The sequence below is a fragment of the Pelobates fuscus genome, chromosome 9 (assembly GCF_036172605.1).
Source record: "Pelobates fuscus isolate aPelFus1 chromosome 9, aPelFus1.pri, whole genome shotgun sequence".
Lineage (NCBI taxonomy): Eukaryota > Metazoa > Chordata > Amphibia > Anura > Pelobatidae > Pelobates > Pelobates fuscus.
Genome location: NC_086325.1, coordinates 9748507 through 9820595, shown reverse-complemented (window position 1 = coordinate 9820595; position 72089 = coordinate 9748507). Strand labels below are relative to the sequence as shown.

Sequence of the window (72089 nt, the reverse complement as noted above, 5' to 3'; positions counted from 1 at the left end):
CCATTCCTATCTGTGGCCTGTCTTTCCCACAGTGATAAGCGAATCACAGTGTAATCCCTAGACATCAGTCAACCGGCTAACAAAAGGCATTGTTATGGGAAGTTAGTGAGGAGAGGCCTAGTGCGGGGTGATAAGCCTGTCCTATAGCTTCATAGGCTCTGACCACAGATAATGAAGATACATGTTAATTGGCTTCTAATAGGGCCTGATTGGAAGCTAATTGATAGCAGAATCATAATTATCTCTCCGTCTGTTAATGAATTCAAACCAAGGAACGAATATAATGTAATCATATCTGTGCAGGACGCTCCCCGTCTCTTGTAGCCCTACACTGCCCTATTGATTTTATTTCCAACCGTGTTTCATGGATCATATTTACAGCGCTACACCATATGTTGACATCTAAATCATTATGACAACATTAAAAAGGAAACTGTGAGGAAATAAATCGATTTATTTATTGTTCACTAAAAGGCAAATTGGAATCAATTCAAAACTGAATTGCAAGATTTGTGCAAAAATAACTGATTTTACACAAGTCCAGAACTTGGTTATAGTCACAATTTGGCTATTTTAGTCTAAAATCTAAATGATACAATTTAGACTTTTCAATTTAGACTTTTCTCTCTAGTGAATAATCCCTAATGTATTTGACTGTGAAGAATGTTACTTTGCCCCCATTTTTCCTAAAAATATTCCCGATACAATATTACACATATAACATCTTACATTTCCAGTGCAATTAAACTGTATTCATAATTACAGCTTCATTGTTACTGACAATTGAGAAGGAAACACTCAAGGTGAGTGTCCCTGTGTAGGAGGTACAGTCCCTCTTTACCAGGAGCTTCATATTGTTGGTGGATCTGACTATATATGTGTGTTATAGGAGGTGTGGGGAGCTGCAGTGAGTGTCCTGCTCAGGTAGTGTGTGTTATAGGAGGTGTGGGGAGCTGCAGTGAGTGTCCTGCTCAGGTAGTGTGTGTTATAGGAGGTGTGGGGAGCTGCAGTGAGCGTGCTGCTCAGGTAGTGTGTGTTATAGGAGGTGTGGGGAGCTGCAGTGAGTGTCCTGCTCAGGTAGTGTGTGTTATAGGAGGTGGGGGAGCTGCAGTGAGCGTGCTGCTCAGGTAGTGTGTGTTATAGGAGGTGTGGGGACCTGCAGTGAGTGTGCTGCTCAGGTAGTGTGTGTTATAGGAGGTGTGGGGAGCTGCAGTGAGTGTCCTGCTCAGGTAGTGTGTGTTATAGGAGGTGTGGGGAGCTGCAGTGAGCGTGCTGCTCAGGTAGTGTGTGTTATAGGAGGTGTGGGGAGCTGCAGTGAGTGTCCTGCTCAGGTAGTGTGTGTTATAGGAGGTGGGGGAGCTGCAGTGAGTGTGCTGCTCAGGTAGTGTGTGTTATAGGAGGTGGGGGAGCTGCAGTGAGTGTGCTGCTCAGGTAGTGTGTGTTATAGGAGGTGTGGGGAGCTGCAGTGAGCGTGCTGCTCAGGTAGTGTGTGTTATAGGAGGTGTGGGGAGCTGCAGTGAGTGTCCTGCTCAGGTAGTGTGTGTTATAGGAGGTGTGGGGAGCTGCAGTGAGCGTGCTGCTCAGGTAGTGTGTGTTATAGGAGGTGTGGGGAGCTGCAGTGAGTGTCCTGCTCAGGTAGTGTGTGTTATAGGAGGTGGGGGAGCTGCAGTGAGCGTGCTGCTCAGGTAGTGTGTGTTATAGGAGGTGTGGGGACCTGCAGTGAGTGTGCTGCTCAGGTAGTGTGTGTTATAGGAGGTGTGGGGAGCTGCAGTGAGTGTCCTGCTCAGGTAGTGTGTGTTATAGGAGGTGTGGGGAGCTGCAGTGAGCGTGCTGCTCAGGTAGTGTGTGTTATAGGAGGTGTGGGGAGCTGCAGTGAGTGTCCTGCTCAGGTAGTGTGTGTTATAGGAGGTGGGGGAGCTGCAGTGAGTGTGCTGCTCAGGTAGTGTGTGTTATAGGAGGTGGGGGAGCTGCAGTGAGTGTGCTGCTCAGGTAGTGTGTGTTATAGGAGGTGTGGGGAGCTGCAGTGAGCGTGCTGCTCAGGTAGTGTGTGTTATAGGAGGTGTGGGGAGCTGCAGTGAGTGTCCTGCTCAGGTAGTGTGTGTTATAGGAGGTGGGGGAGCTGCAGTGAGTGTGCTGCTCAGGTAGTGTGTGTTATAGGAGGTGGGGGAGCTGCAGTGAGTGTGCTGCTCAGGTAGTGTGTGTTATAGGAGGTGGGGGAGCTGCAGTGAGTGTGCTGCTCAGGTAGTGTGTGTTATAGGAGGTGTGGGGAGCTGCAGTGAGCGTGCTGCTCAGGTAGTGTGTGTTATAGGAGGTGTGGGGAGCTGCAGTGAGCGTGCTGCTCAGGTAGTGTGTGTTATAGGAGGTGTGGGGAGCTGCAGTGAGTGTCCTGCTCAGGTAGTATGTGTTATAGGAGGTGTCGGGAGCTGCAGTTCGTGTGCTGTTCAGGTAGTGTGTTATAGGAGGTGTGGGGAGCTGCAGTGAGTGTGCTGCTCAGGTAGTGTGTGTTATAGGAGGTGTGGGGAGCTGCAATGAGTGTCCTACTCAGGTAGTGTGTGTTATAGGAGGTGTGGGGAGCTGCAGTGAGCGTGCTGCTCAGGTAGTGTGAGTTATAGGAGGTGTGGGGAGCTGCAGTGAGTGTGCTGCTCAGGTAGTGTGTGTTATAGGAGGTGTGGAGAGCTGCAGTGAGCGTGCTGCTCAGGTAGTGTGTGTTATAGGAGGTGTGGGGAGCTGCAATGAGTGTCCTACTCAGGTAGTGTGTGTTATAGGAGGTGTGGGGAGCTGCAGTGAGTGTGCTTCTCAGGTAGTGTGGGTTATAGGAGGTGGGGGAGCTGCAGTGAGCGTGCTGCTCAGGTAGTGTGTGTTATAGGAGGTGGGGGAGCTGCAGTGAGTGTCCTGCTCAGGTAGTGTGTGTTATAGGAGGTGTCGGGAGCTGCAGTTCGTGTGCTGTTCAGGTAGTGTGTTATAGGAGGTGTGGGGAGCTGCAGTGAGTGTGCTGCTCAGGTAGTGTGTGTTATAGGAGGTGTGGGGAGCTGCAATGAGTGTCCTACTCAGGTAGTGTGTGTTATAGGAGGTGTGGGGAGCTGCAGTGAGCGTGCTGCTCAGGTAGTGTGAGTTATAGGAGGTGTGGGGAGCTGCAGTGAGTGTGCTGCTCAGGTAGTGTGTGTTATAGGAGGTGTGGAGAGCTGCAGTGAGCGTGCTGCTCAGGTAGTGTGTGTTATAGGAGGTGTGGGGAGATGCAGTGAGTGTGCTGCTCAGGTAGTGTGTGTTATAGGAGGTGTGGGAACCTGCAGTAAGCGTGCTGCTCAGGTAGTGTGGGTTATAGGAGGTGTGGGGAGCTGCAGTGAGTGTTCTGCTCAGGTAGTGTGTGTTATAGGAGGTGTGGGGAGCTGCAGTGAGTGTGCTTCTCAGGTAGTGTGGGTTATAGGAGGTGGGGGAGCTGCAGTGAGCGTGCTGCTCAGGTAGTGTGTGTTATAGGAGGTGGGGGAGCTGCAGTGAGTGTGCTGCTCAGGTAGTGTGGGTTATAGGAGGTGTGGGGAGCTGCAGTGAGCGTGCTGCTCAGGTAGTGTGTGTTATAGGAGGTGAGGGGAGCTGCAGTGAGTGTGCTGCTCAGGTAGTGTGAGTTATAGGAGGTGTGAGGAGCTGCAGTGAGCGTGCTGCTCAGGTAGTGTGGGTTATAGGAGGTGGGGAGCTGCAGTGAGCGTGCTGCTCAGGTAGTGTGTGTTATAGGAGGTGTGGGGAGCTGCAGTGAGCGTGCTGCTCAGGTAGTGTGTGTTATAGGAGGTGTGGGGAGCTGCAGTGAGTGTGCTGCTCAGGTAGTGTGGGTTATAGGAGGTGTGGGGAACTGCAGTGAGCGTGCTGCTCAGGTAGTGTGGGTTATAGGAGGTGTGAGGAGCTGCAGTGAGCGTGCTGCTCAGGTAGTGTGGGTTATAGGAGGTGGGGAGCTGCAGTGAGCGTGCTGCTCAGGTAGTGTGTGTTATAGGAGGTGTGGGGAGCTGCAGTGAGTGTGCTGCTCAGGTAGTGTGAGTTATAGGAGGTGTGGGGAGCTGCAGTGAGGTAGTGTGGGTTATAGGTGGGGAGCTGCAGTGAGCGTGCTGCTCAGGTAGTGTGAGTTATAGGAGGTGTGGGGAGCTGCAGTGAGGTAGTGTGGGTTTTAGGTGGGGAGCTGCAGTGAGCGTGCTGCTCAGGTAGATCTTCCCCATCATCATATCAGCAAACCATAATTACTGGTGGCATTTTGCAGCCCTTGTTGTGTCTAACAATACTACAATATTTATTCTATGTATAAAACCCTGGCCATTGTAAACACAGTTGCCTTCTCTCAGTACACAATGGGGAAAATGTATCAAAGTGTCAAAAGCAATGTTATGTCGTTCTTTTTCGTTTTTTGTTTTGGTGCAATTTTGTCTTTTTTTCAATTTTTTTTTGTTTCATATTTCAGTGTACGCTATGTTTAATGTATGTCATTTCATGCTGTTGGCACAATACATGTATCAATCGTTCTCCAACTCTTTGCGCCATTTAGGTGTTCGATTACCCTTATCTTTCTTTCTGAAGTGGATATCTCTGCGCAAAATGGTAGAATTTAGACTGAAAAAATCAGACACTTTTTTTTTTTTTACTTCTATTTAAAACATTTTGAACAATTTAATAACTAAGCACAGATTAGACACCGACACTTTGATAACTCTCAGCCGATGAGTCAGGCAGAGAGAGGAGGACGTTAATCCCATCAGTGATTAAATATGTCAGGATTTTACTATTTGTGATTCCCGAGGCTCAGGATGTGCCGTACCAGTTACTGGATTAATTCAGTATGTGGGGGGTTTCAGATCTAACCAGCAAACTTAATTAACCACTTCTTTCCTCTACTCTCACTGATGGGTGTGGAAGTATCTTCAGAAACTATTTATATCTAATTATTCCCATTTAAATGGCCCCAACACATTTCATATGGCTGAAAGGAACATGTTACGGACAGCCAGATTTTCCCTTCACTGAGTGTGTCGCAGTATTTCAGGGGGCGTAATAACCCATCAGTTTCACTCCCTGAAAGTACTCATTAAGTTTCAGTTTCACCCAGTCTGCCCCCTTCTCTCTGCCCCCATCCATTTAAGTATGTGCTACACCCATAGTGTCACCGTAGCGTCAAGGCCTATTAACCTGCCGGGAGATCACACCAAACTCTCATTAAGTTAATAAAGCAGTTTGACACTTTCATGGAGCCGGGAGAGCTTGGTGTAAATTAATTTGCCCCCCATGGGTCCTTCATGCTGTTCATTTCTTTTTTGTAGCATGGGAAAAGACCTTTGCAGAGTGGGCGCCCCTCCCTGGCCTAGGGATTAGCCTATTGTTTCCAACATTTTTTGTTTGTCTTTTGTTGTATTTTTTCATCGTTGTCTTTGGTTGTTTGCATTTTATTCTGTAAGTTCACTAAATATACTTGATACAGATACATTTTTCTATTGTTTGATGCCGTAATGATCAATCTACCACAAAGGCTGATTAACAGAGGAGCTAATTAATCCATTGCTATTCATCGCTTGTGCTTCGAGAGGTTAATGGGTTAAATGTTCTTTGGTGAGAAAAGGTGTCTTTACGATTAATCTATTTTTTTTGGATCTTCCAAGTCTCGTGTTCATGGGAGAATAAGCAAAGTGGTGTTCTGGGTCACAGACAGAGGGAGAGTTAAGCTAATGGATGGGGGGGCTGCTCGGATGATCTGGGATGTCTGCGATTAGCCTGTCTTGTGGTGAAGGCGGAAGGGTCTATTGTCTGTTTTAATAAGAGATCCCACACAGGATTCCTAATGAACCAAATACACAGACATCAAACACTAGTTATAATGTTGCAACCAAAATAGCTGTGATAAAATGGGAGGAGGAAGTGTGTGTGGGGGGGGGGGGGGTGGTGGAAGGGGGGGGTGGTGGCTGGCTATTAGATGGGGAGACAACAAGAGGGGTGAATATTAAATGGGGGAGAACAGGTGGGAATCGGTATTAAATGGGGGGAGAACAAGAGGGGTGGGTATTGAATTGGTTGGTGAACATTAGTAGAGGGGAACACAAAAGGGTTTAAAGGGTTTAAAAAAAGATGAGAGCAGGCGATAGAGGATGAATAAGGGGTAAAAGAATAAGAGATGGGGTTGTTAGCGAGGAGGAGGGAGGGATGGGGATGTTAGAGAGGAGGAGGGAGGGATGGGGATGTTAGAGAGGAGGAGGGAGGGATGGGGATGTTAGTGAGGAGGAGGGAGGGATGGGGATGTTAGTGAGGAGAAGGAAGGGATGGGGATGTTAGTGAGGAGGAGGGAGGGATGGGGATGTTAGAGAGGAGGAGGGAGGGATGGGGATGTTAGAGAGGAGGAGGGAGGGATGGGGATGTTAGTGAGGAGGAGGGAGGGATGGGGATGTTAGCGAGGAGGAGGGAGGGATGGGGATGTTAGTGAGGAGGAGGGAGGGATGGGGTTGTTAGTGAGGAGAAGGGAGGGATGGGGTTGTTAGTGAGGAGAAGGGAGGGATGGGGATGTTAGTGAGGAGAAGGGAGGGATGGGGATATTAGTGAGGAGGAGGGAGGGATGGGGATGTTAGAGAGGAGGAGGGAGGGATGGGGATGTTAGTGAGGAGGAGGAAGGGGTGGGGATGTTAGAGAGGAGGAGGGAGGGATGGGGATGTTAGTGAGGAGGAGGAAGGGGTGGGGATGTTAGTGAGGAGGAGGGAGGGATGGGGATGTTAGCGAGGAGGAGGGAGGGATGGGGATGTTAGTGAGGAGGAGGGAGGGATGGGGATGTTAGTGAGGAGGAGGGAGGGATGGGGATGTTAGTGAGGAGGAGGGAGGGATGGGGATGTTAGCGAGGAGGAGGGAGGGATGGGGTTGTTAGTGAGGAGAAGGGAGGGATGGGGTTGTTAGTGAGGAGAAGGAAGGGATGGGGATGTTAGCGAGTCGGAGGGAGGGATGGGGATGTTAGCAAGGAGGAGGGAGGGATGGGGTTGTTAGTGAGGAGAAGGAAGGGATGGGGATGTTAGCAGGGAGGAGGAAGGGATGGGGATGTTAGCGAGGAGGAGGAGAGGGGAATAAAGGTGGGCAATGTAAAAGACTGAGAGCTGTTTTGGTAGAGATGATTAAACGATGTATAAAATAAAGTGTCTGAGAAAAGAAGCCGGGATATATTTAGAGTTTGAGACACTTCACCAACACTCCAAAAATAGCTGGGTTATTTATTTCGCTCTTTCTTTTCTCCACCTCATTATCTGATTCCTTCCTCCCTGACAGTGACGGCAATCAGAACAATGCAAGGCCTCCTTATTTTGGGACTGTTTTGTCTTCTTTGACTGTCTTCTCATCTGTGATTAATGAGGCATTTAGCAGCAAACGGTGAGGGGCCCAGAGTCACTTCCACCCCTTTACAGCCTCCCAAAATACAATGCGCCTCTCCGTGTGAAACCCAATTCTAACATCCACCCCCTAGTAACACTTTAACCAAAATAAACCTGCTGAGAAGGTGCTCGGACTGGACATGTCTGCATCATAATGCTTACCTGTTTTTCGGCATATTACATATAATAATAATATGTACGTATTTTGCTGTACTCTGATAGGAGAATATTAGCGCCATTTGGTTCACAGATCAAAACAGGAGGGGCAGTAACAAAATGATCTATATTTATTAAATAAATAATATAAAATATAGATTTTATTTGTATTTTTTAACTGTGCCTCCTTTTTCCCTCTGTTGGTCACTTGATCTGGGAATAAAATCAACATTTAGTGACTATCACCCAGCAATCAGCCAGCTTTTTTTATTTTTTTTTAGAAGTAACGGATGGAATACAGAATTACAATCCAGAACCGACATGTTGGGCAATCGGGTGGTTCGGGCCAAATTCAGTTGAATTGCACGTCGACCTGAAATAAACTCAAGTCTAGAATTGAGCTAGTTCTTGACTCCACCAAGACAGCAGATTAACGGTTAATTGATATATTTCGATCAGATGGCATCTTGGGGCTTCATAGACTGAGAGGGCCGGTAACGGAGAGATGGGTCTAGGAGTCATGTAAACATGTTTAGAGTTTTCACGAATCTAAAGAATGGGGAGAATTGACAAGGTAAATGCTCATTCTAGGATAAAATAGTACAATTTTCCCACTCTGCTGACTAATTTGATCCTAAAATTTGCCATTAACCATTATCTGCAATCCCCAGTTTGGTATATAAGAGCACATGTTAATTTGTGTTGTGTACTAGAATGAGTCCCACTGGAGTGGACAAGGCGTGATATTTTTTAAAATACTCCTTGCGCTGATTAAGGCTATAATTGTAGATCTCGTCCTACGAACAATCCCTGGTTTAACTAAATGCTCCAGCCGCCCTGACATCACTGAGATAAGAGATTGTGTTTATTGCTGAGTTGGGCCATTACAATGACGTAAAAAGGAAAAATACAACAATAAACACACCATATTCTATAAATAGGCCTCGTAAGAAACTGAAAGCTGTGTTTATAGATGTCTGTTATTATATATATATATATTCTTTAGAAATCAGCTATTAAAGTGACCCTTTCTGACAGAAATCCTATAAAAGACAAGTTCACCTTCAGTGATCGATGCCGCCTCCACCAAGATGGCGCCAGGAACACACCTTTAATAGCAGTAGATTATCATTATTATTATTATTATTATTTATTTTTTTTTATTGTATATATAACGCCATCAGATTCTGTAGGGCTTTACAATGGGTAGATGAAAGATAATTCCCCACAGAGTGACTCCATTTTATATCTCATTTTACTGCTCCCATGCCAGAGGACTAACTAAAGCTTCGCCTCGCTCACCACCTTGGCGTTGGAATGGGTAATAGTAAACTAGTGACCAGGAAACCTGTCGTATCACAGGGACATGGCGTTAGTGCTCCTATAAATTATACGGTCTGTTGCACAGCGATACGTGGCTCGGTATAAAGCATATTTAAGGTACAAAGTTCTAAAAGTGGAGCTGTTGCCTTGGAAACCATCAGGATGTTCCAGCAGATTGCTCCACTTTCACAGTTTATCCCAGAGTTCTTTTTCACGTGCCCCTGCAGGGAGTATGGCATGTGGACTGGTTGTAGTAATTGCATTATAGTAGAAAGCCATGAGTCATCATCATTCAGCTGATTGGAACCTTAGTTCACTTACATAGACTGAGACCCAATTATTGGAAACTAGTCAAATATGTGCTCCTCAAGATTCCGACTAATCCCTAACTTTGTATTATCAAAGCTGGATGGAAGACCATGTTTTACATGAGCGGTGTTTAACGAGCTTTGGACAATCAAGGGACACTATGAGTGTAGGAAAGTTTGTTATGTAAGCACAGGACAGGCAAAGTGAGTGAGCTTTTCTAAAAGCCAGTGAACTATTTCTGCATTTGAGATCACAGTTCTGCTCTCCAGACTGGCTTTACCCCAAGAAATCTGCCTTTCCTGTCTCCTAACTGGCTATCTCCCCTGGCCCACTAACCCTTCCATCCTTGTCCAACTGCCCAACAATTGTCTACCAACTGACGCACTATCAACCTCTCCCATAACCCACAATTCTCTCTGTGCAATGCTGAAACACGTGTCTCCATTCGAGCTATCCAATCCTTTACCCCATCCCACAAACACTATCCTCATTCCATCCTTCCTCTGTACCAAATGACCAACACCCCTCTGTCCTAACCAGTTGACACGTCCTTGTGTCCCAAATGGCTAGCACCTCCTTATCTCCCAAATAAACCAATAAAGGTCTCAAGCAGCGACCACCTAGGGTGAATATTCTACTGGTTTCATTATGGGTCAAAATATAAACAAAATACACAATGGGGCAGCTGTAAAGGGGACTTTTTTATAATTCTGAAACTGTCCCAAGGTAACTTGGACCTCAATAAATGTCCAAACTGACAACTGACAGCCCCCCTGCACCCCAAACTGGGTGAAAGCTGATCCTCTCGGCAGGGATAATGCCGGCCCCCACACCCCATCATGGGATCCAGGTCACTAGTAGTTCAGGGCTGCATTGATAATACAAAGATTACAAAGCAGATATTTTATTTATTTCAGCCCTGAGACAATCTGATTAAACAGCAATGTCAGCACCTAATCCGAAAATCAAACATCAGACAGAGAGCCATTCCCCCACACCCCAAACCTTTACATTGGGCTATAGCCAAAACAAGGGCACCCCTGTGTGACCCCATAGCTCTAAGGCCACGCAGGATCCTTCTGTACCCGCCTTGTAGCAATGAGTTCCATTATAAAGTTCCTCATTATAAAGGGGTATTTAAGAACAATTAACCCCTTTATCACAAAAGAGAATGAAAATTAAAACCGAGACAAGGCAGTCCTATCAAGTCTCTGTTTTTAATGGGTTCAAACAGCAAATGGCTATTAACATGTGACGCTGAGCCCAGATAGAAAGTCTCAGTGTCTGACTCACCTGTACTGACTGCACAGTAATCTCATAATCTGACAGAGGCTGGAAATGGCTGTACGTGGGTTATTTGGTCTATAGCGGGCTGTACGTGGGTTATATGGTCTATAGAGGGCTGTATGTGAGTTATATTGTCTATAGCGGGCTGTCCGTGGGTTATATGGTCTATAGCAGGCTGTACGTGGGTTATATGGTCTATAGCAGGCTGTACGTGGGTTATATGGTCTATAGCAGGCTGTACGTGGGTTATAAGGTCTATAGCAGGCTGTACGTGGGTTATAAGGCCTATAGCAGGCTCTATGTGGGTTATAAGGCCTATAGCAGGCTGTATGTGGGTTATATGGTCTATAGCAGGCTGTACGTGGGTTATAAGGTCTATAGCAGGCTGTACGTGGGTTATAAGGCCTATAGCAGGCTGTATGTGGGTTATAAGGCCTATAGCAGGCTGTATGTGGGTTATATGGTCTATAGCAGGCTGTACGTGGGTTATATGGTCTATAGCGGGCTGTCCGTGAGTTATATGGTCTATAGCAGGCTGTACGTGGGTTATATGGTCTATAGCGGGCTGTACGTGGGTTATATGGTCTATAGCGGGCTGTCCGTGAGTTATATGGTCTATAGCGGGCTGTCCGTGGGTTATATGGTCTATAGCAGGCTGTATGTGGGTTATATGGTCTATAGCAAGCTGTATGTGGGTTATATGGTCTATAACAGGCTGGACGTGGGTTATATGGTCTATAGCAGGCTGTATGTGGGTTATATGGTCTATAGCAGGCTGTATGTGGGTTATATGGTCTATAGCAGGCTGTATGTGGGTTATATGGTCTATAGCAGGCTGTCCGTGAGTTATATGGTTTATAGCAGGCTGTATGTGGGTTATATGGTCTATAGCAGGCTGTATGTGGGTTATATGGTCTATAGCAGGCTGTATGTGGGTTATATGGTCTATAGCAGGCTGTCCGTGAGTTATATGGTTTATAGCAGGCTGTATGTGGGTTATATGGTCTATAGCAGGCTGTACGTGGGTTATATGGTCTATAGCGGGCTGTATGTGAGTTATATGGTCTATAGCAGGCTGTATGTGAGTTATATGGTCTATAGCAGGCTGTATGTGAGTTATATGGTCTATAGCAGGCTGTACATGGGTTATATGGTCTATAGCAGGCTGTCCGTGGGTTATATGGTCTATAGCAGGCTGTACGTGGGTTATAAGGTCTATAGCAGGCTGTACATGGGTTATATGGTCTATAGCGGGCTGTCCGTGGGTTATATGGTCTATAGCAGGCTGTACGTGGGTTATAAGGTCTATAGCAGGCTGTACGTGGGTTATAAGGCCTATAGCAGGCTGTATGTGGGTTATAAGGCCTATAGCAGGCTGTATGTGGGTTATATGGTCTATAGCAGGCTGTACGTGGGTTATATGGTCTATAGCAGGCTGTACATGGGTTATATGGTCTATAGCAGGCTGTATGTGAGTTATATGGTTTATAGCAGGCTGTACATGGGTTATATGGTCTATAGCAGGCTGTACGTGAGTTATTTGGTCTATAGAGGGCTGTATGTGGGTTATAAGGCCTGCAGTAGGGTATAAGTTAGGTGACTGTACGGGGGTAAGGTGGCTTGCAGCTCATCAATGGCAAAGATGACTCACTACACTTAATCAGACACATTACTGAGACTCTGTCATTAACGTCACGTTAACGAGACTCTGCCTCTGAAAACTTTCCTTAGACATTTTGTTTATAATTACAGCGTCTTTCAGGAAGAAACCCCTTTGAAGTGTTAGTCACAAGTTGTCGAGCTTCTTGGAACATCTGAACTGACACATACTTGTACCACCTGGGCAGTCACACGGCCCCCACCGCGGTCATTACTCTGCCCCTTTAATAAGTCATAGGGCCCCGGTTTCCCCTTTACCTGTCCTTTGTAGATGTGGAACGCCCTGACCTCATCTCCTGGGAATTCCGGCTCAGTTTCCAGTCATTTGTTCCAACTTATTACCTCTTTTGGATTTCACTACCACCTGTACGCTGATGACACCCAGCTATATCTCTCCTCCCCGGACCTCTCCCCTGCCGTCCTGCAACGTGTCACTGCTTGCCTTTCTTCCATCTCTGACTGGATGTCCTCCCGCTTTCTGAAACTCAATCTCTCAAAAACTGAGCTCCTTGTCTTTCCTCCTCCTAATACTGATCCTCCTCTTTCGCTCTCCCTCCAAGTTTGTGGTACCAACATCAGTCCATCCTTGCAAGCGCGCTGTCTTGGCGTCATACTTGACTCTGGTCTCACCTTTGAGCCTCACATCCAGCATGTTGCCAAATCCTGTAGATTCCATCTTAAAAACATAGCCCGCATCCGCCCCTTTCTTGCACCAGATACTACCAAGGAGCTTGTCCATGCTCTAGTAATTTCCCGCATGGATTATTGTAACCCTCTCCTGATTGGTCTCCCCAATAGCCGTACTGCACCCTTACAGTCCGTAATGAATGCTGCTGCTAGATTGATTTTCCTCTCTAGTCGTTTCTCTCACACCTCACCCCTCTGCCAGTCCTTACATTGGCTTCCTGTATGCTATAGGAGTCAATTCAAGGTACTAACTCACACCTATAAAGCACTGAACAACTCTAGCCCCTCTTATATCTCCTCACAGATCCATAGGTATGTCCCTTCTCGGTCTCTCCGTTCTGCCCGTGACCACCTCCTGTCCGTTGTCCGCACTCGTACGGCCAACTCGCGCTTGCAGGACTTCTCGCGGGCGGCTCCCTTCCTATGGAATAGCCTGCCTACCGCCATCAGACTCTCCCCTAGTCTTGCATCTTTTAAGAAGTGCCTTAAAACCCATCTCTTTAGGAAAGCTTATGGCCTCCAAGACTAACCCTTACCTCACATACCTGTCTCTTGCCCTCTCCAAAAGGGCAGCCCACCTTATTTGATTGTAAATTCCTGTCCTAATGTGTTTTACACCCCACCTCCTATAGAATGTAAGCTCGTTTGAGCAGGGTCCTCTTCAACCTATTGTTCCTGTAAGTTTATTTGTAACTGTCCTATTTATAGTTAAATCCCCCTCTCATAATATTGTAAAGCGCTACGGAATCTGTTGGCGCTATATAAATGGCAATAATAAATAAAATAAATAAACTGCCCCTAACTCACCTCTCAGGGGTGTACATTAACCCATTCCTGGCAGCAGACACATCAACTGAGGGTGGGAGCTGGGGATTAGTGCTCACATTACTGGTAGGCCAAAAATAATTCAGTTACAATGAAAATCTCTAAATACATAATAGCAACGATTCTATTAACTCTTACACACTTTATCATTCGCACCTTTTACATAGACCCCCACTCTCTGTATAATACACATAGACCCCCACTCTCTATACAGAACACATACACCCCCACTCTCTGTATAATACACATAGACCCCCACTCTCTGTATAATACACATAGACCCCCACTCTCTGTATAATACACATAGACCCCCACTCTCTGTATAATACACATAGACCCCCACTCTCTGTATAATACACATAGACCCCCACTCTCTGTATAATACACATAGACCCCCACTCTCTGTATAATACACATAGACCCCCACTCTCTGTATAATACACATAGACCCCCACTCTCTGTATAATACACATAGACCCCACTCTCTGTATAATACACATAGACCCCACTCTATGTATAATACACATATACCCCCACTCTCTGTATAATACTCATAGACCCACACGCTCTATACAGAACACATACACCCCCACTCTCTGTATAATAGACATAGACCCCCACTCTCTGTATAATACACATAGACCCCCACTCTCTGTATAATACACATATACCCCCACTCTCTGTATAATACACATAGACCCCCACTCTCTGTATAATACACATAGACCCCCACTCTCTGTATAATACACATATACCCCACTCTCTGTATAATACACATAGACCCCACTCTATGTATAATACACATAGACCCCCACTCTCTGTGTAATACTCATAGACCCACACGCTCTATACAGAACACATACACCCCCACTCTCTGTATAATAGACATAGACCCCCACTCTCTGTATAATACACATAGACCCCCACTCTCTGTATAATACACATATACCCCCACTCTCTGTATAATACACATAGACCCCCACTCTCTGTATAATACACATAGACCCCCACTCTCTGTATAATACACATATACCCCACTCTCTGTATAATACACATAGACCCCACTCTCTGTATAATACACATAGACCCCACTCTATGTATAATACACATATACCCCCTGTGGCGAAACCAGCTTCGCCACTGTGAACTGGAGAGGCCTGGCTGCTAGCCTCCTGCCCTGCGACTACGGCCCCTGGACATATTGTACTGGAAAAACTATATTTGGGCATGTAATAATGTATATTACTGCTACTGGGCCTTTAAGGGCCATCCGTGGATCTATGGGGACTTTTGGGATACTGTACCTTTAAGACTGTGGAGCGTAGTACAGTAATCCTGCCTTTAATATTTTAATGTCATATATGTATTTTTGTATGCAGTTTAACCTGGGATATGTATGCAGCATTCACCTGATTGTTCGGTAGAATCACTCCATTCATTGTATTGAGGAAACTACCGAACAACCAGACCACCCAGGAATAAGTGTGCCTCCAATTACCGTTTGCAACAATGTTGCAAACGGGTAATTGGCAATCAGTGTAATGTATTCTTTGTCCTCTGGGTGTCCGCCATTCGGGAAACAAACACGTGGCGGCGGCCATCTTAAACTACCGAACAGCGGTGTTTTGCCGTCGAGTGTCTGGAACTAAAATCGGACACTTGACTAGGCAAACACCGCTGAGCCCTCCATACTTCCAGAAATTCGTATACAAACTACCGAATGACCAGCCGTTCGGTAGAAAGAACCCCACAAACAAGGGAATTCATTCAAACCCTCTCCAGGCTCTATAACACAGGCAATTCGTCTGTTTTCATTCCCTTGTTTGTGACCGACCGCAGGGCCAAAATGCATGGAACTGTTTTCGGATACTTTACCCATGCGGTCGGTCAAATCTTTGGAACCTCATATCTCCCGAACCATTCATCCGAATGACCTGATTCTTGGATATGTTGTCCCCCTGAATAAGGGCTATCAGGGGATACCTGTTTTGGAGGTGTAGCATGTGTATTTGGGGTACATCCAGGAATTGGGGAAAAGGGTGTACGGTATAATTATGTTAAGTGCTAATCTAAGGGGAGGAAATGTGTGGGAGGTACATCCATGTGATTGGTTAAATTCATCCTCCCCCTGGGAGTGTCCTGTATGTACTTGTTTGTAATAAAAGCCAGACTGGGTGTCCCAGTCTAGAGTTCTTGCTTAACCCTCAAAGCGATGTGTCGTCTCGGTCTTTGGGGGAATGGGATTGTATGCTGACTGCCAAGAGTGTAAGCCGATGTCTGCTTTTCTTGTTCAGCTGTTCCAGTGTTCGTGTGGTTCCAGTCGGGAGAATGGTGTTTGCAGTAGCTGCCTGTGCATCTGGAAAGGGGATTATCGCCTAAACTGGGTTTTATCCTCTTGTAAGTGAAACGGTCCGTTACACCCCCACTCTCTGTATAATACTCATAGACCCCCACTCTCTGTATAATACACATAGACCCCCACTCTCTGTATAATACACATATACCCCCACTCTCTGTATAATACACATAGACCCCCACTCTCTGTATAATACACATAGACCCCCACTCTCTGTATAATACACATATACCCCACTCTCTGTATAATACACATAGACCCCACTCTATGTATAATACACATAGACCCCCACTCTCTGTATAATACACATATACCCCACTCTCTGTATAATACACATAGACCCCCACTCTCTGTATAATACACATAGACCCCACTCTATGTATAATACACATAGACCCTCACTCTCTGTATAATACACATATACCCCACTCTCTGTATAATACACAGACCCCACTCTATGTATAATACACATAGACCCCCACTCTCTGTATAATACACATAGACCCCCACTCTCTGTATAATACACATAGACCCCCACTCTCTGTATAATACACATATACCCCCACTCTCTGTATAATACACATAGACCCCCACTCTCTGTATAATACACATAGACCCCCACTCTCTGTATAATACACATATACCCCACTCTCTGTATAATACACATAGACCCCACTCTATGTATAATACACATAGACCCCCACTCTCTGTATAATACACATATACCCCACTCTCTGTATAATACACATAGACCCCCACTCTCTGTATAATACACATAGACCCCACTCTATGTATAATACACATAGACCCTCACTCTCTGTATAATACACATATACCCCACTCTCTGTATAATACACAGACCCCACTCTATGTATAATACACATAGACCCCCACTCTCTGTATAATACACATAGACCCCCACTCTCTGTATAATACACATATACCCCACTCTCTGTATAATACACATAGACCCCACTCTATGTATAATACACATATACCCCCACTCTCTGTATAATACACATAGACCCCCACTCTCTGTATAATACACAAACAATTAAACTCGACAAGATTAAAAAACCAAGGGGTGCTGGCGGGCTTCTTCAAAGAGCTTACAGTTTGGGGGCGATGGCATAGTTTGTACTATTAGGTGTATAATGGGGTAGGGCTGGGGTATCCCAGTCTGTAAACAGCATTTTTCTAATGGGGTGAAGGGGAAGCAGTGATTGGTAAAGGTACAGGGCAGAATGTGTCAGCGGAGGCCGGAGGGCAGGAATTGATTAATTATTGCTGAGAGTTGGTGTTGGGGATGGAGAGTTGGGAAGATGATTGACTGGAAGGGGAATTCCATAGGAAAGGGGCGAAGAGAGGGATAGAGCAAGACATGGCCAGATCTCTTTATTGTACCAGGATATCACAAGGAACCTGAGTAGGGACTCGCTGAGGGGGGAGCGAATATCAGTAGCCCAGTCTGGCAATGGTGTTCATTATAAAAAATCACTTCTACACTAAGAAAATATCCCTCTAGCATGTAAACTCACTGAGCAGGGCCCTCAATCCCTCTGTTACTGTGTCGCTATACCCCACTCCCTCTAGCATGTAAACTCACTGAGCAGGGCCTCAATCCCTCTGTTCCTGTGTCGCTATACCCCACTCCCTCTAGCATGTAAGCTCACTGAGCAGGCCCTCAATCCCTCTGTTACTGTGTCGCTATACCCCACTCCCTCTAGCATGTAAGCTCACTGAGCAGGGCCCTCAATCCCTCTGTTACTGTGTCACTATACCCCACTCCCTCTAGCATGTAAGCTCACTGAGCAGGCCCTCAATCCCTCTGTTACTGTGTCGCTATACCCCACTCCCTCTAGCATGTAAGCTCACTGAGCAGGCCCTCAATCCCTCTGTTACTGTGTCGCTATACCCCACTCCCTCTAGCATGTAAGCTCACTGAGCAGGGCCCTCAATCCCTCTGTTACTGTGTCACTATACCCCACTCCCTCTAGCATGTAAGCTCACTGAGCAGGGCCTCAATCCCTCTGTTACTGTGTCACTATACCCCACTCCCTCTAACATGTAAACTCACTGAGCAGGGCCCTCAATCCCTCTGTTACTGTCACTATACCCCACTCCCTCTAGCATGTAAGCTCAATGAGCAGGCCCTCAATCCCTCTGTTACTGTGTCACTATACCCCACTCCCTCTAACATGTAAACTCACTGAGCATGGCCCTCAATCCCTCTGTTACTGTGTCACTATACCCCACTCCCTCTAACATGTAAACTCACTGAGCAGGCCCTCAATCCCTCTGTTACTGTGTCACTATACCCCACTCCCTCTAACATGTAAACTCACTGAGCAGGGCCCTCAATCCCTCTGGTACTGTGTCACTAAACCCCACTCCCTCTAACATGTAAACTCACTGAGCAGGCCCTCAATCCCTCTGTTACTGTGTCACTATACCCCACCCCCTCTAACATGTAAACTCATTGAGCAAGGCCCTCAACCCCCCTGTTACTGTGTCACTATACCCCACTCCCTCTAACATGTAAACTGACTGAGCAGGCCCTCAATCCCTCTGTTAGTGTGTCACTATACCCCACTACCTCTAACCTGTAAACTCACTGAGCAGGGCCCTCAATCCCTCTGTTACTGTGTCACTATACCCCACTCCCTCTAACATGTAAGCTCACTGAGCAGGTCCTCAATCCCTCTGTTACAGTGTCACTATACCCCACTCCCTCTAACATGTAAACTCACTGAGCAGCGCCCTCAATCCCTCTGTTACTGTGTCACTATACCCCACTCCCTCTAACATGTAAACTCACTGAGCAGGCCCTCAATCCCTCTGTTACTGTGTCACTATATCCCACTCCCTCTAGCATGTAAACTCACTGAGCAGGCCCTCAATCCCTCTGTTACTGTGTCACTATACCCCACTCCCTCTAGCATGTAAGCTCACTGAGCAGGCCCTCAATCCCTCTGTTACTGTCACTATACCCCACTCCCTCTAACATGTAAACTCACTGAGCAGCGCCCTCAATCCCTCTGTTACTGTGTCACTATACCCCACTCCCTCTAACATGTAAACTCACTGAGCAGGCCCTCAATCCCTCTGTTACTGTGTCACTATACCCCACTCCCTCTAGCATGTAAACTCACTGAGCAGGCCCTCAATCCCTCTGTTACTGTGTCACTATACCCCACTCCCTCTAGCATGTAAGCTCACTGAGCAGGCCCTCAATCCCTCTGTTACTGTCACTATACCCCACTCCCTCTAGCATGTAAACTCACTGAGCAGGCCCTCAATCCCTCTGTTACTGTGTCACTATACCCCACTCCCTCTAGCATGTAAGCTCACTGAACAGGGCCCTCAATCCCTCTGTTACTGTCCCTATACCCCACTCCCTCTTGCATGTAAGCTCACTGAGCAGGGCCCTCAATCCCTCTGTTACTGTGTCACTATACCCCACTCCCTCTAGCATGTAAGCTCACTGAGCAGGCCCTCAATCCCTCTGTTACTGTGTCACTATACCCCACTCCCTCTAACATGTAAACTCACTGAGCAGCGCCCTCAATCCCTCTGTTACTGTGTCACTATACCCCACTCCCTCTAACATGTAAACTCACTGAGCAGGCCCTCAATCCCTCTGTTACTGTGTCACTATACCCCACTCCCTCTAGCATGTAAACTCACTGAGCAGGCCCTCAATCCCTCTGTTACTGTGTCACTATACCCCACTCCCTCTAGCATGTAAGCTCACTGAGCAGGCCCTCAATCCCTCTGTTACTGTCACTATACCCCACTCCCTCTAACATGTAAACTCACTGAGCAGCGCCCTCAATCCCTCTGTTACTGTGTCACTATACCCCACTCCCTCTAACATGTAAACTCACTGAGCAGGCCCTCAATCCCTCTGTTACTGTGTCACTATACCCCACTCCCTCTAGCATGTAAACTCACTGAGCAGGCCCTCAATCCCTCTGTTACTGTGTCACTATACCCCACTCCCTCTAGCATGTAAGCTCACTGAGCAGGCCCTCAATCCCTCTGTTACTGTCACTATACCCCACTCCCTCTAGCATGTAAACTCACTGAGCAGGCCCTCAATCCCTCTGTTACTGTGTCACTATACCCCACTCCCTCTAGCATGTAAGCTCACTGAGCAGGGCCCTCAATCCCTCTGTTACTGTCCCTATACCCCACTCCCTCTTGCATGTAAGCTCACTGAGCAGGGCCCTCAATCCCTCTGTTACTGTGTCACTATACCCCACTCCCTCTAGCATGTAAGCTCACTGAGCAGGGCCCTCAATCCCTCTGTTACTGTGTCACTATACCCCACTACCTCTAACATGTAAACTCACTGAGCAGGGCCTCAATCCCTCTGTTACTGTGTCACTATACCCCACTCCCTCTAGCATGTAAGCTCACTGAGCAGGGCCCTCAATCCCTCTGTTACTGTGTCACTATACCCCACTACCTCTAGCATGTCAGCTCACTGAGCAGGGCCCTCAATCCCTCTGTTACTGTGTCACTATACCCCACTCCCTCTAACATGTAAGCTCACTGAGCAGGGCCCTCAATCCCTCTGTTACTGTGTCACTATACCCCACTCCCTCTAATATGTAAACTCACTGAGCAGGGCCCTCAATCCCTCTGTTACTATGTCACTATACTCCACTCCCTCTAACATGTAAACTCACTGAGCAGGCCCTCAATCCCTCTGTTACTGTGTCACTATACCTCACTCCCTCTAACATGTAAGCTCATTGAGCAGGGCCTCAATCCCTCTGTTACTGTGTCACTATACCCCACTCCCTCTAACATGTAACCTCACTGAGCAGGCCCTCTATCCCTCTGTTACTGTGTCACTATACCCTACTCCCTCTAACATGTAAACTCACTGAGCAGGCCCTCAATCCCTCTGTTACTGTGTCACTATACCACACTCCCTCTAACATGTAAACTCACTGAGCAGGGCTCTCAATCCCTCTGTTACTGTGTCAGTCTACCCCACTCCCTCTAACATGTAAACTCACTGAGCAGGGCCCTTAATCCCTCTGTTACTGTGTCCAGTGGTGTATCCTGGTTTTGTGCTGCCCTAGGCAGGACAAAACTCAGGCGCCCCCCCCCCCCCCCCCCCATCCCCACCCAACCCTTCCACGCGCCACCCCCACCCAACCCTTCCACCCTGTAACGCATTCTAAATACACACACACACAGATTCACTGACAGAAACACATACTCACTAACAGACACTCATTCACTAACAAGCAAACACACTCACACTCACTAACAGACACACACACTAACAGACAGACGCACTAACAGACAGACGCACTAACAGACAGACAGACACTAAGAGACCGACACTAAGAGACCGACACTAAGAGACCGACACTAAGAGACCGACACTAAGAGACCGACACTAAGAGACAGACACTAAGAGACAGACACACACTAACACTAAGAGACACACACTAACACTAAGAGACACAGACAGACACTAAGAGACAGACACTAAGAGACAGACACACACACACCAACAGACACACACCAACAGACACACACTAACACTAAGAGACACACACTGAGAGACAGACACACACACTAAGAGACAGACACTAAGAGACAGACACTAAGAGACAGACACTAAGAGACAGACACTAAGAGACACACACTAAGAGACACACACTAAGAGACACACACACACACTAGCAGACAAACACACTCACTCACATTAACACTCACTTTTTAAATTTTATTTATTTAACAACCCCCCCAGCCTCCTTACCTTTAGGAATGCTGGGGGGTTCTCTCTCTTCCTGGGGCTGTCGGTCGGGTTGCTGGGCTGGCTGTTAGGCGCGGGCGGCACTGGCGAGGGAGCACTTTCCCCTGAGCTCTTTGCTCAGCTCCCTCGCTCGCCGCCCGCAGAGTGAGGCTGGGAGGCGGAGCCAGAATATGACGTCATATTCCGGCTCCCAGCCTCACTCTGCGGGCGGCGCGCGAGGGAGCTGAGCAGAGAGCTCAGGGGAAAGTGCTCCCTCGCCAGTGCCGCCCGCGCCTAGCAGCCAGCCCATCCGGCACGTCGGTTAGCCGCAAGGCTAACAAGACATTTGCCCTGGGCGTTTGGGTGCGGCTTTTTTTTGCCGCCCCCTGGAAAATGCCGCCCAATGCAAATGCCTTGTTTGCCTCGCGGCTAATACTCCCCTGACTGTGTCACTATACCCCACTCCCTTTAACATGTAAACTCACTGAGCAGGCCCTCAATCCCTCTGTTACTGTGTCACTATACCCCACTCCCTCTAACATGTAAACTCACTGAGCAGGGCCCTCAATCCCTCTGTTACTGTGTCACTATACCCCACTCCCTCTACAATGTAAGCTCACTGAGCAGGGCCCTCAATCCCTCTGTTACTGTGTCACTATACCCCACTCCCTCTAGCATGTAAACTCACTGAGCAGGGCCCTCAATCCCTCTGTTACTGTGTCACTATACCCCACACCCTCTAACATGTAAACTCACTGAGCAGGGCCCTCAATCCCTATGTCACTGTGTCACTATACCCCACTCCCTCTAGCATGTAGACTCACTGAGCAGGGCCTCAATCCCTCTGTTACTGTGTCACTATACCCCACTCCCTCTAACATGTAAACTCACTGAGCAGGGCCCTCAATCCCTCTGTTACTGTGTCACTATACCCCACTCCCTCTAACATGTAAACTCACTGAGCAGGGCCCTCAATCCCTCTGTTACTGTCGCTATACCCCACTCCCTCTAGCATGTAAACTCACTGAGCAGGCCCTCAATCCCTCTGTTACTGTGTCACTATACCCCACTCCCTCTAACATGTAAACTCACTGAGCAGGGCCCTCAATCCCTCTCTTACTGTCACTATACCCCACTCCCTCTAACATGTAAACTCACTGAGCAGGCCCTCAATCCCTCTGTTACTGTGTCACTATACCCCACTCCCTCTAACATGTAAACTCACTGAGCAGAGCCCTCAATCCCTCTGTTACTGTCGCTATACCCCACTCCCTCTAACATGTAAACTCACTGAGCAGGGCCCTCAATCCCTCTGTTACTGTGTCCCTATACCCCACTCCCTCTAACATGTAAACTCACTGAGCAGGGCCCTCAATCCCTCTGTTACTGTCGCTATACCCCACTCCCTCTAGCATGTAAACTCACTGAGCAGGCCCTCAATCCCTCTGTTACTGTGTCACTATACCCCACTCCCTCTAACATGTAAACTCACTGAGCAGGCCCTCAATCCCTCTGTTACTTTCACTATACCCCACTCCCTCTAGCATGTAAACTCACTGAGCAGGTCTTCCATCCCTCTGTTACTGTGTCACTATACCCCACTCCCTCTAACATGTAAACTCACTGAGCAGGGCCCTCAATCCCTCTGTTACTGTGTCACTATACCCCACTCCCTCTAACATGTAAACTCACTGAGCAGGGCCTCAATCCCTCTGTTACTGTGTCACTATACCCCACTCCCTCTAACGTGTAAACTCACTGAGCAGGGCCCTCAATCCCTCTGTTACTGTCACTATACCCCACTCCCTCTAACATGTAAACTCACTGAGCAGGGCCTCAATCCCTCTGTTACTGTGTCACTATACCCCACTCCCTCTAACATGTAAACTCACTGAGCAGGGCCCTCAATCCCTCTCTAACTGTGTCACTATACCCCACTCCCTCTAACATGTAAACTCACTGAGCAGGGCCCTCAATCCCTCTGTTACTGTCGCTATACCCCACTCCCTCTAGCATGTAAACTCACTGAGCAGGGCCCTCAATCCCTCTGTTACTGTCGCTATACCCCACTCCCTCTAGCATGTAAGCTCATTGAGCAGGGCCCTCAATCCCTCTGTTACTGTGTCACTATACCCCACTCCCTCTAACATGTAAACTCACTGAGCAGGGCCTTCAATCCCTCTGTTACTGTGTCACTATACCCCACTCCCTCTCTAACATGTAAACTCACTGAGCAGGGCCCTCAATCCCTCTGTTACTGTGTCACTTTACCCCACTCCCTCTAACATGTAAACTCACTGAGCAGGGCCCTCAATCCCTCTGTTACTGTGTCACTATACCCCACTCCCTCTAACATGTAAACTCACTGAGCAGGCCCTCAATCCCTCTCTAACTGTGTCACTATACCCCGCTCCCTCTAACATGTAAACTCACTGAGCAGGGCCCTCAATCCCTCTGTTACTGTCGCTATACCCCACTCCCTCTAACATGTAAACTCACTGAGCAGGGCCCTCAATCCCTCTGTTACTGTGTCACTATACCCCACTCCCTCTAACATGTAAACTCACTGAGCAGGGCCCTCAATCCCTCTGTTACTGTGTCACTATACCCCACTCCCTCTAACATGTAAACTCACTGAGCAGGGCCCTCAATCCCTCTGTTACTGTGTCACTTTACCCCACTCCCTCTAACATGTAAGCTCACTGAGCAGGCCCTCAATCCCTCTGCTACTGTGTCACTATACCCCACTCCCTCTAGCATGTAAACTCACTGAGCAGGGCCCTCAATCCCTCTGTTACTGTGTCACTATACCCCACTCCCTCTAGCATGTAAACTCACTGAGCAGGGCCCTCAATCCCTCTGTTACTGTGTCACTATACCCCACTCCCTCTAACATGTAAGCTCACTGAGCAGGGCCCTCATTCCCTCTGTTACTGTGTCACTATACCCCACTCCCTCTAGCATGTAAACTCACTGAGCAGGGCCCTCAATCCCTCTGTTACTGTGTCACTATACCCCACTCCCTCTAACATGTAAACTCACTGAGCAGGGCCCTCAATCCCTCTGTTACTGTGTCACTATACCCCACTCCCTCTAACATGTAAACTCACTGAGCAGGGCCCTCAATCCCTCTGTTACTGTCACTATACCCCACTCCCTCTAACATGTAAACTCACTGAGCAGGCCCTCAATCCCTCTGTTACTGTCACTATACCCCACTCCCTCTAACAGGTAAGCTCACTGAGCAGGGCCTCAATCCCTCCGTTACTGTGTCACTATACCCCACTCCCTCTAACATGTAAACTCACTGTGCAGGGCCCTCAATCCCTCTGTTACTGTCACTATACCCCACTCCCTCTAACATGTAAACTCACTGAGCAGGGCCTCAATCCCTCTGTTACTGTGTCACTATACCCCACTCCCTCTAACATGTAAACTCACTGAGCAGGGCTCCCAACCCCTCTGTTCCTGTGCGTCCAGCTCGTCCTGTTCTAACTACTTGTTTGTTAATTCACCTATTGTACTTTATAAATCACAATAATTCACTGACGGACAGGTTTAACCAGCTTTACTGTTATTAGTACATGAACCGGTGACTGTAAGCTTGGTAAAGCAGGACCTTATTCATCTCTCTTATCAAATATCCCCATTCTATAATTGTACGTTAGTGCCCCCTCACATGTGTTAGAACCCCTTAATGCTCTGTGTCCTGCTATATTTAGCACTGTAGAGCAATTTAAGTGATATCCTGACCCTAGGCACATCCTCTCTGTACCCTGGGAGAGACCTGTGTCTATAGGATGCGGGGGCTGGGGGGCAGATTAAGGAACTGCTTTAGGATACAATCCTTCCTGTGGCCTCCAATCCCAGGCAGGGGTCATTTAGGGCCCTCTCACTGACATGCTGGGTTTTATAACCCCTTCCTTCCTGGAGGGGATGCCATTACTGAATGGGAGTCATTAGAAAGGTCTGTGTGAGCTATTTAAATGTTTACAGATGACACAGAGGTGTGATTTAAAGGGGCAGTGCACTGAATCATCCTGATATCATTACAAAATGCCTGCAGCCTGACTGTACCTTTAAAGGTTTGAGAAGTGGAAATATAATGCTAAGTAAAGGGAATTAGTTTTAAGTGTTGCTGCCAAATAAAGTTGTTTTTGTTAGTTACAGTTAATACTGAGAACAAACATTGAAATATGTTTCTAGCAAGAAGCAGCACACAGAGTTATATAACAAAGAAATGTTTGATAATACAGGGGCCTATTTACTAAACAGTGACCGGACAGCCGAACGAAATCGGAATTGAGAAATTTCGACTCGTTTTCACAAACATTTATTCAGCCTAAAATTCGCAATGTAGAGATTATGAAACTAAAATAGTTTTTTTTTTTTTATTAGTAAATAAGCCCCGCAGGGTTGTTAACTAACGCACGATTCGTGGTGAATTTTACATTTTAGACCTGAGTAGCCAAACTGAGCACGGCTGACTTGGAGACGTTGATCAAAATCGACTATTTTGGATTAAACTTTGAAATTCATCGTGAATTGCTGCTAGTTCATACTTTGGTGAATAACTGTGCGCCATTTTCCTGTACTTCATTTTGGAAGACAATTGTCAACGACTCACAACTCCCTGTTTAGTTCAAATATCACAATAAGGTCCAAGCATCCAACCTCCACAGCTTATTGTATCATTTCAGCTAATTGAATCATTAGAGCTTATTATTATATATTTATTATTATTTATGTAGCGCTGTACAATGGGTGGACTAACAGACATTTGTAACCAGACAACTGGACGTACAGAAAAAGAGAGGTGGAGGGCCCTGCTCAATGAGCTTACATTCTTGTTGTATCATTACAGCTCATTCATTACAGCTTATTGTATCATTACAGCTCATTGTATCATTACAGCTTATTGCATTATTACAGATTATTGTATCATTACAGCCAATTGTATTGCTACAGTTTGTTGTATTGTTACAGCTTATTCTATTATTACAACTTATTGTATCGTTAGTTTGTTGTATCGTTACAACTTATTATATTGTTACAATTCATTACATAGTTACATAGCTGAAAAAAAGACTTGCGTCCATCAAGTTCAGCCTTCCTCACATATGCTTTTGCTGTTGATCCAAAAGAAGGCAAAAAACCCAGTCTGAGGCGCTTCCAATTTTGCAACAAACTAGGAAAAACCTTCTTGACCCCAAAATAGCAGTCAGATGTCTCCTTGGATCAAGCAGCTATTACCCCACTAATTAAAAAATTATATCCCTGTATGTTATGTTTTTGCAAGTATTTATCCAATTGCGGTTTAAACACCTGTAGTGACTCTGACAAAACCACCTCTTCAGACAGAGAATTCCATATCCTTATTGTTCTTACTGTAAAAAAAAAACTTTTCTTTGCCTTAGATGAAATCTCCTTTCTTCAAGCCTAAATGTGTGACCTCGTGTCCTATGTATAGCCCTGTTTATGAATAGATTTACAGATAATGGTTTGTACTGGCCCTGAATATATTTGTATAAAGCTATCATATCCCCTCTGAGGCGCAGTTTTTCCAAACTAAAGAGATTTAAATTTTTTAACCTTTCTTCGTAACTAAAATGCTCCATTCCTTTTATCAATTTTGTAGCTTGTCTCTGCACTTTTTCTAGTGCCATGATATCCTTCTTTAGAACAGGCCCCCAAAATTGCACAGCATATTCAAGGTGTGGTTTTACCAGCGATTTATGAAGAGGCAAAATTATATTTTCATCCCGAGAATTTCTGCCCCTATTTATACATGACAAAACCTTACTGGCCTTAGCAACGGCAGATTGACATTGCATATTGCTGTCTAATTTGTTGTCTATAACAATTCCCAAATCCTTCTCGTGCGTGGTTATCCCTAGTTCACTACCATTTAGGGTGTAAATTGCTTGTGCATTCTTAACCCCGAAGTGCATAACTTTGCATTTCTCTACGTTAAATTTCATCTGCCATTTTAGTGCTCAGTCCCCCAATCTATCCAAATCCCTCTGCAGCAAAGCAATATCCTGCTCACATTTTATTACTTTACAAAGTTTTGTGTCATCTGCAAACACTGATACATGGCTTTCAATGCCTATTTCAATATAATTTATAAATATGTTAAATAGAAGCAGTCCCAAAACTGAACCCTCAGAGTCACCACTTACCACTTTTGTCCAGCCTGAAAATTTACCATTAATGACAATCATTTTGTATCTCTTACCCCTTGTATTTGTATGTGTATATTGTACGTTTCTCAACTAATTGTACAGCGCTGCGGAATCTGTGTGCGCTTTATAAATAGCAATAATAAATAAATAAATAAAAATTATAGCTTATTGTATTGTTAGTTTGTTGTATCGTTACAACTTCTTATATTGTTACAATTCATTGTATCGTTATAGCTTATTGTATCATTAGTTTGTTATATTGTTACAGCTTATTATATTGTTACAATTTATTGCATAGTTACAGCTTATTGTATCATTACAGCTTATTGTATCGCTACCAATCATTGTATTTTGCAGCTTCTTATATTGCTTAGATTATTGTATCATTACAGTACATTGTTTTGTTACAGATTACTGCAGTGCTTATGGTGTAAAGATTCTTTGAGTTCACTTCCTGCGGTTTTCATCAAACCTTTTTAAAAGAGGTTGAAACCAAGCAAGGATTCCCTAAAATCCAAACCCGGGTTTCCCTGCTGGAGACGACATAATGAAGAATTTCAGGTTTTTTGTTATCGGTATAAATACGTGGTTGGCGAGCGCACATAGAGCCTGTGTAAAGTCAGCTACGGTGTTTTGCAGTGATGTTCAACATGCACCCGTCCAGGTAAGTGGCCTGTCTCTTTAAGTCACCCTGTGACTTTGTGAGTCGCAGAGATACGCTCTGTCATAAACCGATATCACTTGGGTTTCGAGGAAAGACATATAAAGGCTGCAGTTTCGATGATCATTGTAAAATTAAAGCAAATTATATCTTTAGAGATATTAACTTTTATCTGAAATAAGAGCACTTGCCGCTCTATAAACCTCACGCTTTGCACAAAACTCTGATAAGACGTCTGTAACGGGCTTATCAGCCATGTTATCTCTTCGTGTGGCGGCATTTTCCATTGGATGCAGCCATTGATTCTAAATAACGCCCAGGATTATCTCTATATATTAAATGCTGAAAACAAAGCTGTCCACACAGAGTTCAAGGCTCCCTGAAAATCAGATGATAAATAAGTGGGTTTAGCAGCATCATATGGCTATAACGCCACACACAGTATCTTCGCAAGATCGTACACTATAGGAACAGCATCGCCAGCAACAAATATTCTTACAGAATCTTCAGAGCCAACAGCGCATGTTTGTATATAAATCTGTGTAGATATATGGCCTTCTGGCGATACTTGTTAATATGATAATGTAGGGGAGTGTGTATACATACATGTAATCAGGACCTGGAAAATTCTCCGCTACAGTCACGGCTCCGCTATAGTACTCTACATGTTGCAGTTCAGATTCCAGTTTAACCGGTAATCAAAGTTATTCACTAAAGCGTTAAGCACTGGCAATTCCAAGTTTAGCATTTTTGTCTAAATTAGCGTTGTTTTTTTTTGAGATTTGTTGGCTGAAAATCTGAATTTCCCTTTTGAAATCCTGATAATTCACACTATAGTGAATAATAGTGTGATAACGCTGTGAGTATTTAAATTACACCCATGTCCTGTCACGGCCACACTGTGCATTCTTTAGACTGTAAGCTCCTTTGTTTCTGTGTGTCAAAACTTGTAACGTTCACTTATTGTACAGCGCTACTGAGAATGTTGGTGATTCATAAATAAACATTAAACATATAATGTGGGTGTGCGCATAACAAGTTTTCCTAGGTATTGTGACTTGTCTGTCTTTTTATTGCCTTATTGATTAGTTAGGTCATGGCATGAGATATTGATGGTTTAGACGGATCACATGACCAGTAAATCCTCAGGTCGCGCTGTGCGCATGCTATTATAATGTGTTAAATAATGACTTCATTGTACGACTCTGCTGCTGCATATCGTATGAGATAAAAGAGAGAATCGGATTCACCGACCGCAAACACAGTCACACATGTACATGCACATTCTATATACAGATACATTTACAAATGCACAAACATATTGTACACACTCACACACACTGCATATACAATTACATCAATTCATACACACACTGCATGGACACTTACACTCACACACTGAATATACTTCTCTTACTTTGGATTTACAGTAAGATCCGTGTAACGATGTGTAGACACAAGGTTTGCTTATTACAGCATCGCTCGGGAAATAAATGGTAGCAGTATACGGTCTAAATCAGTGAGGGTTATCCTCAGCCCACCAAGACTGGACTTCAGCTCCCAAAATACTCCGCTTTAGCGATGATAGCCTGTGTTCCTATCCCCTCTCCCCCCAATATTCAGGACATCACTGCGGCAAAGAACCCTAAGGGGTTGAAACGTTGCTGTGTAGTTCCTGGTTCTAATAAAATTGCCTGTATTCTGGAATTCGTTGGAGTGCCTGGATTATTTTACATTTGGTCCATTTTGGTACTGGGACTTGTCCATTGGAGCACCCTGGATTCCATGACGAAGGGTTGAGTGCACTTCCATTTTCTGTTTATATCTAGCGGCAAAGAGCATAACACTATCGGGCAGACGTGCAGTTGGATCCGGAATTAATGAATTGTAGAGGAATAGAATTTACATTATAATAAAAGCCCATGTAATGTCCCAGCTCAGCTATTGTGGAATACATTTTGCCAGCTCTCGGCTGCTCTGTGTTTACCAAGTATGCCCAAAATGGCAAAGCCAGGCTAGATTAACAAGCTGAAGGTGGAATTATGGAAACCAGCGTTTAACTAAAGAGGAAACGCTGGCTTTGAATATTATCCTGTTTAAAATATGCTATTTCCCTACGGCGTGTGTGCAGCCTTTCCTTGTCGGTGATTTTATGTGCCAGTAAATATTGTGCAATGGGATGTCCCAATTCCTTCCCTCCCCGGGGCAGACATAAACTGGCACAGAAGGTGTTGGAGGGATTTAAGGATGGGCAAGGATCTGCGTCAGAGTTCCCTTTACCTGGCATTCCCAGTACCAGCACAGAGCACATAGATACCACTCCAGTTCTATCTACACACTCCCCCTGCGCCCGTCATCCTGGCATACGGGAGTCCTCACCATTATTTATAATCATTTATACGCAGGCTTAACCGGATCTCACCATAAAAACCTGGAAATGACAAAGGGAAGTGACCCCTTCCACTGGGTGTGAATGTACGATATAGTAAGAGTAAAATGGAAAGAATTTTGTTGGTGTTAAACGGGAAACAGATCTGTGCTTATCAGAAGATGGAGATTAGAATCGTCATGGAGTAAAACTCCCAAATTCTGCCATGGCACTCCATATAGTGATATTAATATGAACACAGCGCTCTGTATAATGATACTGAGTATCTATATGCTGATAGTGAACACAGCGCTCTGTATAATGATACTGAGTATCTATACGCTGATAGTGAACACAGCGCTCTGTATAATGATACAGAGTATCTATACACTGATAATGAACACAGCGCTCTGTATAATGATACTGAGTATCTATACGCTGATAGTGAACACAGCGCTCTGTATAATGATACTGAGTATCTACACGCTGATAATGAACACAGCGCTCTGTATAATGATACTGAGTATCTATACACTGATAATGAACACAGCGCTCTGTATAATGATACTGAGTATCTATACACTGATAATGAACACGCCGCTCTATATAATGATACTGAGTATCTATACACTGATAATGAACACAGCGCTCTGTATAATGATACTGAGTATCTATACGCTGATAATGAACATGTCGCTCTGTATAATAATACTGAGTATCTATACACTGATAATGAACACGCCGCTCTGTATAATGATCCTGAGTATCTATACACTGATAATGAACACAGCACTCTGTATAATGATACTGAGTATCTATACACTGATAATGAACACAGCGCTCTGTATAATGATACTGAGTATCTATACACTGATAATGAACACCCCGCTCTGTATAATGATACTGAGTATCTATACACTGATAATGAACACAGCGCTCTGTATAATGATACTGAGTATCTATACACTGATAATGAACACACCGCTCTGTATAATGATCCTGAGTATCTATACACTGATAATGAACACACCGCTCTGTATAATGATACTGAGTATCTATACACTGATAGTGAACACAGCGCTCTGTATAATGATACTGAGTATCTATACACTGATAGTGAACACAGCACTCTGTATAATGATACTGAGTTTCTAAACACTGATAATAAACACGCGGCTCTGTATAATAATACTGAGTATCTATCCCTGGATAGTATACTAGTTGTCCATTTCTGATGTGCTGTCTGTTATTTAGAGATTCACAAGCTCTGAGTTCACTGGAAAAGTTTAATGTGGCCTTTGGCCTGAGATAAGCTTCAAAGGAAGTCTAACTCCAGCACTGGGTATTTCCATTGGCCGCAGGGCGTGTGCTGGGTCTTTCCACTGTGTGTTTTATTTATACTATTTCTCATATCACCAGATACGGAATGTAATAATAAGATATTCAGCACACGGGATGGAGAGGGGTTTGTGTTTGGCCTGAGGCGGTCGGATAATGAAATGGCGGCCGACAGAAGCTACTCAGATACTGACGTACACAATTTTACCACAGAGACAGCACAAACAGACAATTCACTACACACTACACACACACCCCGGGCATACTGTCCCAGATTATCAACTGACACTGCACACTTTGTATTTTAAAGAATTTTATTGCCTGAACAGAATCACATTAAGTCAGAGACGTGCTGTAAAACATACTTATAAAGCATCAATTACCGACACATAAATCAGGAACCAGGTCCACAATGGCTAGAGGGCCACCCCACATATAGAGGCGCCCATGTGAGCTTATTAAGGCACAGAGTGAATCAGGTCAAAGGAAAGATTATATTAAAACCTGTGGTTTTAACACCACGGATTCAGCGTCTGGATATACCCACATGCCATCACCTTAAAGAGACAGGTTCCCTTGGAATATTTTGGTTTTCAAATTATCGCACACGCTCCTTAAAACAGAAGCTGTAGAAAAGTTCAAGATGCCCCAAAACAGGCAGCAAATCAAGTTTACCCCTTTTGAATGCATTTTTTGCTCATAATATCCCACCTTGCTGGGGGACCCAGTGATACCCCATCCAGCGAACATGCAGGTGCAAATAATAGTTAATTTTCCATGTGAAGCCCTGGAAGACTTCCTGGCCAGCAATCAATGGCATGTTTACATCGACTGGGCTCCCTGTGATTGGAGCTTCCAAAGTCCCAATCAAAATCTCGGGTGCAGTCACGTCAAGTTAAATCTCATAGTAAATGTACGCAAAGCACACTTTGGTCCAGAAAAGTTCAATATTTAGTGGATACTTTTAGCTTTCCAATGAGACATGGATTTGTTGAGTATGTTCCTTGGCCATGCGTCATGACCCCACATCATGTGAGGCATACTACACATCATGGTATATGCAAACATGTCTCTCTGTCAAATGCACACATACTTTTTCCACCAACCCTTAGAAAGAGTCTTCATTTTGTTGGCCGTGCAAGCCATTTTTCTCTCTCGCTGGAGACGCAATTCGGAATATCGGAGCCCAGAAACGATGGCCGTGTCAAAGACCTCTTTAAGGTTCTTCTGAGTCAAAGCAGAGCATTCCACATAAGCCACAGCGCCAATCTTTTCTGCCAAGGCCTGCGCGGAAGAAGGAGGTACAGGCTTCTCCCGATAGCGAGACAGCTGAATCAGAACTTTGACGTCTTCCCTGAGGTCACACTGTGTCCCCACCAACACAAGGGGCACGTGAGGACAGTGGCCCCGGATTTCAGAGATCCACTTTTCTGAAATGTTCTGGAAAGAGGACGGACTTACAACGCTGAAACACAGGATCAGAACATCCGTCTTCGGGTAGCAAAAGTGTCGCAATTTGTCAAACTCATCCTAGGATTGAGAGGAAACAAAGGAGAATTCAGAACTTTGAAACTGATAGCGGCAAGAACATTAAAATGCTATGCCCGCAGCAAAAGGCGTACTGTAAGTGGACACACATGTAGAAGATAAATTTTTTTTATAATTTAGAGACACTAGAGGAAAGGGCAGTGTTATTAAACGGAGGCTCTGCAAGACACTGCCGAACACGTCTCCCCAAACCCCTACTGCTTAGTAAATGTGACGGCATACTGGTATGCCTTTTAGTCTGGCGAAGCATTATGGGAAATTAACTTCACACACGTATGTAATGCCTCGATTTGCCACATTGGCTTAATACACTTCCACACGGGATCGGAACAGAAGGTTATCTTGCGGTTATAAAACGACAGCTGCAGCAATTAGCTCTACTTCATGGCCCCGCCCACTGCGGTGCGAGTCCGATCATTTCTGTAATGCTAGCTAAAAGGACAATCCAGATTAAATACATCTTTTACAGCTGTCAGTTAAAGCATACAAGAAACACTTCCCCACATCTAAAAATACTTGAATTTAACTAGGAACTTAAAGGGACACTATAGTCACTAGAACAACTACTAGATGGTGGTTTTACAGTATAGGGTCAGGATTACATGTTTTTGTTCCTTAATCAGAGTTTCAAAAATCCGTCATACAACGGCTTGAGCCAGAAATGGGATCAGTCTCTATATTAACCAGGTCACGCAGGACAACGAACTCAGTCCCAGTATAGTATGATTAACAAATGATCGAGCGGACAGACTTTTTCCCTAACCAAGCGTTGCGGTGATGGGACAGACGACTGAACTAAAGATTTAATTTCAGCTTAACGCAGGTTGAAAATGTGTTTTGTTTATTTCACTGTTGGCTGGTTGTTTTTTCAAATGAGCAATTTTTGGCTGCATTTTCAAGTCATACGTCAGCTCACTGTTTAGACAGTTAACCCCTTAATCTAGTTCTGTAATTAACTTAATATTCAGAAACCGCAAGGACTATAAAAAAGTTAACTTGTCGCATTGACCCGCTGGAGTGCACAGGTCTGCCCAACACGTTACAAAGCAATAAGTCCGGCACGTCTCGGGCTATTAAGGGGTTTATACTAATGTTGCATTGAACTTAACAAGTCCATCCTGTTTTGTAGTTTTTCGCGTCGCTGTGCTGTAATCCGATCTCCTGCAGAATTATTGTAGAACGCGTATCAATTCCTTAAGGCAGGGAGAGTCGCAAAGTAACACTCCAGCTGTTGCGGATTTAAAATTTCCTTGAGGCTGGTAAAGCATCATGGGAATCGTAGTTTCAACACACCTGGAGGGTTACCTCGGGGCTGCATCTGCCTCAAAGTGTTTGCTACAAATACCAGCAACTCATTGCAAGCGTCCCTGGCTTCGAGGGGAGTTTATTCGTGTTTTTAGAAACAAGGCAAAGGGCTCCCTTCTCAAGGCCAATAAAAACCTAAATCTATGGGGCAGCCGAAATCAGGCCATTGACAGTATTCCAGATACATGTAACTGTCCGCTATGTCACGTAGACCCCTAGCTAGCGTGATATTCCCGATACATGTAACTGTCCGCTATGTCACGTAGACCCCTAGCTAGCGTGATATTCCCGATACATGTAACTGTCCGCTATGTCACGTAGACCCCTAGCTAGCGTGATATTCCTGATACATGTAACTGTCCGCTGTCTCACACAGACCCCTAGCTAGCGTAATATTGCAGATACATGTAACTGTCCGCTGTCTCACACAGACCCCTAGCTAGTGTGATATTCCAGATACATGTAACTGTCCGCTATGTCACGTAGACCCCTAGCTAGCGTGATATTGCAGATACATGTAACTGTCCGCTATGTCACGTAGACCCCTAGCTAGCGTGATATTCCCGATACATGTAACTGTCCGCTGTCTCACACAGACCCCTAGCTAGTGTGATATTCCAGATACATGTAACTGCCCGCTGTGTCACGTAGACCCCTAGCTAGCGCGTTATTACCGATACATGTAACTGTCCGCTATGTCACGTAGACCCCTCGCTAGCGTGATATTCCCGATACATGTAACTGGCCACTATGTCACGGAGACCCCTAGCTAGTGCGTTATTACCGATACATGTAACTGGCCGCTGTCTCACACAGACCCCTAGCTAGCGCGAGATTGCAGATACATGTAACTGGCCGCTGTGTCACGCAGGCCCTTAGTAAGAGCTATATTTCAGACACTTGTAATTGGCCGCTGTGTCACGCAGGCCCCTAGCACTTAGAGACTAAGATTAATATCTCACTTTGCAGAGTACTGTATTTAAGGCGGCCCTCATTGCGTGCTTTCACAGGGATCCAAACTGATTTGCCCAATACACCTGAAGCGCTTTTCACGAATATCCCACACTCGGTAGCTGGATGTCTGACTTCTCATCACATTTTAATTCCCCCTACACCCATTTTTTTTTAATGCAGCAGGTACTAAAAATTTGGGGACAAAATAGGTGAAATAGAAAATTTCTCTAAATTAGATGTTTTCCAACTACAGCTACTTTAAATGAATTTCCAATCTCTATAGAGAACACCAACAGAGTCAACATACAGGTAGGTACACGTGTACTCACCTGGCCGGCCGTGTCACACAGCTGCAACTTCACGGGAATTTTTCCAACTTTCACTTGAGCTGCAATGAAGAAGAAATGGTTAAACGGTTAGTTGATGTGACTGGCAGGATAATTCCCTTATTAAAAACCCTCATTACACACCGCTCCACCAGCGTCTCCGCTACACTACCACCTCTGCTGGAAGGCAGGTCTATGCAGTACTGCTCTATCACCCATTCTTTAGTAAAAATTTGGGTTTGACATTTGTTTTCTTACAGTTTTGAAATAAAATTAGATTATAAGCACAGGTTACGGTAAGAAGGTTTTACTGTATTGATCTGTTTGTTTACTGTATTGATCTGTTTGTTTGTTTACTGTATTGATCTGTTTGTTTGTTTACTGTATTGATCTGTTTGTTTGCAGTCGTGGTTTTGCTTGCTGTAGTTAATCGAATGACGCAAATGAAACCTATCCGGAGGCAGGATTTTATTTAGAGATGCAAGCCTGGGACTTTGATAAATTGCAATCTAGTACAATCCTGACGTCCAGCATTGCCTTCCTGTGTGCAGAGAGTGCAGGTCTCTTTAACTCCGCCACATGACTCACTCCTATGTACAGAGATCAGGTTTCTTTACAATGTAATCTCTCTCTTGCTGTGTTACATAATGAAAGGCCGAGATAAGCATTTTTCATTGTTTTATTGACGGGTAAGATTGATTCTTGCTGTGAGCGCTGCCCATTACTTACTGACAGCGTTCAAACTCAGAAACCATATGAGAACACACAATAAAATGATTACTATTGGATTTTCCTGCAATATTAAACGCGCTCCGCGATGCCATACAAAACTTGAAATTATTCGAATGCAAAACTGGATAAAATGTTTTACTCCTAGCGTTACGCACGGACTGCAAACCGTGACTGACTGTAGGCCTAAAATGTGACTAGAATTAGTGTATACAGCCTCCATATAAAAGCAGAAAACCATTTCAATGGTGCACCATGTGTAGTAGCGCAGCAGTGTATGGCTAAATCCTTGACCTGGCTGCACTGATTTGCTGGGGACGCGGCTGGCTAGGGCGCAGAGTGGTAACAAGGCAGCAATGTTGGCAAAGAACTGAGTGGCAGCTAATTACTGACGGAGGCCTGAATTTAAACCAATTAAAGTTTAACCCGGTGACTTTTTAGTCCAATCTCTCGGGCCTTTTGGAACGTTCCTACTCTCTATATGTGTAAAGGATGGCCCACCACCTTGGTAATGAAGGGATCACTATTTACAGCCCAAGTGTTGACGTCTCTAAATATTTTCGCTGTAAACTGGGGGGGGAGAAGGGGGGGAAGCGGAGAACACCAATAACCTTTGTCCTGTGACAGCTTGCGTAACACGGGAACGCAGCATATTCTGTGTATTGATGGAAACACCTTCATTAGGTCAGATTATTAACAAATATTTAACCGTTTCTGTCCCAGCAATGACACCATATATCCACAGACATGGTGTTAACATTCCTGAAAGATTGGGGCAAGTACATGTCCCCCCCCTCCCCCCCCCTCCCAGTTTAATATAAAGGCTGGTCAGCCATTTAAATGGTTAATAGCAGGACTTTGAAACTTGCTATATACAATTACACCTGTCCCGCTGTCACAGAGCTGCAACTCCCATCACTGTAGGAAAGCCCTTCCAGCTCCCCTATAGTTACTGGGTTGTTCTCCTCGCCCTGGTATATATCTAACATACACACAAGGAGTACAGTGCAGTGTATTTACCGAGTATATCAGCAGACAATGCACAGGTTTGGAAACTACTCAGACATTGACCCAATGACATGAAACACGGCCACCCAAGGGTGTCATTAGCCCTGCGCAGATACGCAATGGGAAGCCAGCACACCTAAACTTTCCTAATAAATCTAAAGTGAGCTGTTTGGAAACTTGGCAAAGAATATTTTGGCATATTAAACGTGTGCAATAAATAATGCAATGTCACCACAACCTCATTCACAGCCCAATCAGCAGAGGGCGATAACGCCTGGCGTAATGGAATGACGCAGCCACGATCATTTACAGCATGCCAAGCTATATAATAACTGCAACATGTGGATATATAATAACAGCTGGTGCAATAACAAACAGAACATGCAACCAAACACACAGCGTGCAATCACATCTCCCCCTTATTATATTATAAGCATTTATAAATCGCCAACATATTCCGTAGCGCATATAGCTGCATATTATTATTATATAGCTGTAATATCATTATTATATATCTGCAGGTTATTATATAGCTGTAATATTCTGTCTTATCATATAGCTGCATTATATTATATGCCTGTAAATTATTATATAGCTATAGAATTCTAGAGTATTCTGCCTGATGTGATATAATTGCATAATATTATATGTCTGCATATTGTATAACTGTATATAATGATTACATATCTGCATGTTATTTTAGAACGGCATTATTCTAATATCCTCTTCAATGTTATTATATATCTGAGTTTTTATACTACTTTATACAGAATATCATTCAGAGTCGTGTATAGATACAGATACAAGTTATAATATTGAGTTATGTAATATTAATAGAGGTCATTTAATAACATTAAGGTTGTGGTGAAATTAAAGCTGTGATGGGCCCAAACTGTACAACAAACTAATAATTAGATTAAACTGTGTATTAGCCAAGCATCACAGGACATGCCCCCATAGGACATGCCCCCATACAGTAATATACAATGCCCCCATACAGCCACGCAGTGCCCCCCATACAGTAATATACAATGCCCCCATACAGCCACGCAGTGCCCCCCATACAGTAATATACAATGCCCCCATACAGCCACGCAGTGCCCCCCATACAGTAATATACAATGCCCCCATACAGCCATGCAGTGCCCCCCATACAGTAATATACAATGCCCCCATACAGCGCCCTCCATACAGCCATGCAGTGCCCCCCATACAGTAATATACAATGCCCCCATACAGCCACGCAGTGCCCCCCATACAAGAATATAAAATGCCCCCATGCAGCCATGCAGTGCCCTCCATACAGCCATGCAGTGCCCCCCATACAGTAATATACAATGCCCCCATACAGCCACGCAGTGCCCCCCATACAGTAATATACAATGCCCCCATACAGCCACGCAGTGCCCCCCATACAGTAATATACAATGCCCCCATACAGCCACGCAGTGCCCCCCATACAGTAATATACAATGCCCCCATACAGCCACGCAGTGCCCCCCATACAGGAATATACAATGCCCCCATGCAGCCATGCAGTGCCCCCCATACAGTAATATACAATGCCCCCATACAGCCACGCAGTGCCCCCCATACAGTAATATACAATGCCCCCATACAGCCACGCAGTGCCCCCATACAGTAATATACAATGCCCCCATACAGCCACGCAGTGCCCCCCATACAGTAATATACAATGCCCCCATACAGCCATGCAGTGCCCCCATACAGTAATATACAATGCCCCCATACAGCCACGCAGTGCCCCCCATACAGTAATATACAATGCCCCCATACAGCCATGCAGTGCCCCCCATACAGTAATATACAATGCCCCCATACAGCCACGCAGTGCCCCCCATACAGTAATATACAATGCCCCCATACAGCCACGCAGTGCCCCCATACAGTAATATACAATGCCCCCATACAGCCACGCAGTGCCCCCCATACAGTAATATACAATGCCCCCATACAGCCATGCAGTGCCCCCATACAGTAATATACAATGCCCCCATACAGCCATGCAGTGCCCCCCATACAGTAATATACAATGCCCCCATACAGCCATGCAGTGCCCCCATACAGTAATATACAATGCCCCCATACAGCCACGCAGTGCCCCCCATACAGTAATATACAATGCCTCCATACAGCCATGCAGTGCCCCCCATACAGTAATATACAATGCCCCCATACAGCCACGCAGTGCCCCCCATACAGTAATATACAATGCCCCCATACAGCCACGCAGTGCCCCCATACAGTAATATACAATGCCCCCATACAGCCACGCAGTGCCCCCCATACAGTAATATACAATGCCCCCATACAGCCATGCAGTGCCCCCCATACAGTAATATACAATGCCCCCATACAGCCATGCAGTGCCCCTTATCCAGTAATATACAATGCCCCCATACAGCCATGCAGTGCCCCCCATACAGTAATATACAATGCCCCCATACAGCCACGCAGTGCCCCCCATACAGGAATATACAATGCCCCCATGCAGCCATGCAGTGCCCTCCATACAGCCATGCAGTGCCCCCCATACAGTAATATACAATGCCCCCATACAGCCACGCAGTGCCCCCCATACAGTAATATACAATGCCCCCATACAGCCACGCAGTGCCCCCATACAGTAATATACAATGCCCCCATACAGCCACGCAGTGCCCCCCATACAGTAATATACAATGCCCCCATACAGCCATGCAGTGCCCCATACAGTAATATACAATGCCCCCATACAGCCATGCAGTGCCCCCCATACAGTAATATACAATGCCCCCATACAGCCATGCAGTGCCCCTTATCCAGTAATATACAATGCCCCCATACAGCCATGCAGTGCCCCCTATACAGTAAAATACATACAATGCCCCAATACAGTAATAATAAATACCCCCATACAGCCATAATAAGTGCCCCCCATACAGTAGTAATAATAAATAGCCCCACACATTACTATTGCCCCCTGGGGTCGGTAAGTGCCCCCTGTTCCTGCAAGGCTCCATGTACCCCAGGACCCTGGGTGTCTCTTTAAACCCCCCCCTCCTTCTCAGTGACCTACCTGAGAAGTCATCAAAGGCGGTAGGTATGTACTTGGTGGGGTACCCATTGGTGGTGTAGCTGACCAGGAGGCTGGTTTTACCCACTGCCCCATCCCCCAGCAGCACACATTTCAGCTCCCTCTCCAGGCAGCCAGGGGGGGGCACAGGCTTGGGCATGTGGGGGGGCACAGGGGGGGCAAAGTGTGACAAATAATCCATGGTCTTCTCCTGGGGCGGCATGTTCCTTCCACAGTGACAGCCCAGCAAAGTGTCTCCTGCTCCTGGCCCCAGCACCAGGGAGTACCCTTTAAAATCCTCCCTCCTCCTGGGGTGGGACAGGGCAGGACTGGGGCGGGGAGATGGGAGAGGATGGACCCTCTCTGCAGGATATTAATCCTGTATTTGCAGATATAGGAACACACTGACCATGCAGACAGCCACCCTCTCCTGCAGAGCTTGCAATCTAAAACTCACAGAATCAGGGAGTGATCCTCTCTTGCAGAGCTTGCAATCTAAAACTCACAGAATCAGGAAGTGATCCTCTCCTGCAGAGCTTGCAATCTAATACAGAGTCAATGATATAGATAGGGAGTGATACTCTCCTGCAGAGTTTGCAATCTAATACAGAGTCAATGTTATAGAGAGGGAGTGATACTCACCTGCAGAGCTTGCAATCTAATACAGAGTCGGTGATATAGAGAGGGAGTGATACTCACCTGCAGAGCTTGCAAAATAATACAGAGTCAGTGATATAGAGAGGGAGTGATACTCACCTGCAGAGCTTGCAATCGAATACAGAGTAGAGGGAGTGATACTCACCTGCAGAGCTTACAATCTAATACAGAGTCAGTGATAATATAGAAAGATAGTGATCCTTACCTGCAGAGCTTGCAATCTTAAATTCACAGTCAGTGATAACATAGACAGGGAATTCTAAAATTTGCTGAGGCTCAATTATAACACAGAGAGAAGATCCTGTCCTGCAAAGCTTACACTCTAATATATAGAGATTCAGCTGTCACACACACAGAGAGAGATTCTGCCATGCTTACACTCTATCAAAGTTACCTAGCTAGAACACACAGAGATCTGCAGAGCTAACACTCTAATGTAGAGACATTGCCAGCTTTAACACAGAGTGACCCTGAGCTGCAGACAGTTATATAAAGAGAGGAAATGACCCTGTATTGTCAGATAATATGGAAATTCTGCCCCAGGAGCTGACACTTTAATGCCCAGAAGAAGGAGACTTGTTTGGGATTTGGGTTTCTAGCTGTTTATTACATGATAACAAGCAGTCACTTGTCTGAGTGTGAGCCAGATCCAGACTTGTAAGTCAGTGAGTCGCTGTGCCTAAGGCTGTGCGGAATGATGTCATTGGCCTTTACATTAAACCCTGGAACGCGTTCGCTTCACGACACCTCATATCCAGGCAGGAGTCCTCCCTAATTATTAAATGGATTTAACTCCTGCGGTGTGTGAATGCTGCATACTTCACGACACCTCATATCCAGGCAGGATTCCTCCCTAATTATTAAATGGATTTAACTCCTGCGGTGTTTGAATGCTGCATACTTCACGACACCTCATGTCCAGGCAGGATTCCTCCCTAATTATTAAATGGATTTAACTCCTGCGGTGTGTGAATGCTGCATACTTCACGACACCTCATGTCCAGGCAAGATTCCTCCCTAATTATTAAATGGGTTTAACTCATGTAGTGTAGGAATGCTGCATACTTCACAACACCTCATGTCCAGGCAGGAGTCCTCCCTAATTATTAAATGGGTTTAACTCTTGTAGTGTATGAATGCTGCATACTTCACGACACCTCATATCCAGGCAGGATTCCTCCCTAATTAATAAATGGATTTAAATCCTGCGGTGTGTGAATGCTGCATACTTCACGACACCTCATGTCCAGGCAGGATTCCTCCCTAATTATTAAATGGATTTAACTCCTGCGGTGTATGAATGCTGCATACTTCACAACACCTCATGTCCAGGCAGGAGTCCTCCCTAATTATTAAATGGGTTTAACTCTTGTAGTGTATGAATGCTGCATACTTCACGACACCTCATATCCAGGCAGGATTCCTCCCTAATTATTAAATGGATTTAACTCCTGCGGTGTTTGAATGCTGCATACTTCACGACACCTCATGTCCAGGCAGGAGTCCTCCCTAATTATTAAATGGATTTAACTCTTGTAGTGTGTGAATGTTGCATACTTCACGACACCTCATATCCAGGCAGGAGTCCTCCCTAATTAATAAAAGGATTTAACTCCTGCGGTGTGTGAATGCTGCATACTTCACGACACCTCATATCCAGGCAGGATTCCTCCCTAATTATTAAATGGATTTAACTCCTGCGGTGTGTGAATGCTGCATACTTCACGACACCTCATGTCCAGGCAAGATTCCTCCCTAATTATTAAATGGGTTTAACTCATGTAGTGTATGAATGCTGCATACTTCACAACACCTCATGTCCAGGCAGGAGTCCTCCCTAATTATTAAATGGGTTTAACTCATGTAGTGTAGGAATGCTGCATACTTCACAACACCTCATGTCCAGGCAGGAGTCCTCCCTAATTATTAAATGGATTTAACTCTTGTAGTGTGTGAATGTTGCATACTTCACGACACCTCATATCCAGGCAGGAGTCCTCCCTAATTAATAAAAGGATTTAACTCCTGCGGTGTATGAATGCTGCATACTTCACGTCACCTCATATCCAGGCAGGATTCCTCCCTAATTATTAAAAGGATTTAACTCCTGCTGTGTATGAATGCTGCATACTTCACGACACCTCATGTCCAGGCAGGATTCCTCCCTAATTATTAAAAGGATTTAACTCCTGCGGTGTTTGAATGCTGCATACTTCACGACACCTCATGTCCAGGCAGGATTCCTCCCTAATTATTAAATGGATTTAACTCTTGTAGTGTATGAATGCTGCATACTTCATGACACCTCACATCCAGGGCAAAGAGCATGCAGGCTTCCTCCTTAATTAATAAATGGACTTCATTCCTGCAGTGATTGAATGCTACATATAGGGCAGCACCTTTCATATAATGTCCATCAGCATGTAGAAGATATGTGTCCAGGCAAAGCATGGTGGATCTGGGAGAGACATGGCTGTTTGCATTCTGTTCCCCCTGGGAGTGGGTTTGTATATAGAGCAGACAGACAGATGATTATGTCCGCCGGTGACGCATATGGAAAATGTATACAGTCCCCAGGAGTGCGTCACAATCATGGCTGCCCTGCAGAAGGCACCTCTTATAGCTGGGGAATCATGATTCCTCCTCCAGACAGGGTTACACTATCAGTAGAGGGCCAAGCCTGGACAGCTTTGTTATATTTCGGTAAACTCTGATGATATTTATTTTATTTCGCAATCTGTCCCCTGTTCTCAGTGTCCCCCCCTCCTGCCACACGTAAGGCTGAGGAGGGTCACTCCCACCATCAGGAGGCACAAGCAGCATCCCATTAACCACAAGAGGTGCGGATTGTGACCCCTGTCCAGATCCCCAGAGGGAGCCCCCCCTTGCTAACACTGCATCTGCCTGAAGACTAGCAGCTGTCTGTCTGTCAGTCCCCTCTCTGCTTATTCAATAAATCCAGGGGTGGGCCCAGAAACCTTGAAGCACGCAGACCACCCAGGCAGACCCCTTGCTACCTGCAGCACTATCCCAGACCCCCGCCAGACTCTGCCCTAATAAACGGCTTCAACCCAAACATCCTAAAATTCCCATAACATGGCTGCCGCTCTAACAACGCAACGTTCCGAGAAAAGGAAAACAAATAAAATGTTATTAATATCTCGCTGTTAACAGATATTTATTTATTTATTTTGTTTAAATAATTATTTTTTTTTTTATTCTAAACCCCGGAGTCTTTATTTCCCAGAACCCTTTGCGGTAGTTGGAGTAATTAAAGGGTTAATTCATTGAGGCGGTAATTGCCTGACTGGAAATACAAAACAATATTTCAAATCCAGCAATTATGGTGTCAAATTTTAAATCCGCTCTGAATTCACTTCGGGATTCACGACAATTCTCCGCTTAGTCGCTAACACTGTGCGTGTGGCATAACGTTACGGCACTACAGGTTCTTACCCAGAAGCCTTTGCTGCTGTGCGTCCGATACGTTTCTGAAAGGTCATTGTTACTGTTTAGTGTAAGTTCCAGGTGACGCTCGGTGCTGTTTGAAGCTGGAGGATAGACAGGTTTGTACTCGTTTAACACATGATCTCATCCAATGTTCCTTTTTCTATTTTTTGCTGTTGGCTAAAGTCATGGACACGTTGTATAATGACCGACGTCCTGGCTTTAGCGCTGCCAATACATGTAAACCCCTAGCGCTTAGAAAATCGGTTTTAATAATAATATTTAGCTAGGAAATACATATTATCAGGGTAAGAAATTTCAGAAATTCTAAATACATTTAAAATGTAAAATAGCCGTATTGGCAAATTCTCAAAATCCGCGATGCTTAGAACTACGTCGGCGTTCACTTCGAATTCCTGACAATTCTCACTGTTAGTAAATGCTAGTTTTTAGGAAGAATAGTGGGTCTTTATATTAGTATGAGCCGAAACGAGAAGGACAATCTAACACAGTAAACCCCCACGTGGAATCGAAATCCTCTGCCTTGGCCACCGATACACATTAAGCCAAATCTGTCGCTAATTCTCAGGACTTGACCCTCAGCCTCGGGGTGAATGGCTGAGTTCCCAGTATCACTCAGTGCGTTTGGACGAATTCTCGTCCAAAACAGTCAGAGACAAAGTGCGGATCACTTGTGCCACATATTGCCTGTGACGGCCGGTGAGCAGGTTATTAATACACATGGCGTGTGATAGGCTGGTAGAATGTCAGGATCAGCTGATTGAGACAGTAATAACCAGGTAAAGGCACCTTGTTCCTCAGAATGGGGGGGGTGGGGGGGGGGGGGAAGGGAGGGGGGATATCAGGTGGGCTAGTGCCGCCATGTGGCAATGGAAGCAAATTACACCCTAACCTGTGATAAAAAATATAAATCAATGGGGTTCATGCATGAATCTGCAAATTGATACAATCTGAAATTGAGGCTAAATTAACCACGCAGTGACTGTAGCTGATGGTTGGAGTTATTACTGATCAGCTAGTTCACGTTACAATTTGCAACAATTTCGATTTAGTGAATAATCCCCTATAACATCAGCATCTAAATCTTTCTAAGATATTTGCTCATCTAGTCTATACATCATGACACCAAAAACTGATTGAAAATGTTATACACATCCTAATGATTTCTAAATCACTTTATAAGTTAGTCTTTATCACTTTCACTGGAAGGATATTCCAGGTATCTACTACCCTTTCTGTATCACTGTTAGCCTTTACTGCTTCCACTGGAAGGCTATTCCAGGTATCTACTACCCTTTCTATATCACTGTTACTGCTCCCACTGGAAGGCTATTCCAGGTATCTACTACCCTTTCTATATCACTGTTACTGCTCCCACTGGACGGCTATTCCAGGTATCTACTACCCTTTCTATATCACTGTTACTGCTCCCACTGGAAGGCTATTCCAGGTATCTACTACTCTTTCTATATCACTGTTACTGCTTCCGCTGGAAGGCTATTCCAGGTATCTACTACGTTACTGCGTCACTGGAAGGCTATTCCACGTATCTACTACCCTTTCTATGTCACTGTTACTGCTCCCACTGGAAGGCTATTGCAGGTATCTACTACCCTTTCTATATCACTGTTACTGCTCCCACTGGAAGGCGATTCCAGGTATCTACTACCCTTTCTATATCACTGTTACTGCTTCCACTGGAAGGCTGTTCCAGGTATCTACTACCCTTTCCATATCACTGTTACTGCTCCCACTGGAAGGCTATTCCAGGTATCTACTACCCTTTCCATATCACTGTTACTGCTCCCACTGGAAGGCTATTCCAGGTATCTACTACACTTTCTATATCACTGTTACTGCTCCCACTGGAGTGCTATTCCAGGTATCTACTACCCTTTCTATATCACTGTTACTGCTCCCACTGGAAGGCTATTCCAGGTATCTACTACCCTTTCTATATCACTGTTACTGCTTCCACTGGAAGGCTGTTCCAGGTATCTACTACACTTTCTATATCACTGTTACTGCTATCACTGGAAGGCTATTCCAGGTATCTACTACCCTTTCTATATCACTGTTACTGCTTCCACTGGAAGGCTGTTCCAGGTATCTACTACACTTTCTATATCGCTGTTACTGCTCCCACTGGAATGCTATTCCTGGTATCTACTACCCTTTCTATATCGCTGTTACTGCTCCCACTGGAAGGCTATTCCAGGTATCTACTACCCTTTCTGTATCACTGTTACTGCTATTCCAGGTATCTAGTACCCTTTCTATATCACTGTTACTGCTCCCACTGGAAAGCTATTCCAGGTATCTACTACCCTTTCTATATCACTGTTACTGCTCCCACTGGAAGGCTATTCCAGGTATCTCCTACCCTTTCTGTATCACTGTTACTGCTCCCACTGGAAGGCTATTCCAGGTATCTACTACCCTTTCTATTTCACTGTTACTGCTCCCACTGGAAGGCTATTCCAGGTATCTCCTACCCTTTCTGTATCACTGTTACTGCTCCCACTGGAAGGCTATTCCAGGTATCTACTACCCTTTCTATATCACTGTTACTGCTCCCACTGGAAAGCTATTCCAGGTATCTACTACCCTTTCTATATCACTGTTACTGCTCCCACTGGAAGGCTATTCCAGGTATCTACTACCCTTTCTATATCACTGTTACCGCTCCCACTGGAAGGCTATTCCAGGTATCTACTACCCTTTCTGTATCACTGTTACTGCTCCCATTGGAAGGCTATTCCAGGTATCTACTACCCTTTCTGTATCGCTACTAGCCCTTAGTACATGCTTACTACTAGACTGTAAGATCGTTGGAGCAGGGTCCTCAGTAAAGTGCTGCGGAATAAGCTGGCGCAATATAAATACCAATAATAATAATAATAATACCAATACAGTGAATTGTGAGTTATGTGAATGAAGGATCATGGTTATCTGTTTAACCAAACAGGGTAGAAAGCCTTAGCAGACGCTGTTGGATTTAATTGAATCGGCAGCTGATATCATTCTGTGTCAGCCGATCCCTAGTTGATGTTAGGATTACTGGGGGCTCAGTTTGTGATAGATACGTTTGAAGCCGCATGCAAGTTTATTTATTACAAAGATTTCAAGCTTACGTCACTTCCCGTCCAACAGGAGGTTTACAGCAAACTCTGTGGACATATCGCCTTCCAGAAACAGGGATGCGATAAATGGGAAGCACATGATTCCGGCCAGAAGCTGAGATCTGAAGTTATGGTTTTTCCCTGGCTGTTATTGTGACCCCATGTGATCTGTCTCCCAAACCGTCGCCTCGCCGATTCCTCTGCCATCAGAGGTCAATGGACAGTATCCGCTCAGTCTCTGATAAACAACGATCATTTAAACACAGCCACATGTGCCGAGTCTGACATTGCTTTCACTTTAAATGGCTTTTTACGTCAATCTCCCAGATTTCACAATTCTATTTATGTCACTAACCTCCGAACAACAACGACGTGTGATATCAGCTCGTCAGCCCATCGCAATATCTCTGCTGTAGTTATAAAGTGTCAGGAATTGTAGGAAAAATTTCATGATTTGCAAAATGACTGAATTTAACAAACCTCAGCCATTTTCCCAGTTTGTAAAATGAGTTTATATTTTTCTGATTTGTCTCCCAGTTAATAAACCAGATGGGAAAGTCTGTACGTGAAATTGAAAGATATTAGAAGGTGAACTCACAGTTTAGTGAATTAGCCCCTGGGAACCCTCACTGGAGAAGGATTGGAAAGATCTGAGCTGAGCAGTTACAGTTTAACCCTCTGTTGTCAGTTTAGAATTTTTTACTCTGTTGTGAATAATCTAGAGGAGAAACGGCTGTGTGTATGCGGATGGCATTTAATAAAATCAGGGATAAACCTGTTATCAGGAGTTTTTTGTCATTATACTCCTGGGAATGTCTGTGTTATTGAAGCGTCCATTTACATACAATTCAGGGTTATAATGCACTCATACCGTTACCTTTGATGTGAAGTAATGTTGACTGATTTTTCCATTCTTATCTTCCCAGACCCACAATGGGTTTCCTACAATGCTTGTTTACTGTGTCAGAGAATAATAGTCAGATCTCATCCTTACATTAAGGGAAGTCCCTCAACCTCAATTAGTAGTTTTACTGCTTGGAGTCCAACTGTCAAGAGTTAAACGTACTTTTATAGATATTGTGTCGCCATACGCCAGCGATTTAACACCCCAAACCCTCTGCTTCCTGGACAGTACAGAGAGATCTCAATAACCGTGTCGCCATGTGTGAAATGTTGCAATAGCCGTTACATTCTTCAAGTTCTACGATTAGTTCGAGATTCTGAAACATTAATTTCGGTGTAAACTAGTAGCCATTCTGGCCTCCTTCCGCCCTGCAGAGTCCAGCGATTCTAGCAATATTACAGGCTTGAGATTTGTGTTGAGTTTAAGAGACAAGTCTTATTCGTAAGACCCACAATAAAGTTAATGCTCAAAAGATAGATTATGGCATTTCATCCAGACATTCGCTCGCTATAACTATAACATTCACTCGCTATAACTATAACATCGCTAACTATACTTACAACATTCACTCGCTATAACTATAACATTCACTCATTATACTTATAACATCGCTAACTATAACATTCACTCATTATACTTATAACATCGCTAACTATAACATTCACTCATTATACTTATAACATCGCTAACTATAACATTCACTCGCTATAACTATAACTATAACATCGCTAACTATACTTATAACATTCACTCATTATACTTATAACATCGCTAACTATAACTATAACATTCACTCGTTATAACTATAACATTCACTCGCTATAACTATAACATTCACTCGCTATAACTATAACATCGCTAACTATACTTACAACATTCACTCGCTATAACTATAACATTCACTCGCTATAACTATAACTATAACATCGCTAACTATACTTATAACATTCACTCATTATACCTATAACATTCACTCATTATACTTATAACATCGCTAACTATAACTATAACATTCACTCGTTATAACTATAACATTCACTCGCTATAACTATAACATTCACTCGTTATAACTATAACATTCACTTGCTATAACGATAACATCCACTCGCTATAACGATAACATTCACTCGTTATAACTATAATATTCGCTTGCTATAACGATAACATTCACCCACTATAACAATAACATTCGCTCGCTATAACGATAACATTCGCCCACTATAACAATAACATTCGCCCACTATAACAATAACATTCGCTCGCTATAACGATAACATTCACTCGCTATAACAATAACATTCACTCGCTATAACAATAACATTCACTCGCTATAACAATAACATTCACTCGCTATAACAATAACATTCGCTCGCTATAACGATAACATCCACTCGCTATAACGATAACATTCACTCGTTATAACTATAATATTCGCTTGCTATAACGATAACATTCACCCACTATAACAATAACATTCGCTCGCTATAACGATAACATTCGCCCACTATAACAATAACATTCGCTCGCTATAACGATAACATTCGCTTGCTATAACTATAACATTCACTCGCTATAACTATAACATTCACTCGCTATAACAATAACATTCGCTCGCTATAACGATAACATCCACTCGCTATAACGATAACATTCACTCGTTATAACTATAATATTCGCTTGCTATAACGATAACATTCACCCACTATAACAATAACATTTGCTCGCTATAACGATAACATTCGCCCACTATAACAATAACATTCGCTCGCTATAACTATAACATTCACTCGCTATAACAATAACATTCGCTCGCTATAACGATAACATTCGCTAGCTAAATTATAGTGTGGCGGCCACCCCAATTAGAAGAGGGGCTCCGCCGCCAGAGATGTTCTTTCCCCCCTAGTGGGAGGGATGCTGTAAAAGCAGAGCAGGAACAGCTCTTACAAGCTCATTCCAAACAGAAGGGAGACAGAAATATGAGACAAGGCTCTATGCTGTGGGACAACTGGTTTTAATGGAGCCACACACAGCCTTTTATGACAATCCCCATGCAAGGGGCACTCCCCCTTGGACCTGAGAGTAGACTACAGTACAAACCTACATGCGATTACATAGGCTCTCAGGTCCAGGACACTCCCATACAAAATGAGACAAACCCTCCCCTATGCCTGGGAGATAATTGGATCAGGAACTATGCTAACTTAATTATCTTCAGGCAAAAAACACACATTTCAGCAGGACCCCGAAAGTATCCCTAAAACCCATAGAAACCCCCCAAAAAGTTACATCCCCTGATAGCCTCATTCTGGGTGACCAACATATCCAAAAATCACCCAGATCGGTCAGGGGTTCGGGATTTCCATGGAAGTCACATTTTGACCGACCGCACACGAGGCTCCTGCACAAAAGCGTTCCATGACTTCAGGCTGTGCGGTCGGTCTCTTTCGGGAATACCCAATATAGTCACAAATACCAAACGTAACAGTTCGTGGATAGGTTTAGTCTATGTCTCTCATTCGGGAGCTTGCTCCCACCGAACACTGTTCAATTCCCATCTGTTTAGCCGAACATCAATGGAAGGGATGTTCTAGCAGTGTTCGCACCGTCAAGTGTCCGATTTGGGTTCCATGCACTCGACAACCAAACACCACTCTTTGTGTTCAAGGCTAAAGATGGCCGCCGCCACGTGTTCACATGTCGAACGGCGACCACCCAGCCGACCGCTTAGAACGCTTGCGGTTTAGGACTGTTAATGAGGTGACAGGGGTTAGTAAGTGGCACACTCCTCATACGGGTGGTCCGGTAGTTCATTCGGTAGGGGAATGGAATAAAATACAAAAATGAAGGAGAATGAAATGTCCTGAACACATAGACGAATGAAACAAAGGGATTACAATTCCAGGGACTGGGTGAACTGTCACATATAGGTTATAGAAAAACCTGAAAGCATCCTTTACTCTCATCTACCAATCAATTTCCAGCATTGGCAGAGGTCTATGCCAATCAAATAGCATGTGCTGACTATTTACCAACAGACGAGAGAAGAACTTCCCTAAAGTGTTATATTATTAAATTATATTCGAGGAGATATTAGCAGTTAAAGGGACCCAAACTATACTCTCAATGAAGTGGTCTGGGTGCAGTGTCTCAGAAATTACACAGCTTAAGGTCGCCTCTGGGGCCTGTCCCCAAATTCGACCACAAGATCACCTTGAGTCTACCCACAAGGATGCAGTGTGTGTATATATATATATGTAGGTAGGATAGGGGCTGCATTCTGTGGGCAAAAAATACTTTTTCTTTTTTAATCTAAAAAAATTATTTCTATTTTATTCCCCCGTCACTGCTTCTTAACTGTGGCCACTGAGGGGGGCATTACACTCCCTGATGGTTCAGTGGCATTGTGCCGGCTGTATATGAAGAAGGGGCCCAGCACATGCAATCTCACTCTCCGGCAGCCTCTCTCTCTCTAGCCCAGCCTATATGATGCGCAGAGCGCTGCTGTGGTAACCCGCGGCAATGTTTGGACGGCTAGGGGCTGTGGGAGAGTGGCGGTGGATTACGAGATCAGAGAGAGATTTTGTCTCTGTGAAGTGTCCGAGTAAAACAGGACCATCACAACTGCCACGTCCTGAAGGCGGCCCTGCCTGTCTGTTTAACCTGCAACTGGTACGATTGATGATTGGCAGGAATGGCAATATTTTCGTTACAGGGTTAATGTCGCTGACAGGAAGAGGTGCCACTAGAGGTACTCTGGATTGGCTGGGATTATGGAGGCCAGAGAAGCACACCGTCAGCACAGAGATCAGTAGCCGCAGGATGTAAAATAAATCAATCTACAAATTGCTAAACGCAAGAGAAAAAAGCCCATTCGCTACAGTTTGAATAATAATGATTATTGGCTATCCGCTAAAGTGTGGATTCCACGTGAACTTTACATTTCAGAACAAAATATCCAAACTGCAAACAAACCTGACTTGGAGAATGTTTCAAATTCTGCGATTTTGGCTTCTTATATAAAATCTATTTTAAATGCCCCCTCAAGTCCAACTTTAATGAATAACTGGGAAGATGTTCAACATTACTCTCTGGCACCATCATGTGGTAAGAGAGATGTATGCCACCTAAGCAATATACAATTTTAAACATATGTTTAATAAGTAGTTACCCCCAATATAAACATAAAGGGGGTAACTGAAAAGAAGTGAAATCAGGGACAGCGATCACGCATGATTCTGACCAATATCTGGTTCGATATAATAAAAGAAAGGTTTGCCATTTTCAACGACATTGACCTACACATATATTTTTATAAAACAAATAGTAATTACCAATCTGCATTGTAATACGTATATCCGGAGTTAATATTAGGGAATAACTGACCGCATTGACCTAATGAGCCTCTTTTTACCGTTCTCCTCCCAAGATTCCCAGATTTGCTCTCACTAGACCTTATATTCAAGGACGGAAGAGAGAGTTTTGTTTTTAGTGGGAACCATCTGAAATTCTCAATATCCTGGTAGAGCCGAGGATTCTGCTATTAGTATTATTTCAGGTGTACTAATTATGTTATGGAATATCAATTGTTCCCAGCCCCCCATACCTTTTATTTCTTTGTAATGTGGTCAGTGTTATCCTGTACATTTCATTTTTCCAAAGAAATGTATTTATATCAGAACGGATCTTTTTACGGAAGGCGTTAGGAATACTTAGTGGAACAGTCCTTAGTTGATATAAAATTCTTGGAAAGATATTCATTATTAATGCAGTTATGCTACCCAACAATGACAATTAAAAGCGTCCCCATTCCATGGTTATTCAATAACTTCTTCCCTATAACAGCGAATTAACACCTGGATGGCACAATCGAGGGTGAACTAGCCGAGCTTCGATTACAACTGAGATGGAGAATTTTTCCAGATCAAATAATTTAGCCCATATTTTACTATTCATATTCTGATATTTTTAGTAAATACGTTTGTAATGATGATGAGGGAAATATAAACGAGAGAGTCTCGAGATATTAGCCTTTTGTTAGAATGTAACGGTACTTTTTTGTAGATGAATCGCTCCATATAACTTGAGGCCGCCCCCTGTCTAAACTACAGACGTTTTAGCAATATGAATGGTTTCAAGTTCCAAACATCTGATTTATACGGAGTATTAAGGATTGCCCAATATACTCTTTTAGATAAATTCAGTACACTTGTGAGGCATCAGAATGCATTCCAGCAGAATATGATTATTTATTGATTATTGTTCAACCGTAACATAATAATAAAAATAAGATTGAATAAGGCAGAAGCGCGCTGAGTGCCAGGTTTATCCCACGGCGAGCTGCGACACGTTCGGTGTAACATGGCGTCTGGGCTGTAATCAGGGGCAGCTGAAATCCCACACCTAATGCAGAGAGAGAAGGATGCTTCAAAAAGTGCAATAACAAGCAGCTTGGAAATAAATAATTGACTACTCCGAGAGGACAGATCTATTAATATTCTATTATAATATTTACATTTATTCAGCTTTAAATTAAAATTATATAAAAAAGAAAAATGGACCGTGGTCAGTCGCCCTTTTTAATGTGTTATCTAATCGATGGAAACAGTGATAGTTACTGTGTATTAGTGTGATAGTTACTCAGTGTGATAGTTACTCAGTATTAGTGTAATAGTTACTCAGTATTTGTGTGATAGTTACTCAGTATTAGTGTAATAGTTTTCACGGGGAGGGGCTTATACCGCACGCGCATAGCGCTCGGATACTACGTTTCCCATACACCCTAAGTCCGGTCATGTGACACAAGTTCAATAATCTTAAAGTTATGTTTTAAGCTTCGTTTTTTATATTCCTGTGTTCCTTTATGTATATACTACTTATGACTATTTATATGCACATTTGTTTTCAACTTATTTAGGGTATAACAGTGTTTTAATCTAAGTGTTTTTTGATTGGCCAATCATTCTTTGGCGCAAATTTTAACAATTTACATTGTCTTATATAACTGTATCTTGCCAGGTATAATGCTATATTACCATTTTGAAAAAGCCTGTTTAGGTGAAACGCGTTAATGGTTTTAAATTGTGTATTTTTAAATATTAAAAGTGATTTTGGTTACCTTCTCTATAGGACCAATTCCTTTTTTATTTGACAATTATTTTTATTAATCCTGGCAGTTCTACATTTTATTTTTCCTTTTTTTTATATATATATATAGTTCCATAATTTTATTTCTCCTTTTTATATATATACATATATTTCTTATCATTATTATTTTATTTTACAACCACTACTATTTTTACCTTTCACACTCGGATCCTGATCCAAAGAAATCCTAGGTGGGGATTATTCCACCAGTGCCCTATTAATAGAGCAGTATTTCCTGCTCTATATTTGTAAGTATAATTTTTATCTACTGTTATTTCACATACCCTGCCTACTGAGAGCACTATTGTTGTTTCCTATCCATTCCGGAGTACCAAGGTTGGATCGCCAGACGTCTTCTCCAGTACATCCTGGTAGCGGGGATCATACCGCTGCAACGCCTATAAGTCCAGAGCTGGTCCAAAGCTCCCACAAATGTGAGTGTATTATCATATTATTTTCTCACTTCACCCTTGGAGCCGCAATTCTTCACTATTGGCAGTTTGTCGTGTCTCCTATTTTGTCTCCACATATACGGATTATCCTACTACCCGGACGGATCAACTCCTGAGGACTGTACAGATATCCCACCAAGCTATATCAGTGAGACTAATTTTTTATTCATCTTTTATTCATTTTTTATTCATTTTTTTACCATTTTTTACATTGTATACTTTTTTTATCTGCAAAGACTCTCTTCAAATATATATTTTTCTACAGACTATTTTTTCACCTGGTTCAAAGAGACTTACACTTTCCGTTGTTACCAAATTGTGACCATTTGGTCTGGTTTACACTGTACTGTATTTTACTGTATCTTATTTTTTAGCGCAGCCCTTTCCCCCCGTTGTTTCATTCCCAGTTTGTTTTTAGGGTTTTGTGGGATTCCCTAATTAGGGTTGCAGCTTTTCTTTTTGTTATTGAGCGCAGACTCTTCCCTTTGTATTTCTATTTGTGTAATTCCCTCTAGAGTCAGCTGCTTTCTAACTACCTTATTATGTCTATTTTTGAGTTCAGAAACAATTACATTATTGATGTGGAAAATGTATTTGACACAGAAATTACCAGCCCAATTCCAATTAATATTCCAAGCTTAAGCCAACAAGAACTGTTTATTAAATTGGAAAGATCCCTTACTTCTGAGATTAAACTTAAATGGGAAATAGCCACTTTGAAAAAATACATCGATGAAAGAATTACACCAAGAGGGTTAAGATTACTTAAATTACCGACCTCCGACCAAGATGATCTTGAATTCATGGAGGAATGGAATAATAAATTAGAATCATGCACTCTTGGTCTAATGGAAACACTGATAATTAAAAAAAAGTAAAAAATTATCAATATTAGATTCCGAAATTAATAATCTCAGGGACAAACTTATGCCATTCACAGAAACCCAAGCATACAACCAAAATTGTATACTAATTCAGAGTAAAATTGAAAAGGTTGAAACAGACACCAAACATATTAAAATCAAGAAGTACATTAGAGATAAGACAGACTATTCAAACAAGCAAGTACGAACATATCATCTTAATAAAAGGCATACCACATACAACCATGTCCAAAAAGACCATCTCCAAACAAGCAGTCACTATGTAGGGATAGAGAAACCTTCACAAACAACCAACAAACACAGCACCACCACTCGTCACTATGATCACCATTCACGACAATACCAAAATTATGCCACCAGACAACCTTTACATTCACCTTACAAACAGCGACCACACAAATATAATTCCTATCCAGGCCCTTCATCACTACCGTACACTAAAGCCAAAACGCTTTATTCTCACAGACAATCCTACCCTTCACCATCCAGACCACATCATCACACCACCTACTCCCATAGAAGACCACTCTCACCCAAACCCCAAAGATCTAGATATATAAATGAACGCAATGAACATCCCATATCACCCACTATCCCCCACCATCACAACCGATACCAATTACTGTCCATCGATTCCGAATTTGAAAATGAGGATCATTTTTTAGAAATTCGCACCCACCCCAGCACATTTATTCCAACACCCCACCAGTCAAGATCCCAAAAACGAACACTAAGCCTAGAGGACGAAGAAGTGGTAGACGTGAACAAGAGAGAAAGATTAGAAAGACAATAATCCCCCAAAGTGAAGAATCCAATGGAATTTTTAACCTCTCTCAAAAAACTCTCACTATTGCCCAACTATCGGTTTTAAGAAAAGGACTTAAATTTGCCCCTACCAATCCTTTTAAACCCTTTGAAGCTTTTATTGATGTCAACAAATTTGTTAGGAAGGCCACCCTAAAACGATTTTTTATTGATAAGACTGCACATATTCCTACCTCATGCCCTTCCCCCTCCCTAGACAATCATATCATCAATACACATCTCAAAGAAAAATCTAAATTTTATCCTGCTTTTATGAAATCAGCACCACTTACAGTATTTGAAAAAATGGTCACTAAAGATCTCGACAAAATACAAACAAACAAATTTGACACACATAATTTGACAAATGCAGAAAAAAAAGCACTTAAAGAACTACAAGACGACAATGACATTGTAATAAAACCGGCAGACAAAGGAGGTGGCCTGGTTATTTTATCAAGCACTATGTATATTGAGGAAGCACATAGACAACTTAATGACACTGATGTTTATGAAAAACTCAAAACAGACCCCACTACAACTATTAAAAATATTTTATGTGATTTTTTAAATAGAGGACAGGCCCAAGACATTATAACCAAACAAGAGTACAACTTTTTAAACAAAAAATTTCCAATTATTCCAGTCATTTATTTTCTCCCCAAGATACATAAAAACATGAACCAACCCCCAGGGAGACCAATAGTATCGGGTATAGGTTCTGTCCTCTGCAATCTTTCTCAATATTTAGACACTCTTCTTCAACCTGCTGTCAAACAAATGAAATCCTATTTACAAGATTCTATGTCTCTTTTAAACTTTTTAAGTCATTTTAAATGGGACCCAAATTTTATTCTAGTAACTTGTGATGTGCAATCATTATATACAATCATACCACACAATATAGGTTGTCAAGCGATAAAAAACATTTTAACAAAAGAAAAAAGGATCTCAGAAATACAAATTGATTTTATACTAGACGGTATTAATATTATTTTAAAAAACAATTATTTCTGGTTCCTTGACTCGTTTTATCTCCAAAAAAGAGGAACCGCTATGGGTACCAGGTTTGCCCCTAGCTATGCCAATTTATTTATGGCAGACTGGGAGTCCTCAGCTATATACGATGGAGACAAGCTAAGGGCAAACCTGGTCTCATATTTTAGATATATTGATGACCTGTTTTTTATTTGGAATGGATCCGAAGATAGTCTTATTTCTTTTATTCATGATCTTAACAAAAATGATAGAGGCATAATTTTAACCCACGAATTTAGTAAAGTACAAATTAACTTTTTAGATTTAAATATATTTGTCAATAACGGGCAGATCCATACTAAAACCTTTTTCAAAAAAGTCTGCGTAAATACAGCAATTGACAGAAACAGCTGCCATTACAAACCCTGGCTAGACAGTGCTCCTAGAAGCCAATTTTTGAGGCTACGCAGAAATTGTACCGAATTAGATGATTTTAATGAGCAAGCAAATATTTTAAAAGATAAATTTATCGAAAAAAATTATTCAGAGACCGACTTATTAGAAAATATTAACTTGATCAAACACAAGAATAGGAGTGAACTTTTAACATACAAAACAAAAAATACAAACGAATCTATATCCCTCCCTATAACTTTTAACTACAATAACAAAAGCAGTGCAATTAAAAAAATCATTAAAAAACACTGGCATATTTTAAGACAAGACGATAAACTTAACAAAATTATTCCCGAAAAACCAAATATAGTTTTTAGAGGAGCTCCCAATTTTAGAACGATCTTAACTACGAATTTTACCAAAACTATTGCACAGAAAAATCCTGTATCCTTCTTTCCGCAAACTAAAGGGTTCTACAAATGTAAAACATGCATCGTATGCAAAACTACAGATCCCACAGTTGCATCTAAGGTGACGCAGTTTGTTTCAAATAAGACTAACACTGTGTATAATATTAAAGAGTTTATTACCTGTAATACCAAAAATGTAATTTATTTGCTCGAATGCCCCTGTGGCTTCCAGTACGTTGGAATGACCACAAGGTGCCTGAAAATCAGGCTGAGCGAACATTGTAGAAACATCAAAAATGGATACTTAAATCATACAGTATCCAAACATTTTATTAACCATAACAAAGATCCTAAAATGTTAAAATGTATGGGGATAAAAAAATGCACTTTACCCTGGAGAGGGGGAGATATTAAAAATGTTTTAGGAAGAACAGAAATGGAGTGGGTCTACAAGCTACAGACCCTCTCACCTCAGGGTCTAAATGCAGACTTTGATCTGCATAATTTTTTATGAATATACTGCTTTACTTTCTATTTCATTTTTATATTCCTAATAACTATTGGTTATATTTTGATTAACTTTCCATTCTTCCATTGTCACCAGTTTTATCCTAAGTATTCATTTTATCTTATTTTATTTTATTTTATTTTATTCCATTTAACCTATTGCCATCAATTCCTGTCCCCTTCCCTTTATCTATTTCCCTTCTGACGGCGTTTTTCGCCGTCTAGTATTTTGAATCTCACAGGCACCCGTCCGTGCCCTTGAGTAAGCAGCTCGCTGGTAATTCACTGAGCGAGCTGCTTCCTGGTCTCCGCCCCCCCGTGCGTGCGCACATCTGACCGGCACTACTACAAGCCCCATGAGGCTTAGCCCTATAGTAGTGCCGGCGGAATAAAGTTTTCACGGGGAGGGGCTTATACCGCACGCGCATAGCGCTCGGATACTACGTTTCCCATACACCCTAAGTCCGGTCATGTGACACAAGTTCAATAATCTTAAAGTTATGTTTTAAGCTTCGTTTTTTATATTCCTGTGTTCCTTTATGTATATACTACTTATGACTATTTATATGCACATTTGTTTTCAACTTATTTAGGGTATAACAGTGTTTTAATCTAAGTGTTTTTTGATTGGCCAATCATTCTTTGGCGCAAATTTTAACAATTTACATTGTCTTATATAACTGTATCTTGCCAGGTATAATGCTATATTACCATTTTGAAAAAGCCTGTTTAGGTGAAACGCGTTAATGGTTTTAAATTGTGTATTTTTAAATATTAAAAGTGATTTTGGTTACCTTCTCTATAGGACCAATTCCTTTTTTATTTGACAATTATTTTTATTAATCCTGGCAGTTCTACATTTTATTTTTCCTTTTTTTTATATATATATATATAGTTCCATAATTTTATTTCTCCTTTTTATATATATACATATATTTCTTATCATTATTATTTTATTTTACAACCACTACTATTTTTACCTTTCACACTCGGATCCTGATCCAAAGAAATCCTAGGTGGGGATTATTCCACCAGTGCCCTATTAATAGAGCAGTATTTCCTGCTCTATATTTGTAAGTATAATTTTTATCTACTGTTATTTCACATACCCTGCCTACTGAGAGCACTATTGTTGTTTCCTATCCATTCCGGAGTACCAAGGTTGGATCGCCAGACGTCTTCTCCAGTACATCCTGGTAGCGGGGATCATACCGCTGCAACGCCTATAAGTCCAGAGCTGGTCCAAAGCTCCCACAAATGTGAGTGTATTATCATATTATTTTCTCACTTCACCCTTGGAGCCGCAATTCTTCACTATTGGCAGTTTGTCGTGTCTCCTATTTTGTCTCCACATATACGGATTATCCTACTACCCGGACGGATCAACTCCTGAGGACTGTACAGATATCCCACCAAGCTATATCAGTGAGACTAATTTTTTATTCATCTTTTATTCATTTTTTATTCATTTTTTTACCATTTTTTACATTGTATACTTTTTTTATCTGCAAAGACTCTCTTCAAATATATATTTTTCTACAGACTATTTTTTCACCTGGTTCAAAGAGACTTACACTTTCCGTTGTTACCAAATTGTGACCATTTGGTCTGGTTTACACTGTACTGTATTTTACTGTATCTTATTTTTTAGCGCAGCCCTTTCCCCCCGTTGTTTCATTCCCAGTTTGTTTTTAGGGTTTTGTGGGATTCCCTAATTAGGGTTGCAGCTTTTCTTTTTGTTATTGAGCGCAGACTCTTCCCTTTGTATTTCTAATAGTTACTCAGTATTTGTGTAATAGTTACTCAGTATTTGTGTAATAGTTACTCAGTTACTTGTGTGATAGTTACTCAGTATTAGTGTGATAGTTACTCAGTGTGATAGTTACTCAGTGTGATAGTTACTCAGTGTGATAGTTACTCAGTATTTGTGTGATAGTTACTCAGTATTTGTGTGATAGTTACTCAGTATTAGTGTGATAGTTACGTAGTATTAGTGTGATAGTTACTCAGTTACTTGTATGATAGTTACTCAGTATTTGTGTAATAGTTACTCAGTATTTGTGTGATAGTTACTCAGTATTTGTGTAATAGTTACTCAGTTACTTGTGTGATAGTTACTCAGTATTAGTGTAATAGTTACTCAGTATTAGTGTGATAGTTACTGTGTATTAGTGTAATAGTTACTTAGTATTAGTGTGATAGTTACTCAGTATTTGTGTGATAGTTACTCAGTTACTTGTGTGATAGTTACTCAGTATTAGTGTTATAGTTACTCAGTATTAGTGTGATAGTTACTGTGTATTAGTGTAATAGTTACTTAGTATTAGTGTGATAGTTACTCAGTATTTGTGTAATAGTTACTCAGTTACTTGTGTGATAGTTACTCAGTATTAGTATTATAGTTACTCAGTATTAGTGTGATAGTTACTGTGTATTAGTGTAATAGTTACTTAGTATTAGTGTAATAGTTACTCAGTATTAGTGTGATAGTTACTGTGTATTAGTGTAATAGTTACTTAGTATTAGTGTTTTAGTTACTCAGTATTAGTGTGATAGTTACTGTGTATTAGTGTAATAGTTACTTAGTATTAGTGTAATAGTTACTCAGTATTAGTGTGATAGTTACTGTGTATTAGTGTAATAGTTACTTAGTATTAGTGTGATAGTTACTCAGTATTTGTGTGATAGTTACTCAGTTACTTGTGTGATAGTTACTCAGTATTACATAGAAACATAGAAACATAGAATGTGACGGCAGATAAGAACCATTCGGCCCATCTAGTCTGCCCAGTTTTCTAAATACTTTCATTAGTCCCTGGCCTTATCTTATAGTTAGGATAGCCTTATGCCTATCCCACGCATGCTTAAACTCCTTTACTGTGTTGACCTCTACCACTTCAGCTGGAAGGCTATTCCATGCATCCACTACCCTCTCAGTAAAGTAATACTTCCTGATATTATTTTTAAACCTTTGTCCCTCTAATTTAAGACTATGTCCTCTTGTTGTGGTAGTTTTTCTTCTTTTAAATATAGTCTCCTCCTTTACTGTGTTGATTCCCTTTATGTATTTAAATGTTTCTATCATATCCCCCCTGTCTCGTCTTTCCTCCAAGCTATACATGTTAAGATCCTTTAACGTTTCCTGGTAAGTTTTATCCTGCAATCCATGAACCAGTTTAGTAGCCCTTCTTTGAACTCTCTCTAAGGTATCAATATCCTTCTGAAGATACGGTCTCCAGTACTGTGTACAGTACTCCAAGTGGGGTCTCACCAGTGTTCTGTACAATGGCATGAGCACTACCCTCTTTCTACTGCTAATACCTCTCCCTATACAACCAAGCATTCTGCTAGCATTTCCTGCTGCTCTATTACATTGTCTGCCTACCTTTAAGTCATCAGAAATAATCACCCCTAAATCCCTTTCCTCAGATGTTGAGGTTAGGACTCTATCAAATATTTTGTACTCTACCCTTGGGTTTTTACGTCCAAGATGCATTATCTTGCACTTATCCACATTAAATGTCAGTTGCCACAACTCTGACCATTTTTCTAGTTTACCTAAATCATTTTCCATTTGGCTTATCCCTCCTGGAACATCAACCCTGTTACATATCTTAGTATCATCCGCAAAAAGACACACCTTACCATCAAGACCTTCTGCAATATAACTAATAAAAATATTAAAGAGAATGGGTCCAAGTACAGATCCCTGAGGTACCCCACTGGTGACAAGCCCAAGCTTCGAATATACTCCATTGACTACAACCCTCTGTTGCCTGTCACTCAGCCACTGCCTTACCCATTCAGTTACTGCCTTACCCATTCAGTGTGATAGTTACTGTGTATTAGTGTAATAGTTACTTAGCATTAGTGTAATAGTTACTCAGTATTAGTGTGATAGTTACTGTGTATTAGTGTAATAGTTACTTAGTATTAGTGTGATAGTTACTCAGTATTAGTGTGATAGTTACTGTGTATTAGTGTAATAGTTACTTAGTATTAGTGTGATAGTTACTCAGTATTAGTGTTATAGTTACTCAGTATTAGTGTGATAGTTACTGTGTATTAGTGTAATAGTTACTCAGTATTAGTGTGATAGTTACTGTGTATTAGTGTAATAGTTACTTAGTATTAGTGTAATAGTTACTCAGTATTAGTGTGATAGTTACTCAGTATTAGTGTGATAGTTACTGTGTATTAGTGTAATAGTTACTTAGTATTAGTGTAATAGTTACTCAGTATTAGTGTGATAGTTACTCAGTATTAGTGTGATAGTTACTGTGTATTAGTGTAATAGTTACTTAGTATTAGTGTGATAGTTACTCAGTATTAGTGTTATAGTTACTCAGTATTAGTGTGATAGTTACTGTGTATTAGTGTAATAGTTACTTAGTATTAGTGTGATAGTTACTCAGTATTAGTGTGATAGTTACTGTGTATTAGTGTAATAGTTACTTAGTATTAGTGTGATAGTTACTCAGTATTAGTGTGATAGTTACTGTGTATTAGTGTAATAGTTACTTAGTATTAGTGTGATAGTTACTCAGTATTAGTGTTATAGTTACTCAGTATTAGTGTGATAGTTACTGTGTATTAGTGTAATAGTTACTCAGTATTAGTGTGATAGTTACTGTGTATTAGTGTAATAGTTACTTAGTATTAGTGTAATAGTTACTCAGTATTAGTGTGATAGTTACTCAGTATTAGTGTGATAGTTACTGTGTATTAGTGTAATAGTTACTTAGTATTAGTGTAATAGTTACTCAGTATTAGTGTGATAGTTACTGTGTATTAGTGTAATAGTTACTTAGTATTAGTGTGATAGTTACTCAGTATTAGTGTTATAGTTACTCAGTATTAGTGTGATAGTTACTGTGTATTAGTGTAATAGTTACTCAGTATTAGTGTAATAGTTACTTAGTATTAGTGTGATAGTTACTCAGTATTAGTGTAATAGTTACTCAGTATTAGTGTGATAGTTACTCAGTATTAGTGTTATAGTTACTCAGTATTAGTGTGATAGTTACTGCGTATTAGTGTGATAGTTACTTAGTATTAGTGTGATAGTTACTGTGTATTAGTGTAATAGTTACTCAGTATTAGTGTGATAGTTACTCAGTATTAGTGTTATAGTTACTCAGTATTAGTGTGATAGTTACTGTGTATTAGTGTAATAGTTACTCAGTATTAGTGTGATAGTTACTGTGTATTAGTGTAATAGTTACTTAGTATTAGTGTGATAGTTACTCAGTATTAGTGTGATAGTTACTGTGTATTAGTGTAATAGTTACTCAGTATTAGTGTGATAGTTACTCAGTATTAGTGTTATAGTTACTCAGTATTAGTGTGATAGTTACTGTGTATTAGTGTAATAGTTACTCAGTATTAGTGTGATAGTTACTGTGTATTAGTGTAATAGTTACTTAGTATTAGTGTGATAGTTACTCAGTATTGGTGTGATAGCCCTGGAGAAGGAAGCACTGGGCCAGCTCTGTGTGATGATCCACAGGGCACAGACAGGGCACAGACGCTTGCTACACGTGATGGGGAATCAGGCAGCCAATCCCCTTCCAAACCAGACGCACAGCTCTAGGACATTCTCCTGCAGTATACGCAGTATACAAGAACTAAAAAATACTTTCAGGAGATGGCTCTGTATGCCATCATCCTGTGACCTTCTATTCTGATTACCTGCCCCATCCTCTTTACTGAGACAGCTTTCTTTAAGCTCATTGAAGGTGGCTCAGACATGGCTAAATAATAAGTAATGTGTGATAATTTTATATCAGTTGACCATAAGACTTACCCCCAAACTCTCGCATTGCCCCTACTATGACCACATCAGAAACCTACTCTCAATTCACATACTGGGTCAGAGCTCTACAGCGCCCTCTACTCATAAGGACTGGCATTGCCCTCACCACTGGAACTGGAAGTACAAGCCAAGTAAATACTTGGCCAAACTTCCAGACATGCACAGGGGCGTAGGTATTTACTGTGAGCAACTTACATCAGTCTTTACCTCCACCTTGCCGGGCATAAGGTAATGTTCCTCCTGGACGATGGTGCTCGGGAAATATCCTAACCGAGACGCACTCTCACCATAATCAGCTTCAACCTGGAAAAACACAGAGATCAGTGTCTGCGTTGTATCTGCGCTCTGTCTGCGCTGTATCTGTGCTGTTTCTGCACTGTGTCTGTGCTGTATCTGCGCTGTGTCTGTATCTGCACTAACACCACGTCTGTGCTGTATCTGCGCTGTGTCTGTATCTGCACTAACACTAAGTCTGTGTTGTGTCTGTGTTGTATCTGCACTGTGTCTGTGCTGTGTTTGTGCCACGTCTGGGCTGCATCTGCATTTTATCTGTGCTCTGTCTGCGCTGTGTTTGTGCTGTTTCGGCGCTGAGTTTGTATCTGCGCTAAGTCTGTGCTGCATCTGTGTTTCGTCTGCACTGTGTCTGCGCTGTGTCTGTGTCGTATCTGCATTGTGTCTGTATCTGCACTGTATCTGTGCTGTGTCTGTGCTCTGTCTGCATTGTGTTTGCGCTGTATCTGTGCCTGTGCTGTATCTGTGCCTCTACTGTGCCTGCGCTGTGTTTGTGCTGTGTCTGCATCTGCACTGTGTCTGTATCTTCACTATGTCTGTGCTATGTCTGCGTTGTATCTGTGCTGTTTATGTGCCTGTACTGTGTCTGCGCTGTATCTGTGCTCTGTCTGCGTTGTGTTTGCACTGTATCTGTGTCTGCGCTGTATCTGTGCTGTGTCTGTATCTGTGTCGTGCTGTGTCCGCGTTGTTTTAATCTGTGTGTAATAGTGTGATAGTTACTCAGTAATTGTGTGATAGTTACTGTGTATTAGTGTGATAGTTACTGTGTATTAGTGTAATAGTTACTCAGTATTAGTGTGATAGTTACTCAGTAATTGTGTGATAGTTACTCAGTATTAGTGTGATAGTTACTCAGTATTAGTGTAATAGTTACTCAGTATTTGTGTGATAGTTACTTAGTATTAGTGTAATAGTTACTCAGTATTTGTGTGATAGTTACTCAGTATTAGTGTGATAGTTACTCAGTATTAGTGTGATAGTTACTCGGTTTTAGTGTAATAGTTAATCAGTATTAGTGTAATAGTTACTCAGTATTAGTGTGATAGTTACTCAGTATTAGTGTGATAGTTACTGTGTATTAGTGTAATAGTTACTTAGTATTAGTGTCATAGTTACTCAGTATTAGTGTCATAGTTACTCAGTATTAGTGTAATAGTTACTCAGTAATTGTGTGATAGTTACTCAGTATTAGTGTAATAGTTACTCAGTATTAGTGTGATAGTTACTCAGTATTAGTGTGATAGTTACTCAGTATTTGTGTCATAGTTACTCAGTAATTGTGTGATAGTTACTCAGTATTAGTGTAATAGTTACTCAGTAATTGTGTGATAGTTACTCAGTATTAGTGTGATAGTTACTCAGTATTAGTGTGATAGTTACTCAGTAATTGTGTGATAGTTACTCAGTATTAGTATCATAGTTACTCAGTAATTGTGTGATAGTTACTTAGTATTAGTGTGATAGTTACTCAGTATTAGTGTGATAGTTACTCAGTAATTGTGTGATAGTTACTCAGTATTTGTGTAATAGTTACTCAGTAATTGTGTGATAGTTACTCAGTATTAGTGTGATAGTTACTCAGTAATTGTGTGATAGTTACTTAGTATTAGTGTGATAGTTACTCAGTATTAGTGTGATAGTTACTCAGTAATTGTGTGATAGTTACTCAGTATTAGTGTGATAGTTACTGCGTATTAGTGTAATAGTTACTCAGTATTAGTGTAATAGTTACTCAGTATTAGTGTAATAGTTACTCAGTATTAGTGTGATAGTTACTCAGTATTAGTGTGATAGTTACTGCGTATTAGTGTCATAGTTACTGCGTATTAGTGTCATAGTTACTCAGTATTAGTGTAATAGTTACTCAGTATTAGTGTCATAGTTACTCAGTATTAGTGTGATAGTTACTCAGTAATTGTGTGATAGTTACTGTGTATTAGTGTGATAGTTACTCAGTATTAGTGTCATAGTTACTCAGTATTAATGTGATAGTTACTCAGTATTAGTGTGATAGTTACTCAGTATTAGTGTAATAGTTACTCAGTATTTGTGTGATAGTTACTCAGTATTAGTGTGATAGTTACTCAGTATTAGTGTGATAGTTACTCGGTTTTAGTGTAATAGTTAATCAGTATTAGTGTAATAGTTACTCAGTATTAGTGTGATAGTTACTCAGTATTAGTGTGATAGTTACTGTGTATTAGTGTAATAGTTACTTAGTATTAGTGTCATAGTTACTCAGTATTAGTGTCATAGTTACTCAGTATTAGTGTAATAGTTACTCAGTAATTGTGTGATAGTTACTCAGTATTAGTGTAATAGTTACTCAGTATTAGTGTGATAGTTACTCAGTATTAGTGTGATAGTTACTCAGTATTTGTGTCATAGTTACTCAGTAATTGTGTGATAGTTACTCAGTATTAGTGTAATAGTTACTCAGTAATTGTGTGATAGTTACTCAGTATTAGTGTGATAGTTACTCAGTATTAGTGTGATAGTTACTCAGTAATTGTGTGATAGTTACTCAGTATTAGTATCATAGTTACTCAGTAATTGTGTGATAGTTACTTAGTATTAGTGTGATAGTTACTCAGTATTAGTGTGATAGTTACTCAGTAATTGTGTGATAGTTACTCAGTATTTGTGTAATAGTTACTCAGTAATTGTGTGATAGTTACTCAGTATTAGTGTGATAGTTACTCAGTAATTGTATGATAGTTACTTAGTATTAGTGTGATAGTTACTGCGTATTAGTGTAATAGTTACTCAGTATTAGTGTAATAGTTACTCAGTATTAGTGTCATAGTTACTCAGTATTAGTGTGATAGTTACTCAGTATTAGTGTGATAGTTACTGCGTATTAGTGTCATAGTTACTGCGTATTAGTGTCATAGTTACTCAGTATTAGTGTAATAGTTACTCAGTATTAGTGTCATAGTTACTCAGTATTAGTGTGATAGTTACTCAGTAATTGTGTGATAGTTACTGTGTATTAGTGTGATAGTTACTCAGTATTAGTGTCATAGTTACTCAGTATTAATGTGATAGTTACTCAGTATTAGTGTGATAGTTACTCAGTATTTGTGTAATAGTTACTCAGTATTAGTGTGATAGTTACTCAGTATTTGTGTAATAGTTACTCAGTAATTGTGTGATAGTTACTCAGTATTAGTGTGATAATTACTCAGTAATTGTGTGATAGTTACTTAGTATTAGTGTGATAGTTACTCAGTATTAGTGTGATAGTTACTCAGTAATTGTGTGATAGTTACTCAGTATTAGTGTAATAGTTACTCAGTAATTGTGTGATAGTTACTCAGTATTAGTGTCATAGTTACTCAGTAATTGTGTGATAGTTACTTAGTATTAGTGTGATAGTTACTCAGTATTAGTGTGATAGTTACTCAGTAATTGTGTGATAGTTACTCAGTATTTGTGTAATAGTTACTCAGTAATTGTGTGATAGTTACTCAGTATTAGTGTGATAGTTACTCAGTAATTGTGTGATAGTTACTTAGTATTAGTGTGATAGTTACTCAGTATTAGTGTGATAGTTACTCAGTAATTGTGTGATAGTTACTCAGTATTAGTGTGATAGTTACTGCGTATTAGTGTAATAGTTACTCAGTATTAGTGTAATAGTTACTCAGTATTAGTGTCATAGTTACTCAGTATTAGTGTGATAGTTACTCAGTATTAGTGTGATAGTTACTGCGTATTAGTGTCATAGTTACTGCGTATTAGTGTCATAGTTACTCAGTATTAGTGTAATAGTTACTCAGTATTAGTGTCATAGTTACTCAGTATTAGTGTGATAGTTACTCAGTAATTGTGTGATAGTTACTGTGTATTAGTGTGATAGTTACTCAGTATTAGTGTCATAGTTACTCAGTATTAATGTGATAGTTACTCAGTATTTGTGTAATAGTTACTCAGTATTAGTGTGATAGTTACTCAGTATTTGTGTGATAGTTACTGTGTATTAGTGTAATAGTTACTTATTATTAGTGTGATAGTTACTCAGTAATTGTGTGATAGTTACTGCGGATTAGTGTGATAGTTACTCAGTATTAGTGTGATAGTTAATCAGTATTTGTGTAATAGTTACTCAGTAATTGTGTGATAGTTACTCAGTATTAGTGTGATAGTTACTCAGTAATTGTGTGATAGTTACTTAGTATTAGTGTGATAGTTACTCAGTATTAGTGTGATAGTTACTCAGTAATTGTGTGATAGTTACTCAGTATTAGTGTGATAGTTACTCAGTAATTGTGTGATAGTTACTCAGTATTAGTGTAATAGTTACTCAGTAATTGTGTGATAGTTACTCAGTATTAGTGTGATAGTTACTCAGTAATTGTGTGATAGTTACTTAGTATTAGTGTGATAGTTACTCAGTATTAGTGTGATAGTTACTCAGTATTAGTGTAATAGTTACTCAGTAATTGTGTGATAGTTACTCAGTATTAGTGTGATAGTTACTCAGTAATTGGGTGATAGTTACTTAGTATTAGTGTGATAGTTACTCAGTAATTGTGTGATAGTTACTTAGTATTAGTGTGATAGTTACTCAGTATTAGTGTAATAGTTACTTAGTATTAGTGTGATAGTTACTCAGTATTAGTGTAATAGTTACTTAGTATTAGTGTGATAGTTACTCAGTATTAGTGTCATAGTTACTCAGTAATTGTGTGATAGTTACTTAGTATTAGTGTGATAGTTACTCAGTATTAGTGTAATAGTTACTTAGTATTAGTGTGATAGTTACTCAGTATTAGTGTAATAGTTACTTAGTAATTGTGTAATAGTTACTCAGTATTAGTGTGATAGTTACTCAGTAATTGTGTGATAGTTACTCAGTATTAGTGTGATAGTTACTCAGTAATTGTGTGATAGTTACTCAGTATTAGTGTAATAGTTACTCAGTAATTGTGTGATAGTTACTCAGTATTAGTGTAATAGTTACTCAGTAATTGTGTGATAGTTACTCAGTATTAGTGTGATAGTTACTCAGTAATTGTGTGATAGTTACTTAGTATTAGTGTGATAGTTACTCAGTATTAGTGTGATAGTTACTCAGTATTAGTGTAATAGTTACTCAGTAATTGTGTGATAGTTACTCAGTATTAGTGTGATAGTTACTCAGTAATTGGGTGATAGTTACTTAGTATTAGTGTGATAGTTACTCAGTAATTGTGTGATAGTTACTTAGTATTAGTGTGATAGTTACTCAGTATTAGTGTAATAGTTACTTAGTATTAGTGTGATAGTTACTCAGTATTAGTGTAATAGTTACTTAGTATTAGTGTGATAGTTACTCAGTATTAGTGTCATAGTTACTCAGTAATTGTGTAATAGTTACTCAGTATTAGTGTGATAGTTACTCACGCTCCCAGACCAGAACAATCTTCCTTTCCCTCTCAGCTTGGAATAGATGTAGATAGTTTGTCCACGTCGGATGGGGATGAAGCGACAGTCTGGTGGGATGTAGTCGGCTAAAGCCACAGCCATGGAGATGGGATCTGAGGACACGAAGGGGACCAGGAATTCTAATTTTTTTCTGTCCAAGCGACTCGTTCTTTCATGATATCTACATATTGTCTACTTACGGCTGCATTCCTCGTCTGCGCAGAGTTTCCTGTCTGCCAGTTTGGGCATCTTCCTGCCTCCTATGGAATCCTTCAAGAAGAAACAGAGGAGAAGACACAGAACCCTCCAAACCATGACGGCTGCTGTCCACTCTCCGTGGGCACTGAGTTCTCAAACATCACCGAGAAGTGTTCAAGGCAATACCTTGCTTTACATTCCCTCCCCATCCTCTTTTTTTCCCCATCTGAAAAGGGAAGAGTATGTAGGTTAAACGGCCTTTTAAACATAGACAGAACATTTAAGCAATTGAATAAGTTTTTCTAACTTGGCAATTTTGGCTGGAAATGTGCAATTCTTAGTCAGGTTTCCACAATGTTCATTTTACTGTAAAATATGTTATGGAAGACATTCCTTTATGGCAGGCCTGCACCACT

General features: G+C 42.2%; 2 protein-coding genes across 2 annotated transcripts; both read right to left on the bottom strand.

The window, feature by feature from the left end:
- Positions 1 to 32581: 32581 nt before the first annotated feature.
- LOC134572267 (rho-related GTP-binding protein RhoU-like) lies at positions 32582 to 41507 on the bottom strand. The gene is made up of 3 exons (XM_063431132.1): positions 41235 to 41507; positions 36422 to 36480; positions 32582 to 33815 (listed from the first exon to the last, which is right to left on the bottom strand). Exons 1-3 carry the CDS (start codon positions 41452 to 41454, stop codon positions 33363 to 33365), a joined length of 732 nt encoding a protein of 243 aa, XP_063287202.1. The 5' UTR covers positions 41455 to 41507; the 3' UTR covers positions 32582 to 33362.
- A 13104-nt stretch (positions 41508 to 54611) lies between these two features.
- Positions 54612 to 71843, bottom strand: MIA (MIA SH3 domain containing). Its single transcript, XM_063433208.1, has 4 exons — positions 71676 to 71843; positions 71455 to 71588; positions 65971 to 66078; positions 54612 to 54785 (listed from the first exon to the last, which is right to left on the bottom strand). Exons 1-4 carry the CDS (start codon positions 71788 to 71790, stop codon positions 54762 to 54764), a joined length of 381 nt encoding a protein of 126 aa, XP_063289278.1. The 5' UTR covers positions 71791 to 71843; the 3' UTR covers positions 54612 to 54761.
- Between the last annotated feature and the right edge of the window lie 246 nt (positions 71844 to 72089).

Bases quoted from the DNA above. Each gene is read 5' to 3' on its own strand.
- MIA (XM_063433208.1), bottom strand. From the start codon at position 71,790: ATGGTTTGGAGGGTTCTGTGTCTTCTCCTCTGTTTCTTCTTGAAGGAT. The intron at 66,079-71,454 runs GTGAGTAACTAT...GTGTTTTTCCAG, and splicing joins GATTGTTCTGGTCTGGGAGC to GTTGAAGCTGATTATGGTGA. The intron at 54,786-65,970 runs GTAAGTTGCTCA...TCTCTGCATTAG, and splicing joins AGGTGGAGGTAAAGACTGAT to GTGTGGGATTTCAGCTGCCC.
- LOC134572267 (XM_063431132.1), bottom strand. From the start codon at position 41,454: ATGCCGCCCCAGGAGAAGACCATGGATTATTTGTCACACTTTGCCCCC. The intron at 36,481-41,234 runs GTAGGTCACTGA...TCTTCATTGCAG, and splicing joins CGCCTTTGATGACTTCTCAG to CTCAAGTGAAAGTTGGAAAA. The intron at 33,816-36,421 runs GTGAGTACACGT...TCTCAATCCTAG, and splicing joins TGTGTGACACGGCCGGCCAG to GATGAGTTTGACAAATTGCG.